At 32.2% G+C, this 71,130-nt stretch overlaps 1 protein-coding gene across 1 annotated transcript; it reads left to right on the top strand.

Annotated features, from left to right (window-relative positions):
* Positions 1-13,657: 13,657 nt before the first annotated feature.
* LOC149417288 (glutamine synthetase 2, cytoplasmic-like) lies at positions 13,658-43,458 on the top strand. The gene is made up of 6 exons (XM_089640189.1): positions 13,658-13,813; positions 18,350-18,543; positions 30,464-30,625; positions 35,386-35,857; positions 38,318-38,457; positions 42,536-43,458. The coding sequence occupies exons 2-6, from the start codon at positions 18,357-18,359 to the stop codon at positions 42,682-42,684; spliced, it is 1,110 nt and encodes a 369-aa protein (XP_089496315.1). The 5' UTR covers positions 13,658-13,813; positions 18,350-18,356; the 3' UTR covers positions 42,685-43,458.
* Positions 43,459-71,130: the final 27,672 nt, after the last annotated feature.

Here is a 71,130-nt window from a genome sequence, read left to right as displayed (position 1 = left end):
AGATTCTCACCCACTCCTCATACATTTTTTCTTTGCAGAACTTCTTATCCTTTCTTTTTTAAAAACGCCCTCCACACAGCATCCCAAAAGAAAAACAGGGCCTGGGGGGGATTATATTATTCAGGGCCTCCTGCAGGGAAAGTAAGAGATAAATACAAACTAAAAATTAAAAACCAATTCTCCTCATTTTTAATTTCATCATATCAACCAACTGTTTAATTCATTTGGAAAAGAAACAATTAAAATTCAAAATTGTTTTAAACTCCTCCGGAACTCCGGAAAAAAAGTAACAATAAAATTAAAAAATTCAAACTTGACGCATTAAATTAAACAAAAATGTGGCATTAAAATTAGTTTTCAAAGCAGTGTATCCACGGAAACGCAGAATGCTACCAAATTATCCACGAACCCACGAAAAAAATTAACACAACAAAGTGACAAAAAATAAAACAAAACAAAAAAAATTAACAGTTTCAGTGGTGTGACTTTTAATATATGGATAAAACAATGTTTAACCGGTTTATCCGGTCTGCGGACAATGCCGTAAAGATATTGTAGGCTCATCAATACGGCGTTTTGATTGCATAATTCATCAAAACCGATGTTCGTAACTTTTTTGATAATTGTAGAGCAAGCTTGAACTTGGGAATAATTTATTTTGACCTTGAAATTAATTGGTGCGCCGTAAAAATAACAACTCACAAAGGAATACAAGTATAGGGTAATCAAAGATTACGTTCATCGTTGAAAGTGATGTTTTTTAATGTTTGTATTGATATATCTGAAGACATTGTATAATCAAGTTGACTTTTAACTTTTGACTTTTATGACCAAACTACTTACTAACCCATTTTATCTCAACATCAAACAATCTTATATCTATTGAGTATTTGAAATATACAAATTGAAAAGACTTGTCCTTTATTTCTAACACGTTAACCACATAACTCAAGCGTATTTTAAGCTAAAAAAGAGGAATTCGAAAGATAAAAGGTGATCAATTTTTTGTATATCACCGCCACCCATTCAGAGATTATTGGCTATTTATTGGCGCACAATCTTCTGGTTGAGATGTTAAAATTTCAATATAGATTTGTTTACTTAGAATAAAATTTTTGATAATGCAGAAAAGCACCATAAATTTAACAATATCAAAATAATGTAAATATATAAGGTATCAAAAATGGGTTACAAAGCAAGCATTTTTATTATGATCATTGAATATAACATTGACTACTCCGAAACGAAAAATTTGAAACTCAAAAATTAAAAAAATTAAAATTATTGAAACGGAATCGAACGAGTTGATAAAATTATTCTAATTATTTAAATATTACTACAATTGGAGGTACTACTCAAGTCATTGCACTTTAAACATGTTGAATAGTTATCCTAGACTTGTCAAAATCACAATAAATGTCACATATAAATAAACATTTTTTTAGTAATTAATTACAACGTAGAGTTGTAATTAAATTTGCTTCGAATTTCGAAATCATGTATACAGTAAAAATATATGCGTTAAGAAGATAAAGATAATTTTGGTAGTTCTTACTAGAAGTATTATGATAAGTTACATAAATACGACAATGTGATAGGGTCGGATTAGCTCAGCGGTATAGCAAAGCCCTGTCAAGTTTAAGGTCCTGTGTTTTTTTCCTAGATGCAACTGATTTTTTTTCAGATTTTTCTGTTTCCCATTTTTTATTTGAGGCTTGTGTATTATCTGCAACTATTAAATATATCAATTTGATATTTTACTCGATAGTTTATTTAATAAATAAAATAAAAAAAACTACAAATTATAGTTTATATATTATAGTTTAACTAGTATGGGTAGTTTGTGTTTGTTTTATGTCGATGTGAAGAGTTGGGGTAAAAACTTTATGCAAAATGGTAAAGAAGAAGACTTAAAATACGAAAGGAGATGCAGGTGAAAAGGTAAGCTATAAATAAGTCAAGAAAGTACTTTTGAAGTGCTAAGACAAAAGTATGCAGGTAATGGAGAAAGGAAGTAGTTGATGTTGTAGAATGTTCACAGTAGAATTAGACGAGGGCAATCCGGGAACAAAAAAGTAAACTCTTCAACTATAACAATAAATTAGTACGATGTTGAAAAAGACTTATCGTCGGTTTTTAAACAGGCTGTTAAAAAGTTATGCCCAAAAAACTTCAACAAGTTTTTGTTAGAGTTTTTTAAGCATTTCACGAAACCGATTAATCGAAGAAACGCCCCACATAATATTATGTATTATTTTTTTTCGGAATATAGATACGAGAAGACGTCACGGTAATAGCTGTTATTATTCTGAAATGAATGAGATCAATTTTAAGATTCATCTGCAATCAAGAATAATTTCGTGTTTTGAAAGCTAATTTCTGGTACAAAGAGCGTTTCGACTCAGAATTGAAATAGGTATAACGCAATAAATTTTGTATTATTATTTTATTATTCCAACCTAGTAACCAAAATATAATATAAATTAAATCAATGTTCGAAATTTTCACTATCCTTTAATTTCTAATTCTAACATTAAGTTAAACTAGACCCGTTAAAAATCACGGGATCGACAAATCAGATCCAATGTTAAAAATGATAACTAAAATTATTTTCTGTTAAAGTAGGTACTATAATATTTACCGCTTGTCTGAATTCTTCAAATGATCAATTCAAATTTTGAAAGTGACGTTTAAATTTAAACAAACTCGAGTTCATTGAACCAGTGTCACACATAGTCAGCAGATAAACAAATATACCCACAACCAAAATTAGTATTTTTGATGACGTTTTTAATGATTGCCACGTAGGTAGGCATAACGTGGTGCAAGCAGTAAAATACCTGTCGTATGCAATAATTATATTGAGATAGCAACACCATTGTGAATATTTTTTAGAAGTCCTCCTCGGAAAACAGAAAGATACGCAAACAATAGAACCATAGAAAGATACAATTAGAGGTGCTATTACGATCCAATATCTCATTGAAACAAGAAATTTATATAAACATTAATTACTCGCTTGAAATATCCATACAAAATGGAAATCTCTCCCGAGTAAAAATAAATGTCGTCGGCGGCATTTATTTTTACTCGGGAGATTTTTTCAATGTATTTATTTATTGCATCTCACTATACATAAAACACTTTTTTTCTCATAAAAATCAACCTCATTAGGACTGAGCCTGTATGGATATTTATGTCTGTATTAAATTACTATAATGCTTATAATAATTTGTTATCCTTTATGCTACGCATAAATACCTTGTGTAATAAAAAATATTTTATCTTTATAAAAAAACGTTGAAACATGTTCCACTATTAGGACGCGATAAGCGGTGCGCGCAAAAATATTAGAAGAACGAGATATGCTATGTTGGCCGCCGGACCGTAGGCGGAGTACTACCTAATTAGGGTACTTTGAATACTATCGGGACGTGTACGCACAGAAATGTGTTCTATGTATTAGTGCGGATACCTTAGCGTTAGCGAAGGTGTGCAGTAGTATTGGTGAACAAAACCGGCGACACTGGGCAAAACAATTCCACACAGTATGAACTGCTCATAGCACATCTCGTTCTTCTAATATCTTTGGGTGCGCGTATACCTAATTTGGTAGATTTAGTTAGAGCGTTGGGAGAGTTGGAGGTCTGTTGGAGGTAAAAAAGTGGAACCTTTTTTTTCGGTTCTCATCTAAATATAATACATCTTTGAGGATCTCGACTCGATGACTGTCAGGCACTGGCGATCTGGAGAATCATTACTCCAGTGCTGACGGGAAGGCCGAAGGTGCGGCGGACCTTGTAGGCAGTTGAGCGGGAGCGGCGTAGACCAGTGAGGATGCTGCGTGTCCTCGAGGTGGTCATGGTGGCGTGGATGAAGCACTGGTCAGAGTTGCTGGAACCAGGGCGCTTGTAATCCGTGTAGCACTGGCCAGGGACGGCGATCTGGGCCAAGGCGCTAAGATGATGTCCCGATAGAGTCTATGATGGTACGGGCGAAGCCGGGAATATTGTCCTTTGCGCTAGTAAGAGGAGCGTGGGTAAATTCTTGAAATTATTGCATTCATATTTAAATACCAGGTTAAAAAATGTGCAAATTTCAGCAGATCATGGGACATTGTTTTAGCATACAGATTTTCAGCAATATATGGGGTGCAGCAATACACACAATGTAGTTTTAAAGAGACATCCCTTGTGGTGGGGGTAAGTACCTGGAAGGGGTCTTATTGTGTCGGGAAGGTCGTTCTGTTTTCAGTCAATACCGTGGTTTGGCCCGGACAACACTGCCGCCTAACTTTGCCGTCCTAACGTTTTTTTTAAATGGCCGTCTTGTCGTTGCCACCCAGCGGGCCATCCCGCTACATTACAATCTTGCGCGATCACCTGATTTGAGTATTTCCGACTTCTTCTGGGCTACCTGACGGAAAATATTTTTAAGCATTGGCCACACACCTTGGAAAACCTCAACTATTGAATTCCCATCACGATGTGCCAAAATGCCGAATCCTTCAGAAATCGCCTTCATCAATGTATCGCTGCTGGGAGCCATCATCTTCCTGATGTCATCTTGAGGACTTGATGCGTAACGCAAAATGTACAGAATAAAATAAAATACACTTCATTTCTGTTGCGCCGTTTTTTTTATAAAAGTGCATCAAAACTGCACTGTCTGTTTAGCCGCACCCTGTATTTGAAATAATAAATATAATCAGAGATGTGCAAAATGGGTACCCAAAACCATTTGAAATACAAAATAGAAATGGGTCAAAACTTTTCCATTTGAAAACGCAAAATGCAAAATGGTTTTTGGAAAAGCATTTCAATTGCAAAATGCAAAATACCTATTTTTAAAATGCATTGAAAATGCAAAATGGTTTCTCAGGTCAAACAATTAAAATAATTATAGAATTTTTAAACAATTTTGTCATAATGGACATCAATGTAGAACAAACATATTCTGACGGCCGGCATAGTCCAGTGGTAACGCATTGGACTGCCATTCCGAAGGTCGCGGGTTCGAACTCGGCGTGCGCAAATAAATTTTATTTGATTAATTTGTGTTATTTCACAATTAATTAATTCAAATAATATATAGTATATTTGCGGCACGTTCCAGAGTGGAAGATACTACCAGTATCGCCCTGGTGTAAGACCACCATTCAGAATTGAAACGTTGCTCCAAATGGCTTTAGCCGTGTTTAGTGACTAGATCTGAATAGCCAGGTACTTCCCCACCTTCCTCTTTCCCTTCCCCACTTACCTTCAGCCTCACAACATCCCCCAATTGGGGATGCCATAGTCTCACTGGCTCCAGACGGGAGCAGTTGGGACTCTTGTGAGGTATTCACTATAAAAAAAAATAAAACATGATGGTAAATCCAAAAACACCACGACAGATTATGAAACCACAAAAAATTTGCGCGGGACTAATGTTGCCAACGTATAGAAAAATATAGAAACTGCTATCTAACATTTAATATTATAGCGTCATGGCCCCTTGTTCAGTATTTGAATCAGTATTTTTTGTAATGGTATCACTCAATTGCCAGGGCTTCTACCAAGGAGCAACTTAACAAATGTAAATTATCTCTCATAGCGAGGTTGAGGACCGACTGATATTTGGGGCTGATTATGAAATAAAGATGAGTGGAGATAGTAGGAAGAATGTTGCAAGAAAGCATTTAAAATGCAAAATGGTTTTTAGAAAAGCATTTAAAATGCAAAATGGAAAATACCCATTTTGCATTTTGCATTTCCATTTGAAATGGATTTATTTGAAATAAAGCACATCTCTTAATATAATATACGTTTTCATTGCACAGGTCATGAATGAATATTATTGGGTTTTATGATGATTTATTTAACTATCAAAAATACAAATTAAATCGTATAATCTGGTTATATTACTATCCTAAATTGCTTAATTAAAGCGCTTAATTGAAACGGATTTGGTTATAAAATAATTTACCTGTTTGGAATGTAGCGACGGCCATAAATAGTCATTATTGGCCTCAGCAACCAAAATAATGGTGACGATAATGATGTTGAAACATTATTTGTAACTGTTGGTAACCAAATAACCCTTTCAATCCCGACTTATCAAAGTTTCTACTTAATTGACCTGTAATTTAATTTGTTTAAGGTATTGCAAATTATACTAACTGATGATTTTTTTTATTTTATTTTATTTTTTTTTTATTATTTTTTTTTATTTCACAAAATAGGTAGACCAACAAAGCTGTCACATGCCAGCTTGTCTGCAGGATCCACCGAATCAAAATATCTTAAGTCTATGTCTATAACATTGTATGATTATGTGTACATGAGTAAGTCTTATTTCTAAGTAGTTACATTTCACAGATTTTATTTTATTGCAGACATTCGCAAAATATATTTCTAACGAGTAATTGTAAATACTAATTTATCTAATGCACTTCACTAAAAACAAAGAGTTTGGTAACGTATAAATCACTGAATATAAAAAACTGACAGAAGTGTACCCAAACTAAGATCGATTTTGCTTATTTTGGGTGACTATTAATTATACGAGTACTTTTTCAAACATCAGTTATCTTACTTGAGCAAATAATCAATTTCATTGGCTGACCCGGGCCTAGGAGTCGTAAAGAATTATTAAATGAATTGATCTTAACAGGTTTTTATTAAATCGTCAATCGCCAACGGGACTCGAACCCGTGTCCTTTCGATTTCCGGTCGACAGCTCTGACCACTGAGCTATGGCGGCTTATCTCTTCCCGTCGTCCCGTTGGCGTCATGTATCTTTTATCAGGAGATTTTTCAATGTGGATGAGTGTTTCAGGCTAATAATTATTGTTTGTAAAATAATTGTTACCCTTTGTGCTATGCATAAAAAATATTGTCTGAAAACATTAGTTTACCAAAACAATAATAATTAAAATATTATCGTTTATAAAATGTTTTTTTCTTTATGATAAATCTGGATACTATTACTATGAAATTTTATTTGAGTTGTAAAAAATATTAAAGAGATATAATTGGTTCCTGTTTAGGAAAAAATCTTCCGATTCCATAGGTAACAAAATCAAAGTTTCCATAGTAACTAACGTCTGTTAGTTTTCTGACATTTCTGCGTGCTGTCATTTTCGTAAAATAAAAGTGTGTTCTTATTCAATTATATTATATTTTCTTTTCTAAGGCAGAATTCTCTAATCTAATGGCTTGAAATTTGAATAACCTAGAAAATCCCGCTAAATTTTCACAATGGGTAACATTGCATCAAAGAAAAAATGTCCTGATGGCTTCAAACCACGACGGTGTGCAATAGAATGGTTTCCACAATCAAGGTAATGATAACAGCTTTTTTTTCAAATGTACAAAACATAAAAATCGATATCGGCTTATTTTGGACGCCTGCAGAGACCAGTATGTTGGGCTCAAAGATATTAAAAGAACTAATATCTTTGGTTGGGCTTTATACAGTACCTATACGGCTCCTTGTATTCACTAACATGAAGTTAAAACGTAAGAATTATATTCTTCTTCTTCTTCTTTCGTATGGTGGGGGGTCAGAGGGGGACATCTAGATCTGAAATATTGTCCCTGAATATTGAGGGAACCTCTCAATCAAAGGTGGAAGAATTATATTAATAAATCATATACTGTTTATATATTTGGTAATTATTCGGAATCGATGGACACGGATTATATTAAATACTTTTAAATAAAACCTTCTTATTTACCTTAAAAAGAATCTGACTGCAGATCCAAATGCAGTCAGATTCCTTTTATAGTAGTTAAGGTAAATCAGAAGGTTTTATTTAAAAATATTTTATATAATCCGTGTCCAGCGATTCCGAGTAATTACCAAATATATAAACAGTATTTGATTTATAAAAAAAACCGACAGAAGTGTTCCCGAACTAAGATCGATTTTACTTATTTTGGGTGACTATTGATTATACTTTTTCAAACATCGGTTATCTTACTTGAGCAAATAATCAATTGCATTGGCTGCTCCGGGCCTAGGAGTTGTAAGGAATTATTGTATGAATTGATCTTAACAGAATCGCTGGACACGGATTATATTAAATACTTTTAAATAAAATCTTCTTATTAACCTTAATTACTATAAAAAGAATCTGACTGCAGATCCAAATGCAGTCAGATTCCTTTTATAGTAATTAAGGTAAATCTGAAGGTTTAATTTAAAAATATTTCGTACAATCCGTGTCCAGCAATTTTGAATATTTACCAATAATTTTTTGTAAAGTAACTTGTATCCGGCGTTGCTTGGTGATTTATAAATAGTTTGGGGTAACTTGAGGTTGTTTTTTATTTTTAATTTATTTATTTTTTATGATATTGATTACATTTTAAAGCCACTATACATTATATTGATGTATCTCGTAAGGTGAAGCAAGCGTTAGCAATTTAAGCAACTGAAAATATATTTTTTACAACCTGATTACTAAAAATCGTCTTTCCATACTTTACTAAATCCGTCCGTAGTTTAGGAAAACTAAGGAAACAAACAGACCGATGCGGACAACGACATTATTTTATACCATTTAGAGACAATATACCTTCAAAGACATGAGTATATCAGGCTGTATATAGTATTTCCGTGAATACACTAACAAAAATTTAAAAAGTACGATTTTTTTTTACCGAGAATATTATTTTAGAATGATCTTCATCTCCTGGTGCATCGTTTTGGTGAACAATTTTGGTCGCGGTAAATACTACATACCTTAATAATTAGTACACTAAGTGAAATTTAATGTTCCCTTGGTAAAATTAAATAGTTCATACTGTTCCACCAGAGACACATACATTTAATTTGAAAAAAAATAACAGCACCATCTTTTGGACGTTAAAGCAACACGTGCTATTGTTTTTTCTATCTGCACAGACTGACTGAGCCACAGCAATGCGTAGCGGGGTACAGCAAGTATATAATATAAAAATAAACCATCTGCCACTGCCATCCACCGGTGTTTATATCGGTAGATATCTCTTCGGATCACATTGAAAGAAAACGAGTTTGGTGGAGGTGGTTGAGCGTAGGTAGGGAGTTGGTGACGAAAATGTGCTTTGTTATGGGAAGGCCGCAAATTCTTCAGATAATTTCAGAATAAGCCCACCGACTGTGTCGGTATGTCTGGAAGGTCCCAAAAAGTTCATGAAGGTTTTCGAATGCTCTAAAAGGTTCAATAAGGTTCCAAACTGAGTGGCGGAGTGTGTCGGTCAAAACTATGTTTCGATACATATATCCACAGGAAAACCATCTGAAACATAAACAAAAAAAATCTTCCCTTTTCCCAATTACTTTTGCATTTCATTTTTAATACCTCCTTGCTTACTTGCTTCAACCACTGTATTTATCAACCTTTTTGTGATGTCTTTAAATCCTCAAAACTACATCTTCTCGTACCACAAACTAGCACATCATGTAAAGTGATCTCCACACAAGCGTCACATATTTCGCGTTGCTCAGATTATCAGCCGTTACAACGAGTCCTCAATTCATAAAAACATGATTTTACTTTTCTTGAACCGAAGGAATCTCATATCTACTACATCATATTTTCCAAAAACAGTATTTTTTGCAACGACATATCAAAAATTTACTAAGTGCTAGTCTAATCTAACCTTGCGGGTTTTCTATCGTGGCAAATAACTGAACGTGTTTTTCCGAAGTAAACGTTTAGTAGGCGTGGTAAAATATTGGGTGGTATTACAAAGCGTTGAACAATGAACTAGTCTTGGTAATAAGTGCCTATTCTTACGTGGAAAATAATTTTTGCATAAATTATAATAGGTACCAAGTAAACGTTGAGTAATTTTAACACAGAATTTTTTCGACTGTAATGGTAGCATCTTAAGAAAATAAAGCGCCTTTGAAGATACATAATGTGATAAATTCTAGCACGAGCGTGTAAACGCCTTCATGTAAGTTATTCCCTTCCACGAAGATCGTTAATAATTTAGGAATATCTACAACTAGGTTGAAACATACTCGGTACAAAGCCGGAAATTACGTACTCATCTATCTATTATCATAATATTATAATGCCTTAAACGAATTTCGAGGCATGAACTATCTTAAAGGCGAAGCACTACGAAGTAATGCAAAATCATGTGTGTTTTGGTTTTAAAATGTGTGTTCTTAAAAATATTTAAGATGCTTAAAATACCGCAAGTAGAATACCTCTTGGCCTTTAAAATAATTAAGCATTTTTGTAAGTCCAGAAAAAATTAAACATCACACCTATGAAAATTGCTTTAAAGTTTAAAGTTAAAAATCTCGTCTTTTTTTGCGGTTTCATTAGATAATGTGGCAAATTAGATTATTTTGAAAATTATCATAAAACTTTTATATGTGTGCTTAAAACTAAAACTTAAGTAAAATAAAATGAAATACACTTTTTGGAGATGTTTTTTTCTGGCATAAATCATAACAGGCGGTTGGTGTTGCGCGGGAATTTAAACCGTATCGCCATCTACATATGGGGTGTTGTTGTTAGAGAACCGATTCCAACAATTACACTACGTGGTGCATTGCCTTATCCAGTTCACCTGAAGCTAACATATATTTTAAGATTAATATCAAGCTTCAGTAGAATAAAACTTCAAATAAATAATTTAAATAAATGAGAAGATTTTTATAGGAAACGAACCATATGCATAAGGGGTGTTGTTGTTAGAGGACCGATTCCAAATATTACACGACGTGGTGCATTGCCTTATACAGTTCAACTGAAGCTTAACATATATTTTAAGATTAATATCAGGCTTCAGTAGAATAAAACTCCAAATAAATAATTCAAATAAATGAGAAGATTTTTATAGGAAACGAACAATCGATGATAATAATATACACGGTGTCCAGAAACTCGTAGTGCAAGCGGGAAGCTGATTATTCTAGATCACATTTGGAATCTAATTTTTGGCACATATTTTTTGTTTAATTGGAGCTTACGTTTGCGAGTAAATCGAGTTCGGTCAAATTTGAAGAAAATCGTTTGCAAGGGAGTTAATATCAGTTGTTTAATGCCTCAATGCGTCAAAGCGTAAACCCAATTCCAAAAGTTTTTTTAACCCTTTGATTGCCGAAAAATGGAAGATAAAATTTAAAAAAATGCTCAAATTCAAGTTTTTTTTTGTTTTATATGTGATGTAGATTCACCAGTTTCCCGCTTGTACTATCAGTTTTTGGACACGGTACATGTGGAAATTACGTCCTAGTAACAATTAAGATGATTTTTTTTTAAATATTTTTTCTTACTAAGCAAATAATGACAAATGTGGAACAAAAAATTCGTATGGTATTTTAATATTTTTGAAACTGTCAAATGATGGTTACGAGTACTTCAAAGTTAATTATGGCAGTGTGACCTTAAAATAGTTGCGTTGACCTGGGAATTGCGAAAAATTGACGCCCTGTAATTTTAATTTTGCAAAACTCACCGTTGGGGAGTTTTTGCTTTAAAACAAAATTTGTGCTTCATCATTTAGATTCAAATATTAACAATTGAGCTGTGGGCTCTAGAAATAAAATATAAGAGTTGTTCTTTTTTGAGTAGATTTTGTATTCAAGGTCAAAACTAATGCTTCCCCAAACCAGCCAATTCAATTGTAAATTTTCTCACTAAACCAGAACGTTTGAAACTTAATAACTATCAGAACTCCTCAACATTATTTTGAGTATCTTTGATTAACGACTATCCGTAATAGAGACCAAATTCTTGAAAAAGTACCTGTTACAATTTCTATGAATTAAAGATCTAAGCTATAAATCACAACACTTAAAAAAGCAGCTTTGTTACCATAACATGAAATGAATTTTATTTCGATATCTTCTACCTATTTTTATTAAAGCCACCCCGAAGAGCCCACTTAAATAAAATGTATAAGGAAGGTATTTAGCAAATATATATAATGAGCGATTGTAAATTTGATATCGATAAAAGAATATATGGGTGTCAAAGCTTGCTAATTAATTAAATAAGAACGTTTATAAAGGTATTTACAACACTCGTAATTTAATTTGATATTTAACGAGAAGACGGAGAGCGAACACGGAACCACTTCGAGATCTATGGTATTGTCAGCAATTAGGAACACAATGACTCGCTTTTAACTAGTTTGGCCTATTGCAGTGCTGGAGATATAAGGCCACTGTTCGCTTTTAGCAGCTGAGCCACCAATATTGTGTATCCATCTTAAGTTCGCTTGCCACAAATCCAATGCTATTATGGTATCAGAGCTGAATTTAACATTTATGGGTCATTTATTTAATCGTTTAAATATTTTGATAGCAATTGTTGAGATCCGTTTAGCAAATGCCTGGAGTTAAAATTATAAGCTTTAAAAAAATATTAGTAAATACTTCAGTAACCAAATAAATAACTCCCCCACCCCCATAAACATAAGCACACTTTTTTACGGGGGTGCAGTTGAATAATTTTAAATAGATGATTCTTGCTTGTTTAGTGATATACTGTATCGTAGGACAACAATGGGGTAAGATGAAACTGCGGTCGGGTGTTTCGAAGGAAATTCAAACGCGTTACATCTTTAAATTAATATAATATAGGTACAAAAGGTCTTTAATTTAAATTATATATCTGAAATACTACACGTGAATTATAATTACTCTGTAATATATCAATTAAATACAAGGTGTTCTTTGCTTACATTTCTGACATTGTTTGGAGTAAAAAAATTAAATAAAACACATATAAAAAAAGTCACTGGAACCAACATTACTCTGACATTTTTTCTGCAAATTGTGTCAGTAATCACTGGTTTAAGTAAGTCAAGTACATCCCTTAACACTATATAATATTCTGTATTTAAAATAAATACATTTTTTGAAAAAAAAAATTCGATGTGTTTTCTTCAATAATCATAAAAAATGTAAGCATTTGATTGAATAATTGCGTAAGTATTTATTTATTTATTTAATAACGGACATCGTAAAAATTACAAAATAATAACACGTATAAAGTAAAATGAAAAATATAGGAGTAGACAAGGGTACATGAAAGCAAAGACATATAGTAGATATAATATAAGAAAATAAAGTGACAAGTCGAATCAAGTCAAGAATACGCCGTGGGTCAGAACCACAGGACACTTATAATATTCCGTCCCTTGTTTAGCGACTGGCAAAAATCATTTAGACTTATCCCAAAAAAATTAAGGTTTTGACTTTAGTTGACCAGTCTACACATTCTAGAAAATGGTGAATAATATCCATAATTTGTCGAATGATGGTTGAAGAAGAGCAATTCATTATTTCTGAGTCTTTACGAAGGGATATTGAAGGGAATGAGTTGCAGTAGAGTAAGTGAATCAATAATACCATTTATAATTTTGAAGAAGCAAATGAGGTCATTTCTTTCCCGACGGACTTCCAAAGGAGAAAGGTTTAGAGTTAGTTCAATTTCATCATATGAGTATTTGCCTTTTTCTAAACCTAATATAAGTATGACTACGATGACATTAAAAAATAATAAACGGCATTGGAAGTGAAAGTGTTAAATTAAATAATATCTCAGCAGTGCGGAATATAGCTAGCGATCATTCGGTCATTGTATTGTTGCATCGCTTACAGAAACAACGCGTTGTTCCCCCTTCTACATCAAACACACAACACAGTTGTTATTACTACTCTTGCGTATGGACGTGTGTTGTATTATTACAGACTAGACTGTATAATATCCAACAAGTAAATATAGACCGGTGATACATTCAGAGCTTCTCCCGTATATACTATTTCGTTGTGTGAGAGGTTGCCGACCTAAAGAGATTTGTAAATAAACACGGTGAGTGGTGTTTCAATTATAGATGCTTGCATTTGTGATTTTAAACTCTTTATATTATTTTCTTTACCGTAGGACCTACTAATATAATATTATTGTAATATAACTAACGCAGACCGGTAAAAAATTAGGGATAATTTGAATTTTCGGCAAATCAGTTCCTATTTTTAGGATTTCAATGAAAATAATGTTCTCATAAAAAAAAGGTAGGTACTTTATCGCTTTTCTGAATTCACTGAAAATGACACATGACAAACTTCTAAGCAGTAGCAAATTTGAGTTCATTGAACCAGATTTCACGCACATCACAGACAACCGAAATAAGTATTTATGTTGATTTTGGTAAATTGTGAATATGCAAAAAAAGATCTATAAAACATAATGGCTATACATATAATTTTTCATTTATAGAGAGAAGCATTTAAACAAATGGAGACGATGCAAATTTTACTAATTGATATTTTTCAATAACAGGGATGATTGAATTTACGTACGTCACACTTTTTTACATGCAATAATAACAATACTTTGTTCGTGTTTGCTAATGTTATGTAGAATCCAAGATATTAAAATAATCCTTAATCACCATAGTTTTGTTTCTAAATAAACTTTCAGCTTCTAAACATTAAACGAAGTATTATGATAATAATATAGATATACGCCTTTTCAAAAAATATTTATTTTTATTTGTGTCTTAACAAAGCCTTTTCAATACAGGTTTTTTTGGTAATTTTCTACTTTTTATTTATTTAATTATAATTATTAATGTTTTTAAATAAAAATATAATACGGCCCAGCTGGACTTTCACATAGATTATAAAAACAGAATACAATGTGCAATCGAAAATAATGCAAAAAGTTTTTTAAATATGTACTAATGTAAAACTGATGAAATAAAAATAACTTAACAATATTTTATTAAAATTGTTCTACTGACATAAAATTAAAAAGAAACTAAATTACAAACAAATAAAAAAAAACTACATAACCTGTGCTACTTTAAGAAGTAGGGTTCAGCAATGTGTTGGTAGACGATAGAATACGTTTTTCCTATTCAATATAAGAAATTAATATTACCATTTCGCCGATATTTACGTAAATGCATCGCATACAAAATCTATTTTATCCGTATCCACATAGTGATGGAAATGTGATACTGATAATGTTTCTATACAGTTCTTGTAGCAAGCTAAGCATTTGAAAGTAGAAGTTTTGTAGACATTATTTTTTCAGATTTTTTATCAATCAAACAAACAATTTGAATCTTATTTTTACACCGTACATTTTGAAGGTAAATAGTTTACAATGAAAATTACATTTTGAGCATTGACCTAGAAAATGGAGACAGAAAAAACTATACAAATTTCGAGATATCGGTCCTCCCTGTTAAAGAGTTTTTTGTTGATGATCAATTCTATCTATTATATAGGTCGCAACAAAGCCATACTACTGTCCAAGTATACTAACATTTCGTTACTCGTGTTACCTAATAGAATTGTCTTAGAGCTACGTGGCAACTAATATAATTATATTGCTGATTTATTGGTTCATGATTAGTAGTATTGATGGTAACAACGATTTTCGTAACACAGCACGAATTATTATTTAAAATATAAGAGAAATCAGACAATTAACCAATCCAGTAATAAGCCAAAAAACTATACAAAGTAATTTACAATCTAATGCTAATTTACTTCTTTCTCCTTTCTTATTTCTATCTTCTACTTTTTATTACAATTTTTCCAAAATTTTAGCTTCATCTATAGTTACTAATTTCATATGTTTACACTGGATTTCATATTTCATACAAAGTAATTACACTCAATTGGTCACCTTGAAACAGGCAGCCGCCTAGTATGGTGATTCATTATATCTACTTTATGTAAATTTCAAAACAATGTAACATGTCATTGTATTAAATAAAATAAAATAAATAAAAAATTAACTTATTGATAATTAGAAAATCGTAGATAATATAACATATGCTTTTAATCTGCAAAATACTAAATGGACATATACACACGAACACAACATTTATAAAAACGACACAAGTACACGGACAGTAGACAATAAAACATAATAAATTGTACACTAATACAATAAATATTGAAAGTGGTAGGAGAAGCATACCTCATGAGGCTTAAATATTTACCATCTCATTTCCGATAGCCTGAAAACGGAGAATCGAATAATTAACTCTAAGAAAAACCTGTTCGATCCTTAGCAAACGAATTGTTACGATGAGATGTTATGTACTATTCTTATGTTTATTGTTATGTGTGTTAACATTATATAGTTTAATATTTAGAAAGAAAGGGATATATTTATATTTCCTTATATAATAAAATAACATTTAAAAAAGTTATATTTCAAATAGGCATTTTTACTCTAATAAAATAACATTTAAAAAGTAATATTTGAAATAGATATTTTAAAGATCGGTTCACATTTAATACGAAATTTATATTCATCTATAAACTCTTTCACTTTTTGTGGCCTTGGAATAAAAAATATCTCCAATATTTATGTTTGCATTTTATTATGGAACAGCTTCCCCAAAAAATGTGTCAGACTTTTTTATCTACATAATTTTATTCTTTATGTTGAATCAGTGCGTTATTATTACACATAATTAATATAATTTCAGCTTACCTTATCACAAATCCGTGTGTATTGAATACTTTTGTCGCGATAACCCGAACGTATAATTCGGTTTCTCTATCTCTATCCCGTGCCCGTTCTGTCAACAGATTTTTATCTGGGCGATATTATTTTTAGCAAACACTAAAAGCGTCGGTCCAACTGGCTACACCAATATAACCAGACGCCTGAAGTACAAATATAAATCTCTAGAAATTTCCTCAGATACTGAACAGACTACATAGTCATCAGACACATAATATATAATTTACCTCATAGTCATCTGACATACAATATGTGATTTACGTCGTAGACATCAGACATATAATATGTAATTGACCTCACAGTCGTCAGACATATAATATGTAATTTACCTCCTAGAATATTTTGTGTAAATTCGACGATCAGTAAAAGTATTATTTGACGTTGCAATAATGTAACCCAGAATAAATGCGCTGAGAATACGCTAGATTGGTCATTGCATTACATTTTATAAAGAACAGATTAAACATAAACATATTTTAGAAAAAAAATATGTTCATTTTACGACAGTTGAAAATATCATTTGCCTGGAACAAGAAGAAGTTAAAAATATTATCCTCAAATATAATAACAAAAAAATTTATCGACTCCAACAAATACCTAGGTAAAGAAATGTGACGTGAATATATACATTTCTTATCGTTATTGACAAGTTTATTTTTTTTATTACTTTACGCATTTATAACAGGCCAACGCACTATTTAACTTTCAACACTACTCTGATATGAGCCGTAAAACAGACCTAAGACGCCAAACAGTTTGTTCTCTATTTTTCAGTGACCCATTTAAAAAGTGTGCATTTAAAAAAAATATATATATATTATTTAAAAAGTGTGCATTTAAAAAAAATATATATATATTATTCAATAACATTATCAAGAGTTCTACTCAATAAATCGTTAAAAAATATTGAACAAATTATTTGCCTTTAGTAGGTATAATTTAGTACTTGAAATTTATTCACGGAAAACATTATTTTTCAGAAGATGTTGAATGCATGTTAATATCGATTTATTTCATATATAAAATGCATTCAAAAGCTGCATTTTCCTATTGCTTACAATGCACTAACTTAGCAAAATTTATTATTCGTTCGCTTATGATATTTTGTGTTTAGTGTGTTTCTCCAATGACATAGAAAGATACAGGGAAATCATTATTAATAATGTGTCTAAAATACTGTAGTTATTTTTTATATGATCTTTGAAAATTGACTTCACAGCGGTTAAACTTAGGTTAAGCTTCAAACATTATAGTAAAGAAAGTTTTATTAACTGTTAATCAGCCCACAATGGTTGACGAAGAATTTGAATAATAAATTAGCATTTATTTTCTCAGAGTTCTAAAAATAGTAACTGATTTAAGAGTAATTCGTTTACTTTAAAAAGTGCGTGAAAAAAATGATACGTTCCCATAACTTATTCTTATAATCATTAAAATAATTTTTGCTCTTCTTGTAAAACTGTCTTAAGATTTATTAACAGAAACCTTCAGAAACTTAAGAATGATTGCCCTGATTTTTTGAAATATGAACGTTAACCATGTAAACTTTAACTCTGTAACCTGTTACAGAGATTGTGTAAATTTAAAAATGAGCTCTCTCCTTTTTGTTTTCTGAACCGGTTTTCTTGTGTCTTTATTTTTATTACATTCTCCCCTCCCGTGTAGTCTATATCTACGACCTACACAGACACAAGTTGGAAACCGGACAAAAACAATACAGATACAATCAAGCTGTCAGTGAGCGAACAACCGATCCTCCGACCTGTCAAATCAGTGTTGTGTCTAAGATACCAAAAGGTGTTTCAAAGTATTCTAAAGTAGTGTTAAAAGTAATTTCATAAGTTCACCTTTCAGATCTGCCATGTCGGGCGGAAGCTTCCTTTCGGATTCTCCGAATATATCGGTGAATAAAACCATTCTGACTAAGTATGTGGATCTTCCGATTCCCGATGGGAAGATTCAAGTGACCTATATATGGATAGATGGAACGGGTGAGAACGTGAGGTGCAAGGATAGAACTCTGGACTTTTACCCGAAGACCGCTAAAGGTAAGACTTTATGTTATTTTATTTACAAGTGTAGTTTGTTTAGAAATATGTTTTGGTAATGGGCATAGGTAACACTTGTTAAATAAGTAGTTTGCAAGTTGATAAACGTAATATTGAAGTGAGAATATGCAAGTGAAACGATATAATAATATTAAGGTTGGATATAATTGTGTCATTGAATCAGAACAGCAATTGTTGGTTTTTAATTTTGCAATTCAGTTTATTTTCTTTGAGTTATTTTTAATAAATGTTTACGAAATTATTTATTTACATTCATGGTGTTATTTACTATTGTTTTAACGCGTAACGATAATTTTGTTATGAATTGCGACAATAAACAAATATTATTAGTGAAGTGTTTAATTCAGTGAAATGGTAGTGATTCATGATTATTTTACACAATCTCTAATAGCTTACTATTGAAATAGATTTTTTGCTTTTTTTGCAAATGAACACAACCAACTTTTGACACGCTAGTGTTGAAATTGAGTTTTAGGTCAGTATTTAAAAATAAATACTTGAATTGATTGGTGCACACATATTTTCTATCAAAAAGTAAGAATGGTGTTGCGATTGAGTAGGTACCTATTCATTGTGGTTTTAGGTTAGTCTTTAAAATATTGTTATAATTGACATAAGCATGGTATATTTTTTTATCGATTGATTGATATTTTTTATATTAAATGAAAAATACACTTTGTAAAACACCACTTTTATTTTGAATTAATATTAACAGCCAACCAGGTTTCGCTTAGCTCAAGCTTCATCTTGAAGTTGAAGATGAAGATGAAGCTTCATCAGGGCTTATTATATCAACTCAGTTGATGATGAGTCCCTGATGAAGCTGGAGCTAAGCGAAACCTGGTTGGCTGTTAATATTAATTCAAAATAAAAGTGGTGTTTTACAAAGTGTATTTTTCATTTGATATATAATGTCACATCACAAAGTGTTTGCTTCCTTCGATAAAATGATATTTTTAATGGTTTTCTAACTGCTATTCAGAATCATTGTTATTTTAGACCGGAACAATACTTGATAAGTTTATATTGTTAATATACCTCTTATCGATTTTCGGTTTTGTTGTCTTGATTGACTGAATAAATGTATTAATGAATGAACGAATGAAATAGAATCTTGGAAATTAAGATTAACCCAATTTCCGAGATTTTTTCGAGCTGAAACTTGGCAGATAAACTCCTTGTCGATGACAATGCATTCTACTTTTGTTGGCTATCATGCACACACACACGCGCGATTACATGCATTTGTCTGAAATTGGATAATATTGTACACATTTAAGAATGTACAAGAGTTCATAAACGACATAAATTTCGGTAATATTAAACTAAGATTTTGCAATTAGTTCTATTGACTCCATTCTATGGGCAGAAAGGTTCAATCCTCATTCAACCATTTTTTTAAGTATTAAAATGAAATTTATAAGTTATCAGCAGTTTAAGAGCCAGTTCTCTAGGAGGATGATTAAATTCTCAATAAAACCAATAAAACCTTAAATATTGCTACTACCCGGTCCAAGAGATGGCACAACTGTAAAAAAATTGTTAAAAATTTTTTTGTAGCTGTTACAATAATATTATTGCGTTTGAGTTTCAATTTTGTTAGGTAAACAGAAATTGCCATAGCTAAGTTGTAAACTGATTGTTGGTTTATTGTTTATTGTTTGTTATTTGTATACATGGTGTTGCAAAAATCGTTCTTGTCTTATGCCGAATAGAATTGAAAAAAAATATTGATAGATTTGGTTTAATTCTAAGAATGATGTTGCAATTGAGTATATCAGTAATATTAATGTATTCGTGTCGATTAAAAGTGACATGCTCCATCCGGTGCTTGACAGCGGAAATCAATTTATACATTTTTATCTTGCATTATCAGAATTAATTTAGTTAATATGTACATGAATGAATGACAAGATTATTAATGTAAACATGTTTTTTCCCCAATAATTATACTAGACACGCAACAGCTGTTGTGAAGCAAGAATTAGTTGTTTAATACTGAGAACAAGAATGTGAACAAATAAACAAACAAAAATTCACATCATTATTTTATTATCATTCATACCAGCTGTTGACGTCAATATATTTTTTTGTAAAATGATGAAAAAGTCGCATGTTTTGTATCATCACAAAACACACCTAATGCTCGATGCTGTGTTTAACACAAAATGTTTTGTATCATCACAAAACACACCTAATGCCCGATGCTGTGTTTTACACAAAATGTTTTGTATCATCACAAAACACACCTAATGCCCGATGCTGTGTTTTACACAAAATGTTTTGTATCATCACAAAACATACCCAATGCCCGGTGCTGTGTTTTACACCAAATATATTTGTGATGTTTACCTGTTGTTGACATGAAATTCTGCTGGTATAACAAATAATATCGTTCTTTTCGGACGTCCTTGAAGCGTTATTTTGCTTTGTGACAATGGCATAAGATACAATCATACTCATAATTTATTGTACAGTCATCCATTGTTTACGTATTTAGGGCACGCTTGTTGTGCATGCAATAATTTCTTTGGAATCATTTATTTTTTTTATGTTATTTTGCAATGACGTTACAATTATTTCTAGACTTGTTATTGTTTAAAAAAAATAAGATAAAATGTGGCAAACAAGAAACACTCTAATGTTTCTAGAAAATTCTTATTTAAAATGTTGACCATGCATGATAAAAACAAATGATAAACATTAAAAAAATGATTTGTCTATGAACGAGATAAACGATAGAACCGCGGGGCGCTTTCGTATTCAAAAGTTGTGTCGAATACTACGTTTAGGCCGACTAGAGTAGTGAACCTTGGCATCTGATCTGCATTTGAGATTTTGAGGTGTCAAGTGATTAAGTCTGTGCCGTGCCACAATAGAGCAACGAAATTTTGCAAATGGCGTTGATTCTTGTTAAAACTCGTTGGTACTGCTAATGTGTATGTTGTTTTACCACACGCATTTAGGTACACGAACAGAGTGGTAGCTATTTTGTGACGCTGAATGAGGTGAATAAAGAAAGGAGATGGTGGAGGAGGAGTTTGAAATGTACCTTGATACTAAGATATCAGGTCACCAAACGGCTAAAGCTATTTCAAGTAACGTTTTGCTTCTGAATGGTGGTCTTTCACCAAGAAGGATACTAAGAGTATCACTCGGGAAATCTTTTATTTCGTTTTGGGCCGTGTCTGCTAATGAAGCCTTCCGAATCTTCTAAATTTATCATCTCTCCTGTGGTCTTCTCATGTGGTCCAATTGACTGAGTGTTGTTCCAACAATAGTTTGTCCTCTGCGATTGGGTGGTCTCTCTATTCTCATTTCAAACTAGCGCAGACCCGTGAAAAATTATGGGATATTTTAATTGTAGAGTTTGTGAAACTGAAAGTATTTACAAAAGTGATATTGTTTAATAACATAAATGCCTTATGCATGTGTAGGTGAACAAAGTTTTAAAAAAATCTACCTATTATTATGACACAATGTCTGATTTTTTGGATATTTTATGGGAATTATAATTTTAATATTTAATCTTTTTTATTGTATGAACGAGATAAAACGTGAAGTGACAGTAATCTTGAAAAAGGGACTGTGTTCTTTTAATTTTTTATTCTATAAAATTTTTCGATGTTTTGATTAAAAACGTGTTAATTTTTTTTTCAACTTTTTTTATGTTGGCAATTTAATTTTATTTATTATATTTTTCATTTAGAACATTTAGAAACAACATTAGAAAATTTCCGAAATTATTATTATTTCAAGTACAAAAGATAATTTTTAAGGCGATGCACTACGTCGTTTAATATTTTAAATTGAGCCGCTATCAATAATAACCCTTACGTAGATGGCAATAAGGTTTAAGTTCCCGCTTAACACCATCCGCCTGTTTTGATTTATGCAAGAAAAAAACATGGCCAAAAAGTGCCTTTTATTTTATTTTGTGGATGTTCAGCCATAAATATATTTTTTTTTTCGATCATTTTATAAATAACTTTATTTGCTACATTATACAATAAAATCATAACCGAAAATGGGTTCATAAGTAGGAGATTTTGAACTTTAAAGCAGTTTTCATAGGCCTTTGCATTATTTTTTCTGGGCTTATAAAAAGACTTATCTAAAAAATACTGGATTATTTCAAAGGCCAAGATGTATTCTACTCGCAGTATTTAATTAAAGGATCTGAAACATTTCTAGGCGACCAAATTTTCAAACCAAAAACACATGATTTTGCATTGCTACTTATGGTATCGCCTTAGCTGGTCAAGAAATATATGTATATCTTATGTATCTTTTCAATAACTATTTTATGTCAGTTTTTATTTTATATTTAACGTTTCAATTAGTAAGGTTTTCATAAACACGGTTGTTTATCAACTGATAAAAGTTTTCACCGATATAATTTTTTTGGTTTGGGCTCTCTGTTTATTGATTTTTGTTGCAGATGCATCTTTTAATGAGTTTATTAAATAATATGTTTTATTATTGCAGTGGCAGTAACATTAGTTTTGAACTCGTCCGACAAAAAATGATATTCCTAAGGCATATTTCCATAAAACTCATATTTAACCATTTTTAAAATAACATTACTTCAATGGCGATGAAAGAGTATTGGTTAAGATTAAAAAAGGAACACCAATAGATTTGGATGCTTAGAGAAGACAAGCGGAGAAAGGATTCGGGGAGAAATCTTTGACGGGTGGATCAAGGGAGGCATCAGGAAAACATGACTTGATGACAATTGAATGAGCACTTTAGATGTTTTATATCAAGAATCGGAGTAACAAAAAAGAATCCCTGAGATCACTCTAAAAACGTATAAATGTGGATCAAGCAAGGGGTGTAGCAAAGATGGTTGTGTGGCGTTTTACTATTAGTTAGTTTCTTTTTCTCAATTATAATAAAAAATAATGTTCAGTGATCTGAGAGTATGTTGCCTGTTGTATGCTGATGATGCGGTGCTGATTGCTAACAAAATGGAAGATATACACTAATATACAGTCTCTCTTGTCTAGGATGAACGAAGTGTGTTTGAAGAATGAGTTAATGATGAATGTAAGTAATTCTAAAGTCATAGTGTTTGAAAGAGAGAGTACGGAAACAGTGTGCAATATAGTTAAGAATGAAGAATACTTGGAACAGGTGGATGAGTTTGTGTATCAAGGAAATATGTTTACGAATGATGGGATGGCTGACAGAAATATTGAACGAAGGGTAAATGCAGGTAACCCCATAAATGGAGGACTGAACGCAGTTGGCGCTAGTAAAAATTGTTCAGTAGTCCACAATAGAGTACAAGGCTAATGTAAGCGTAATGAGTAAGATCAAGAAAGGGGCGATTAGATGGTTTGGGCATGTAGAGCGAATGAGCAAAGAAAGAAGTGTAAGGAGAATATACGATGCAAATGTGAACGGTAGCAGAAGTCGGGGACGCCCGAGGAAGACATGACACGACCAAGTGAATCAGATACTTGAGTCGGGCCATGTCAAGAGTCAGAATAATAGAAGACTATGTATGAGACGAAGTATGAATGTGAATGAGGCAAGGACTGTGTGCCAAGACCGAGTTTTTTTTTTTGGTAGTCCGTCCTCTCTGCCTACCCCTGCGGGGAAACGGCGTGATGGTTAGTAGTTAGTTATATTTCATTGAAGAAGAAGATAATACTAATAAATCCAAATGAAACAAAGTGAAATTGGGTAACGCGTATGCACTGGTATCTCGTGACGTCACACGAGATGCGATACAGTACAATTCGTAATTCAGAGAGCAGTACAGTAGTACCGTCGCGCATGTACTATGATGTCACAAGATTTTCGGCCGGTTGTAAATATCAACATTTTGATTTCTTTTAACTTCGGTACTTTTGTGTATTTTCCAAAAAATTGATTATGTTCTCAACACGCTCTAGATAATATGATACATCTGAAAAATATGAGATTTTACTGTAGCTGTAGGAGACGGCCTCATTGCTCAGCACGCCTATAATGACATCTATGTGGTGAAACATGTGTTTTCAGATGAAAATAGAAGTTATAAAGGTCTGTGACTCGTTCCGACCGGCCGCACAGTCATAAAAACAACGGAACTCTCGGATGACCCACTTACGTTATCACAATAGCATTTCACACTTACATTTTCAAAACAATAAAAACACAACAAAGTGAATGTTAACTGCTTTAATTACCCTACATAATACTGTTGTTTATATTTATAATTGGTAATCGATTAATTATCATAACTGAATAGTCTTCACGCCATTCTCCTGTAGGTTGAAATAATGTACATCATATTTATGATTTAGCATTCACTCTTTGGAGGATTGTTATCATCGCCAGTTTAAATGGGTTGTTGGCTAAATGATTCTGCGGTTCTCCAATCCGCAGAATCCAAGGTTGCGTGATTAATCTCAGTGTGAAATAATGAGAATTCGGATAATTCCAATTTAGTTTTTTATTTTAACAAAAATCACTTACAATAATTTTATAAACAAGTAAATCGCGTACGCTAGAGGAGATTTGGGGCTAACCAATCGGCTAGACTGCTGGAGACAGAATAATATTATTTGCCCCCGAGTTAACGCACGCAGGTTTACAATGATACCAGTCTCACAAGAATGTAGGTAAAAATAATGTTGTAGTTATTTTCGGGAGATGTAAACTCCCTATAATTTACCGTACAACTTCTAGATTTATTTGCACGCATAAATTATCTCTAAATATTATAAAACAAACTTGGTATCCGCGACTGTCTGTTGGTGCTTAGTTCTCCGAAACTACGCTACGGATTTCGATAGGGTTTTCATTGTCATTTAAAAAATTTCTTCCGGAAGGTTTACATGTATATATATATATATATATATAATACACGCTATATTTATGGAAAGTAGAGAAAAGTTGAGAAACGCAGTAAACACGTCAAATAGTCTTATATCAGCCCTTCTATTATATCGCCTCTTGCCTCTTGACATGACACGATTTGAGTATTTGATTGTGCCGTGTCTTCCTCGAGTGTCCACGACCTCTTATTCTATTATTTTAGATGTTATATTTTATCCTTCCTAATTACAAATTTAATTTTATCGCCACTTTGTAAATAGTACCTATAAAACATTAGACGAAAAACATATTTCTGATATTTCTCAACAAGTGGCGCACGTCTCACCGCATTTGAGGGGCACTTTGAATATTTCGGGGTGCAATACGCAAATCATGTTTTGTTATAATAATGAAACACAGAATTTCCGCACGGAGAAAAATGAGTTTTGCTAATGTATTTTCTCCCTCTTACATAAGCTTGAAAGATTGATGGTTTTGGTGACACTATCTTTCAAATTTTAAGATATTTTTTTTGATTTTTTGATATTTTTTTACTGTATTCTCAATATAAATGTTCCGCTTACATCACGATCAATAATAACATCAAACAGTGAAAGTTAATATATGACTGTATATTATAAATAAAATAATATAGTCTTATTTAGTCAATGAACATACGTATATAGGTATTAATCAAAATGACAAATAACAGCCATTATAAAAATACGTTTTTGAAAATCGAATTAAGCGACCGCTGTAACGTGTCATAATTTGACTAATGTAATATTTCGATGTCACCAACATTGCTGAGCGTTCAGCGGTAAACACGTAGTTTAGCCATTTATTTGTATGGATTTATACCCATGTTAAACTGTCACAGTAACATTCGCTCTGTTTACTCCAGGGTAAATGATTAGTGTTTACTTAGCTTCTTCACGTTTTCTCGGTTTTCATTGGTATAAATAGCTAATATTTTTTTTTTCACTTTTTCTTATTTTTTATTTTTATTATTTTATTGAATTTATTGCTTAATTGTAATATGCCCCAACTGTTCCCAATTGTCTGGAGACAGTAAGACAGTGGCAAGGTTAAAAAATACCTATCTATTTAGATCTGGTATTGTGATTCTCAATGGCGCTCTCTCTCTCAAAAGGACGATACTGAGATAATCCGCCACTCCAATATACAAACACAAAATAACTTTGCAATAAAATGTATATATATATGTATATATATATATAAAAATGATTTAAAAAATGTATAATATCTCTTTGTTCAACTGTTTGACTTTGAAAAGATCTTGATTTTTGTTATTTATCAAGAGAAATATGTTTTTAAAATATTTTTTTTACTGTTCTTTAAAATTTCTTCCCGTTAATCCACAATTAAGCAGTTTGTCAACTAGATGTATATGTTCGATTACAGTGTGAATCGGTAAACATAATATTATTACTGATTACAAAGTATACATAAGTTGTTGCTACTTATTAGATATTCAGATTATTATTGTTGGAAAACCGTCTAAAATAACACTAAATCTACATGCTAATAAATTACAACTTTTGATTGATAGTAATGATAAGTATAAAGTATTTCTACTTGTGAACCATGTTTTCAGCATATATCTGAATTTATCTGGGAATTTACAATTTTTTATGTTACCTGGCAACATGTTGAACATTTTGGGAACGTTATATTCTAGGGTTCACTGTCCGTGTTTATTGTTGTATTTGGTAACAAGCATGCCTTCATTCTTTGTGAACCTAGTGTTGTGTTCATGTTCCATTTTTATATTCAGAGTCAGATATATGCTGAATCAATATTTTGTCCCATAGTAAGGCCTGCACAGGCAAAATATTTATGTTTCGATATAACAATGAAATGTTACGTCTCTGCGAAAAAATATTTTTAGTAATTTATCTATAGAATTTCGAAATGATTGAAGGTAATTTAAGTTACTTTTACAAGAATGTCCCCAAGATTTTTTTTGTTGAGCAATAATTCTCGGTATCTCGTTTTAATTCAGCGTCTGATTTATCGTATTAAGCAATCTTTTTCGTTAACTGTTGTTGCCGAAATTTTCTGAATTACTGCCAGCATTTTTATTCTAAGAAAACTAGATCATCAATATAATATAAGTATTTATGCCAATTTCGCAATAAACACAAATTTTTTTTTACAAAGTGATACATATCTAAAACCGTTTTGGTTTTTGTATACTGGTAAAGTATTTAAAAAATAGTTTTTGTTCAAAATATTCAAGTTCTATTTATTGGTCTTTAAGTACGTTTTAGATGGTTCTGGGTACTTAGTCTAAGTGCTTATTATTCTCAGAACTGAAGGTTAAACACACTTAGTGCGAGCTTAATATTGCCATTATTATGTCCAGATATGATTACCGATAGAGAATATCGCAAGTTTCCGAAATATGTCGTTTTATAAAATGCCGATATCGCCCACCATTTATATTTAAAAATAAATAAAAATTTAATTTTAATTTATATGTTGGTACAAAAGAATACAAATATAATTAAACGTGTCTCAGAGCACGTACACAAATTGTATTTTTGATATTTACCTGTTGACGACAGGAATTTTTCCAAACTTTTGAATAATTACTTACATTTCTTCTCGGACTTTCTTTTGAGTCATTGAATACGGCCATTGACATAAGGTCAATATTTCTTTTCACAATCATCCATTTATTTATTTATTTTGTTGATGCTTGTTTATATAAATATGCAATAAATGGAATTTATGATTATTTGCATACCCACAATATATATTATATTTTTAAGTGTACTGACAAACAGTGTCTTTGTCTTGATTGATGGCAGCTATCGCAGCTAAATGTACAAATTAATTAACTACAAATCAGATGACGTGTAGCGGGGTAATACTGCGTTCGTTTCATCAGTATTTTCGGAGAACGCGATCTTGCAATAATGATGCGTATGCGCGATGTATGCCAAATGTGAGAACAACGAGAACCACTCAATATTTTGACACTTTCTTGTAGTCAACAGCAGTTCGGGTGTAAAACTAACCGAAGATTCGCACTCTCTGGTATGTAATGTTCAGAGGTTAAGTAAATCAGGACTGTCTATACTACCATTTATAATTTTAACATAAATATTATTTACCTACATAGCTAATGAAAAGAGAATAGAGAAAAATAAATGGATGTTCCTATGACTGAATATGCTCAAATAATGCATTAGTAATTTATTTATTTATTAACGCCCTTTTTCGGGTCTTTTATATGAAAACATTAAGAAATTTACATTATTTATTGTACATAACTGAATTGCTTCATTAAAAACATTTTATATTTGTTTAAACACAAATTGAAGATGTCCACTAACTTGGTAAAATGTTAACCATAACCACTCATCGAGGAAGTTGTTGAAGTATGGCATCATAATCAAGAAATAATTAATAAATAAAACACCTGCAATAATTTGATGCATAGTATACTGATTAGGGTTAAATTAAGGAATGTTCACCAAATACGGATATAAGCCATTCATCTGAATAGAGTAATTTTGTGGCATTAAAGTTTGAAAATTAATCAAAAAATATTTGATTGCTCTAATCGCATATGTCGGTATTTCATTATCTACCTGCATTAATGGATCGTTTGAAATAAAAAATTAGCTAAGGGAGTTGTTCCTGTCCAAAGAGCGTATCATATCTGGCATGAACACAAATTTCGCAATGAACGCGACATACGAGTTTTCTATTGAAAGTATTCAGGCTGGCCGCATACATACGTTTTTCGTATTCGATTTCCGAATTCGTTTTCCGTATTCGGACATCCGAATGCACGGAATCAGTAGAAAATACATTAACTGCCGCACACGTTCGTTTTAGTTCCGAACGGAACAAATTCCTTACGCACGTTCCGAATGCGAGCCGGCGAGTTCGGAAAAACCGAATGGAAAAAACCTAATGACGTCATGTGGAACGCAGCTATTGCATACAGTTTGTTTGTGCCGATGCAAACGTACGGAAATTTCCGTTCGTAATTCAGTGTTGCCAACGGATCTTGACCTAATATCGCCGTTTCTCATACATAAGGTAGCGTAAAGTAGCCGAATTTGCTGTTAGGTGGACATGTTTAAAATTGATGTTTTTACGTGAAAATAAAAATTTCGTGGGGGGGGGGTGGCTAGAGAATTTCAAAAAAAATAAAATTTGTCCCCAGAAAATAAAAAAAATTCATGGGGAGGGTGGCTAGAGAATTTCAAGAAAATATAAAATTTGTCCCCAGAAAAATAAATTTCATGGGGGGGGGGATGGCTAGAGGATTTCGGGACATGTTTAAAATTGATTTTCGGCGCCGATTCTCGCTCTGGGTAGCCTAAATGGCGATATATCGCCCTTGTTGGCAACACTGGTACTGACGTTTATACATTCCGAATGAAGAAAAACGAACGTTTGCGCTAGTCTCACGGAATTCCGAATACGGAAAACGAATTCGGAAATCGAATACGGAAAACGTATGTATGCGGCCAGCCTTATGTTAAGTTTTAAATGGAAAATGTGTAATTTGGTGTTCAATCCAGTAATTTGTGGACAATCTTTATAACTCTGATTCAGATTATGTAAGCGTAATCCACGCCTATCTAAAATATACAGCAATTAAAACTGTCAAATTTAGTATTTAAACGAATTAAAAAAATCTTTTGTTTTAGAAATATATCTATGTTCAGATATAATAAAAAGATATCAGTTATTTTCTACTGAGATACGAACTATCCGACTGACACGGTTTGGTGAAACGGCTTTGGCAGTGTTTGGTGACCAGATCTGAATATTAGGACTCTCTTTTCCTTAAGCCTTGTCAAAGACGAACATTTTAACTAAAATATCAGTTCGCAGAACTCGTTGTTTTTAATGTTCATTTCTCTTGTCCTAAATGCTAATTTTTAACCCTTTGAAAATATTCCCGAAATGCATTTTCCAAATATTTTATTTTTCTACCTTTACATTTTCCTCTATCACTGTTTTATGACATCGAATGAAGCTATAAAGCACCTTTTTATTTGAAATTCTCATAATTTTATGTAATTTTTGTTTTCAGAACTTCCCGAATGGAACTACGATGGTAGCTCCACAGGCCAGGCCACCGGAGAAAATTCAGATATCTTGCTCTTCCCGCAGGCTATCTACAAGGATCCGTTCCGCAGAGGAAACAATCTTCTCGTAATGTGTGACACCTACAAACACAATTACGAGCCGACAGGTAAAATAAATCCATGTAGGCATATAAAGAAGACTGTCTGTGACTTTGTCTTTAATACAAATCTACACTTAGATGATTGTTCTTTTTCTCACCGCTTAAAGCAGTATCTTGTACTTCATTTTGAAATTTCGCACACTTGACGTACAAAATAAGAGGAAAGTTCTATTTACATCTGATTTCGAAGGTCAAGACCCATAGACGAATATTGGCATGGTTTTGGTAAAACCCTTTAAGCTACGTTTTTTGGGGATGTGACTTTTCAGTCGTGGTTTAATATACAATGGTATTCAAAGTATAGCGTGGCAAAGTAACTATTGCTGATTTAAGCATTTTTAATACTTAAAATTAAATTTATGCTTACCATTTTTTAAGGTTATTTAGAAAAAACTGTATTTAAAATTACCCGTAAATATCTCATTATTATACAATAGAATTGCAATATTTAGCATCAAATTCTTGAAAAAATAACCAATTTTATATAAAACATGAAAGCGGATATCTAGTTACGATTATTATTTAGTTTTACAAATCGTTAAACATGTTTTTTTATCGACTCCTGTAAAGTTTTAATTTTGTAGCTTGAAGGAAATCTACATTTGATATGTTTGAATGAAATACGTGTCAAGCTTTGAAATATTACGAGAAGAGAATTTAGTATGAGAAGAGGAAATGAAAATATAAAAGTACAGGTAAAGTAATTAAAAGAAATCCTTGCTCGTCTAGTGGTGGTAGATGGTATAATTTTTTTTTAATTATAAGATGGTCTAAATTAAACGCCATTGATAAGCGTCGCGACGCTCGCAGTATCTTCGGGCATTTGTGGGGTGAAAGGATACTAAGAAAACAATTTCGAACTTTTTTTTTTGCTTTCGATACTATGTATTTAAACGTTTTTATATCAAGACAGTGGCAATTCAACACACTTTTATAAATCATTATAAGTAATGGAAAAAAACGATCATGTACATAACCTATATCTTTACATAACCTTCTTAAACTAGCTTTTTTGGTCACTAATCATGACTTAAGAGTGTGTTGAATTGCCACTGTCCTGAGTTGCCCGATTAAGATTCAAACATGTAATCTTTAAAAAGATTTGCTTGTAAACCAGTACCTAATTCAGTAAGTAAGTTGCTTCACCGCAGTTTCATAACGCCTTCAGAGGGCAAAACTACTTTCACGCGTAATAATTATATTTACACAGCAGAACTTGTTGAAATTAACTAATAAATTTATAAATAAACTGTTTTTTGTAAATTTTACAACAATATTATTAAAAAAAAAACAAAAATTAAAATCTAGTTCTACAAAATAAAATTGAAAACAATAAATAACTCAGTACAGTTAACGCAATTCAATGTTTTAATGTAATTATTCGACATTAATCTTAAACTATCTACTTCACCAAATCCAACTGCAACTTTTTAGGTTTTGTTTATACGATTTAAACCCACCTCCTCTAGGCTCGGTATCACTCGTCTTAAGGCCGAATTACACATGAAAAGTGCTTGGCTAAATCATTTGTTTTATTACACAGCTGAGCAATTTGTTTGAGAGTAGAGGTGATCACAAGTAGAAGAGACAGTGACCGAGTCAGTTCAGAGATTAGTTTATAGTGTTGTTGCCATTGTGTTGCCAAATATGAAAAAAAAACAAACTATTGCAATTGTATAACAAAAAATAACGTCAAATCTCTTAAAAAATTCTAAATTTTCATTTTATTTCTTTCATCGACTGACTTGGCTGATCGCATTGACCGAGTGAAGGGCGAGTTAATCGCCAAGTCGAGTATGCGGGTGGAAGGGGTAATTACTCGACCGATTCATTGGTTTTTTTTCTATCCACAAATTACTCCTCCGCTGTAATACTGAATACTGACTGTACTGTTCAGATATGTCGAGCGCCCGGCTCTCTCAGCCGAGAACTCGGCCGGTGTAATTCAGGCATAACGCTCCGCCAAGAGTTAACCGAGTTCTGTTTGGTATATGTTATTTTTTTATTTTTTTTTTTTTTATTATTTTAATATAGATCATAGTTACAAATACATACATTTTTTTGCAAAATATAATATTTAGGTACATAATTGGTCATGTATACCTTATCAGAAAAGAGGAGCTCTTGTGCCTGATAAGGGAGCCACGATTCTTACTTCAGTGATTCAATGTTATGTGTAAAATATAAATATAATATATCCATATATTTTTTTAATATAAGTTTTTTTTGAAAAAAAGTTTGATTTTATTGATTTGTTCTTGTTGGTTCGTAATACAGCGCAATTCGGAAGGGAGATTATTGTAGTTTTTTATGGCTTGGTAAATATAATGGTTTTGCATTTGAGTTGTTTTAAAGATTGGCGTAATAAATTGATTTCCATTTCTCATCAGTTTGTAAAATTCTTGATATTCTGTGTTATTTTTTTCTTTACACATTTTTATAATTGAAGTTTGCTTAAATATATCATCAATATTTGGTACTGGAAACATTTTAAAAAGCAATTTTGTTGGGAAAGTAGAGTTTTTTTTAAGTATTACCTTTATAATAATTTTTTGCGAGACTTTTACTGAGTTTAGGTTGTTTTTATAAGATCCTCCCCAACCTATGATTCCGTAAATAAGCAGGGAGTGGACAAGAGCATAATATACATTTTTTAGTATTTTCACATTTAAAATATTTCTTAACCTAACAAATATATATATACATTTCCTTATTCTCTTTACTAACTCCGTAATATGGCTTTTCCATTTCAAATTTTCATCGATGATCACACCAAGATATTTAATTTCAGAAGAAGAGTTGATTACAGTACAAATAGGATTAAGTAGTTTACAGTTGACATTGTCACAATTTTCATCATGGATTATGATATTTACTTTGTGTTTAGGTATTTTTTGTAGTGAAAATAATACATATGTTGTTTTTTTGGCATTAAGTGTGAGTAGGTTATTATCAAACCATGATTTTAAGATATTAATACATTCATTTGCAAGTTTGTTAACTAGTTCCCATGTTTGACCTTTTATTAATAAAACAGTATCATCAGCATAAGAGATTAATTCACCTTTGATTTTCTGTTGGAAACTGTCATTTACATACATTAGAAATAGTAATGGTCCAAGGACCGTGCCTTGAGGAATGCCAAATGTACTTGTTAGTGGTGTACTAAAGGTTTGGTTTAATTTTACAATTTGAGGTCTCTCTGTTAAGTAGCTTTCTATCCATTTAAGAGCTAAGTGGTCAATGCCATTTTCTTTTAATTTTAATATAAGTCTTTCATGGGAAATGCTGTCAAATGCTTTCTTTAAGTCAATAAAAATTCCTATACATTTATTTGATTTGTCCAGGGCACTCTGAATACTAGATGAAATTTTTGCAATGGCATCTTGGGTACTTTTTCCCTCTGTGAAACCGAATTGATTTTCATTTATAATCGAGTTTTTTTTTTAAGAAAGCAGTTAGTCTTTTTTTAACAATTTTTTCAAAAATTTTCGATATATTAGATAAGAGTGAAATGGGTCTATAATTAGAAATGTCCTCCGGGCTACCGGACTTAAATATTGGAGAGATTATGGTTTTCTTATACGTGCTCGGGAAAACTCCTGTCTTAAAGCTATTGTTTATAATATGAGAGATTGGTGTAGAAATATAATTTTTAATGATTTTTAGTGTTTTTACAGCGAGACCGTCAAATCCCGGAGCAGAACCACCTCGCATTTTTGATATAATTTGTACAATTTCAGACGGATTGGTTGGTTCGAAGAGTTCAAGTTTAGTTTCTATATTTGGAATATTTTCAATATACATCTTATTTATTTTTTTCACGGTAATTTTTTCTGCTAGACTCTTTCCGATATTTGCAAAGAATTCGTTAAAAGCGTTTGCTCCTTTTTTAGGTTCTTCAATACAGTTAATTATGTTATTGTTTTGTATTACACTCTTAATAGTATTACTTTTGGTATTTTGTTTATTTTCCATGATTTCATTGATTATATTCCAAACTTTCTTACTGTCATTTTCAGAATCATCAAGTTTATTTTTATAATAATTTTCTTTCGTGTTTTTTATGAGCGTGGTTAATTTATTTTTGTATTCTCTAAAATGAACATTTAATTTAATGTCTAGTGGTTTTTTTTTTTGTTTCTTTATAAAGCCATTCTTTGTGTCTTATGGACACAACAAGCCCATGTGTTATCCACGGTTTGATTTTACGAAATTTTGCTGTATTTCCTTTTGGAATAATTTTTTTTGAATCATTTATAAAGTTCGTTAATCTATTTTCAAATATTTTACAGCACTCGTTGACGTTATCACTTCGGAGAATATCTAACCATAATTCAGATGACAATTTATTTTTCAAAGATTCGATATTAACAACAGATATTTCTTTTTTATTATTAGCAGTTTGTCCGCAATGTTGGTTTGTCGCCTGAGGTATTATTGAATTGTAATGTAGCAAAGTCATGTAATGGTCGGTAATTGAGGTTATATACCAAATAATCATACAAAGTAATCATCATCAAATTAATTAATCATATTTGTGCACACGCCCATGGCCCTGGGGGAAATTATTTTTCTCAGGGCCTCCTGTGTGAAGTTAATGTAAAAAAAGTAGGAATCATGTTCCTACCAGGTCCGGTTGGAAACAGTATGTTACAAAAGCAAACATGTTTTTCTTATCGTTATGTTCAGGAAAGCAAATATTCTAATATATGTTGACCGAATCCAATCTGCTTCCGTATTTGCTAAAACGATCTTATTTGCAGAAACGAATCACAGAAAGAGCTGCGACGAAGCGTACCAACTCTGTAAGGGTCAAGAACCTTGGTTTGGGATAGAGCAAGAATACTTTCTTCTTGATTTCAACAAGCGTCCATTTGGCTGGCCTAATGCTGATTGTCTGCCAGTTCCCGCTGCAAACTATTGCGGGGTTGGCGCAAATAAGGTGTTCGCCAGGGATCTGGTTGAGGCCCACTACAGATGTTGTCTTTACGCCGGAGTCCCGATCAGCGGAACCAATGCCGAGGTTATGCCTTCCCAGTGGGAGTTCCAGATTGGTCCCAGTATTGGAACCACCGCTGCCGATGATCTCTGGGTAGCCAGATTCATCCTGCATAGATTAGCTGAGGAGTTTGGTATCATTGTCAGTCTGCACCCGAAACCTGTGCCAAATTGGAACGGATCCGGAGCCCATACTAATTTCTCAACCAAAACGATGAGGGCAGAAAATGGTATTGTGTGAGTATTTCTGAAGATTGAATTATTACTTACATTTAAGAAACTTTTTTAAACGCTATGTTTTTTAAATAGTTACAGAATCACCATAGTTAACGCAAATTTCTGAAAAATGAGAAAAAATGCAAACGTTTATTTCATATTCTGAACTGAAATTTCATTTACTTAATGAATCGGTAAGTATCAAAATGATTACGCCAAAAATGTGTATTTCTCATAGGTACCAGGGGGTCTAGCACAATGAAATTAGTAGGCGTAGCTATCGATGATTTTATACCAATTTTACGAACACAGTCATGCTCTTGATAGCCAAACTGATATGATTTTGCAATAAATAAGACATCCGTATATGCTGGCAACATTGGAAATATTTTCCATGAATGATATTCCGAAAAGTGAACAGTCAAGTTACAGTTAGGTAAAAATATTAATAAATTGACAATGTTGAATTGATATGCAAACCGAAATATGCATATAATATATGGCAGTCCACATTTACTTTTTGACACTAAACAGAGAGTCAATTAGTCAGTGAGGTCTTTATTCACAACTTGTTTTGTGAATAAATTTCATCCAAACCAATGTAGCGTCGTTGGCCCGAACGAATTCAACTCGCCGCGTATACGACTTCTTTCAATTCTGAGAGCTTAGTTAGTTGAATTTCGTTATTTCATAAGCCAGTAATTTTATGTAACGTAGATGTGTATATTGCAAGTAAATCGAAGCCTTTCTGATACTATGGAAGCCGCACCGAAGTTCGTCTATCGGCAGTCAGGACATTTCTTAACAATCGTTGTGCTCGCAAATATCGTTAACTGACCGTAGATGACGAATTTAGTCAATATGTATTGATATTATATTTTTTTTATTTCTTAAAAGAAAGACAAACTTTCCCGGGTTACGAATAACCTGACAATATTTGAAAATCTCCTACTACCACCACAGTAAACGGAAAATGTTGCTTGTGTTGGCCGGTCAAATATAGGACTGTATCGTTCATCTGCGAAAGACCTCCTGCCTACATGTCAGAATAATGGCTAAATATAAATTCACCAACTATTTATAAGATTTATTATGCTAGGTAATTCCGCGGCTACAGCTACAATCGGCCAAACCTCGATCGATAAAATCCAGTGCTAAATAATTTAATTGACCAATGCACCGCATGCACATGACTGAAAATGCAATTATAATATTAAAGAGCATTTAAAGAGTAGGAGCCGAAAGTATGTCAATGATAGCTAATCGATAAAGAGCTGATAATGTGAAATTAGCTTGCTAATGAATCGTTTGGACACATAAGAATCATTTATTATAATGTCAGAATTCCGATGTCGTTGTTCTTTCGACAGCTTTAGAGGCAGCTGTCAGCAAAAAATGATTGGCAGCCGTACGCATTCTTTCAATCAATTGGAAATGAGACAATTACGAAATATATAAAGCAGTTTAGTAGACACAACAAAGATTGTGCTGATTGATTTACAATGAACGATTTATAAATACATTTTAACGCTTGTTGCTATTTTTCATCTGTTCTTCAAAATAAAACAAGTGCAATATAAATATAGAGAGGTTTCTTTTAAATTAAGAAATAAATACGACATTATAGTAATAGTGTTCATTTTCTTAATTTGCCAACGTTTGTTCTTTCTTGTTAGATTTCTTATTGCTCAGTCCCCCTTCTTTAACCTAGTTTCTTTAACATTCCTAAGGCTTCCGTTGTTGTAATTAAGTCGTAATTGAATGCTTAGGATATTTTTTAATTTTCTTTTTTTTTCTTTGTCGTTAATTAATGGTTTTTTTCTATCTCAAGTCTTGCATTCAATAATTTTATACAGCTCGCGTTATCGTTACTTAAGATTTTCAGTTCATATCGTGTGTTATTTATTTTAGAGATAAACCCATAGAAGTGTATTGTAAACATGACCTTTTGGCCAAAGTTAGCTCAATTTTAACATACTTTTCAAAATATTTTCAAACACCGAAATTATTTCTTGAACAGATAATGACCGGTCAGTGGCTGGGTTGGCATCGCGTTTGGGTCTCACCCAAGCGTGTGTCGTATGTCAATTCCTCCTCAAGTGAAGTCTTTCATCACAAAAAAAGCACATTTTCCGCTTACTGTCGTGAATTGTTGGGTTTTTCGTAAAAAATGAAAATTTTTGCATTTCTTTAAGAAAACAGAAAAATTTCACTGGCCAGTCTGAGGCCAAAGAGTTGTAAGGTATTATATAATAAAAAAATGAACAAGAATTCACTTTCTTCTATTATTGGTACAGATCACACTTCTAGCAATTGTGTATTCAGTGATTTGGATTAAGAATTTCGTCTCAATTTAGGCAATGCTAAAGTTGGGTTGGAAAAATACGGAAAATGCTATTTATTGTTGCTGTACGAATAAGGTTCAGCGTGATATTTCTTGGTTATTTGATTTTTATCTTTGGTATTTCTTTTCTTCTTCAGTGAGATCGAGAAGGCCATCGGCAAGCTTTCAAAGTGCCACGCGAAACACATCAAAGTGTACGATCCTCATGGTGGAGAAGACAATGCCCAACGCCTTACTGGAAAGTACGAGACCTCCAGCATCAACGACTTCAGTTCAGGTTTATAAAGCTAATAATAATTAACTATACAACACAACATTTCCCAAGTTGGGAGAGGCTCTGGGGAAAATAGGGTATCCTAATTTACTCAGGCCTTTTGTGTGGAGTGAGTGTAAAAAAAAAACAAGAAAATGTGGCAGAAAATATTCACACACGATAACTGCTGCCATAATGTGTCTCGCTATTCATGTGAGGGCAATCCCTTTTTAATTTCTGTTATTATTTGTATTTTGCTACGTAGCAGTTGTAAGAATTTACAAGCAAGGATTTTGCATTACTTTAAGCGGGGGGTACTTATCACAATTTTTCGTATTTAAAGAGAATTCAAAATTATAAACGTCGCTTGCACAATACAGTTCAAACATAACGAATAAAGGTAAATAATAATATAAAGAAAAATTAAGAACAAAAGAAATAGAATCAAAGAATTACAAAAAAAAAGATAATATATATTTAACACAAAGTATAAAAACAAAGCAATGTAAGAATTTTAAAAACAAAAGTTCCAAATTTGTTGAAATGCATTATTTATATTTACTACACAGGGTGTCAGGGGGTGATATAACATGATTTGAGAAGTAGGAAATACAATGAACAATGTTCGAAATTCCAACGTTTTAAAGTAGTTTTAGGGTAAAAAAATTATATTTTATGTTTTTCTATAGAAAAATATTTTAGAGTGTGAAAAAAAGTTGGAATTTCGAAAAGAGTTATTAATTTTTAATACTTCTGTTAGAATTTTTTATGTAGAATTACCTCCAAACGTTAGTGCACTTTACCCCGGACATTCTGTAAAATATTGTGTATCGTTAAATAAATAAACATAGTAAAGAGACTAGATAAAGAGAAAAGTTACCTATCTTCGTTGACAACGTAAAGTAATTTGGATTTTGGCCGCCCATCACACAACTGGTTGCTACCGAAAAAGAGATTTTTTTTTTTAAATAGGTACAAAAAGTTCCGGTTGACCTCAGTAAAGCTGACTGAAGTTTGACGGCTGTCAATTTAGATCGTGTTCCCCGTAGATCAGTTCATCGCGTTCTCCTTCACATTAGAATTTGATTACACGTTAAATTTGGCATTCATTTCGACACGTGTACCATATATGTAGAAAAAAATATTACGTATTCTTTATTGACTTATAAATACACAACAAATCACTTGATAATAAATGTTCATCACATATTTTTATTACGATAATCGTAATCAGAAAATTAAACTTTCAATCTTCCACAGTGAAAATACTCAATTTTAAAAAGTTTGTTTGCCATATTGAATAATGCTACCCAAATGAAGTATTTTCTCAACTTGTAAATATCGTTGAAAATGTGTGGAAGATTCGAAGTTTATTTTTCTGATTATGATTATAGTATTTTCATTAATAATTATCGATTTCAAAAACGATCTTAAATCGTACATTCCGAAAGGGTTCCAACTGGCCACAGCATCATTATGACGTAAAACTGCCACTAGCTGGTAATACGTCTGTAACCAACGTCGCCCGTCGAATTTACAAATAAAAACGATTATGTTGTTTGGGAGGCAAATCGAAAATGGCATACATATTTAAATTCGTTTAATAAAATTTATTCGTCATAGTAAAAATACCATCATTATTGTTTTTTGTCCTCATTTTCTTGAGAATAAAAAAACAACGAAATACCTTATAGAGAGAAAGTTTTTCCAGTCGATACGACACTTTCAAACTAAATAAATTTTTTTAATGGAAACCCTTTAATATATTTTCTTTTGTATTGGAAATGCAGTTTATTAAAACTCTAAATCACGGATATTTAACACATTTATTTTTATTTGGACAAAAATTGTAAAATCTACCAAATAAGGTTGACGCAGTAGCCTGTCCTAATTGTTCGGAAGTTTTAAAATAAAAATCAGATTATTTGAAATTTTTGTTCTTATTTTGATTCTAGTTGTATCAAAATATAATAAAATTGAATCAATTTATACGAAAAAGACGTAATTTTTCTCAAATCGTAATGAACATTCTTGAAATTTGTCCTCAAATAAAACAATAAACCTAACAAAGCAATATAATATAATAAACCATATTATCTGGAATCATTTTCTAATCTCAAATGCCACATTTCTGACAGAATCACATCACCGCACGTCGAGTATGGTATGGCGTACGTTGAATATTTTCCGCAGGAATCTGTTAGTAGAACTCAACAGGGCTTTTGACAGATACCTGTTTGTGTTGTACCTACTTAGTGTTTGAACTATTGCACACATTCATGTTATACTCAGTACCTACCTACTACCTACTCCATGCGTTATTTACTATTTACGTTACTATGTGTTGTATAAGGTGCCCTGTTAAGGAATAATTAGTACTAACGTGTATGTCTGAAAGAAAACAAATATAATACAAACGCAATAAACTGTTTATTTTATATTTTTATATTTTCTAATCTGTTATATTAACACTTGTTATATTAACTTAACCGTGTCATTGTATGAAGTGTTGTTATTACTGTACGTACCTGCTGACAAACTTTAAATTGTAATTGTAAACAAGGTTTTAATTGTAAAATTAAAAAATTAAAAATGGAAACAAGTTGTGATAGGACTGCGAATTATTTACACACACACGGTGTCCGGAAACTTGTACAAGAAGGAAACGGCCGAATCTACTAATTACATCACATAGGCACAGAAAAATCTTTTTTTTTTTCGATCTGAGCATTTCGTTTTTCTTCAATTTTTTTCCAGGTTAAAAAAAAACAGTTGATATTAACCCCTTAGTGATCGATTATTTTTGAAATTTGACCTATTAATTCTAATTTCTGACAGGATTTTATAGAAAAAAAAATCATAAAAGTTATTACACAATAAAGACTCTAAAAATGTATATTGATCCCTGCTTCGAGTTTCCGGACACCGTGTACAAAGCGGATACTATAAATGTAAATGGTTTACCGGGAAGAAATAACACGTTCAAATCAAAAATTTGAGCCATTTCATATGAAAGTCCTAATAACAGAACAGAATGGATGAAATGCAAGCAAGTGGAGCCATACATTTTTTGAAAATACGATACGAAATTTCTTAAAACTAACTAAGACCATTGTGACTACAAAACAACTAGTCCGATTTGGCTGAAAACTTCAAAGTTTGTTCTTATTGGTGCAAGAAGTTTTTAGAGAGTAGTTTGGATTGTAGATGAAGTCAGGAACGCCCGTGGAAATCTTAACTCTTATTTTTGCATTGGAATGAGATAGCGCCCTTGAGGTGATTTTTCACAAAAAACGGCGCTCTACAAATTATCCAATTATTATTATTATGAAGTCAACCGCTTAAAAATTTCCTTGTAGAATCGCTTATATTGTTTTCAATGATTAAATTATAACAATTTGAGGTTTTACTCATTACAGCCGGCATAGTCCAGTGGTAACGCATTGGACTGCCATTCCGAAGGTCGCGGGTTCGAACCCGGCGTGCGCAAATAAATTTTATTTGATTAATTTATTATTTCACAATTAATTAATTAAAATAATATATAGTATATTTGCGGCACGTTCCAGAGTGGAAGATACTACCAGTATCGCCCTGGTGTAAGACCACCATTCAGAATTGAAACGTTGCTCCAAATGGCTTTAGCCGTGTTTAGTGACTAGATCTGAATAGCCAGGTACTTCTCCACCTTCCTCGTTCCCTTCCCCACTTACCTTCAGCCTCACAACATCCCCCGATTGGGGATGCCATAGTCTCACTGGCTCCAGACGGGAGCAGTTGGGACTCTTGTGAGGTATTGTTCTATAAAAAAAATAAAAAAAATTACGTTATTCCAAATTTCCAATTATCCAATTTAGAAAATTACAATTATTAAACTATAAAGCATTATGAGTACTTAATCGCTTGTTTGAATACTATAAAATATTAGTTCTTATTTTGAAAATGTTAGTCAAATTCAAATCAAATTTAAGTTTATCAAACTAGTTTTCATCCAGGACTAATACACAGACAACTGTTAACATCAGTTTAGTGGAAGGGATATATGTATTAGATTATCTGGTGTGCTATAGTAAAAACTTATATTTTATTGTTTATTTTCTAGGGGTGGCCAACCGTGGTTGCAGTATCAGGATTCCCCGAAACGTGGCGCAGGAGAAGAAGGGATACCTGGAGGATAGGAGGCCGTCGTCCAATTGCGATCCTTACGCAGTGGTGGACGTTTTCCTAAGAACTTGCTGCTTAGACGAATAAAACAAATCCCCATTAAATACAGATTACTTAAATATCTCACTCCTTTTCCAAATTTCATACAACTGATGAAAGAACTCTAGAGGCGATTTACAATATTTTTATTCTTATTATTTTTTTTAATTGAATATTTTAAAATTGCAACGCTGTCCCAGTATTGATTTGGTTGGCGTGAAGAACGAATTGAATAGAAGGAGTAAAGTAAGAAACATGACGAATTTTGAAAAGCAGAAACTTTTTTTAATTTTATTTCTTGCGTTATATACTCAAAAGTGGAGAAGCACGTAACAATTTATAATATTTTGTGACTACATCATTGAAGACTAGGTTATCTTGGGTTTAAGAAGACGTTAAATAATTAAAGTGTTTTGCATGATAATTTGAAAGAAATTTAAGTGGATACATTTAACATGTTTCCTTAACACTAGACTTCTGCGTCCACTAAAGTTCTGTAATCTTTGTTAAAGAAGTTTGGGATGTTGTTCAATTGTTATCACAACAATATATTACTTAATGATAGTTTATTATATCGTAATTTTATTGTGACAACATAATATCTTTAAGCGGTTTCATTCCATTTCATGATAAGCTTTTTTTAAATAATATTAATGTATTATTAAAAACAATGATTTATGTATTAAAAATATTTACATACCAACTTGAAACTATTGAAACACAATTTGAAAGTATTAAAAATCTTTTTCATCCCACAAAAAGATCCATAGAAAATTGTATTAGCATTATTATTTTTCATTATTATTGATTGTACGGTCATTAAATTTAAAAAAAATAGCACGTTTGTCTTTTGTTTGTAATACAGTTTGATATATCGTTGTATCGGCCTAAATTACATATTTACTAACGAAACTATAATAATATTTTTATAAATGTATTTTTTTTTAATATTATGCCACTAATAAAGGTGAAAATTAAACCGTGACTTATATTTTACTTCCAAACTAAGTTCAGCCTCGAGTCTCATGCGTCATGACATATTTGAGGCATTGAAGCAATCTAAGATAGACGACATAATAGTCACAATCTTCAACCTCTTTATTTACACATTATTGGGCGATGTATTGTTCTTGTCTCACTAGGAAATCATCTGTGGAGCAGACGTAGCTTACAACATAATATATTACAAGATTTAAAATTACATTAACAGTTTGCAATACAACATAATATTAAAGTCCATAAAAACTATTTTTTACTATAATACACATTTCTTTAGTAATGAATACATTTAAAAAACATTTTTTGTGGATTGACTGTGAATTTAACTTTCCTCTCCAGAAACTGGAGTCAACCGCACTAACAACGGAGCCAAATCCCTATTGGGTAGGACTGACATTTATTAAATATATTGACTGCTTTAATGTCATACGATTTCAGAGAAACGTGAACCTGTCCGCGTGTGTATGTGTGATTGCCTTCAAAAGATAGAATGCATTGTCATCGCCAGTGAGTTTCAGCTCGATTGGATGTCAGGAAGTGGAATAATTTACACTTCCAAGATTCCATATTTATTCGTACATTCATTTAAAAAAACAGTGTTATTCAATAAGTAAATCAACATCTTACTTTCCACAATAACACCATAACAAAATGCCATCAAATTGCTAATACTTATAAGGAGGCTTAGCAAAAATAGTAAATGTTTGATCTTTCTTATGTAGTTGATGGTTGGTGACCAAAGATTTGGTGTCTAAAATATAGGTTTATAGCGTAACTTTATGCTCTATCTAGTAACCAGTAGAGGTGCATTGTATAGCTTTGTTGAGTCTAAAATTGTTCTTTCGCCAAATTTTGTATTAGCGAAGGCGTCTTTGGTTGGGACAGATAAGTTGATTTCACCCACAAATAAGCTGGGCTGACGATTTGAAAAGAACTGTACGGTTTACATAAGTGAAAGTCGCTAAGGTTTCTCTAATCTGTAAACCTGATAAAAAAATAGGGAGGCCTGTATCCAAAACTGAACTCCAGAAAGCCCACAACAACAATAATGAGAACGAAAGCCCATAAACAACAAAAAAACACCATCGAAATTAACAAGACATTTAAGGATATACGTAATAGGTGTATGAACCATCTAGAATATAATAATATAGAACCCTACAACTTTTGGTAAAATGTACTGTGGATGTCTAAATAAACAAAAATAAGAAAAGAGAAATAGAGCCGGTTTCAAGTAAGTATTCCAATAAACCTCCTCCCTTGTCCTTTTCTTCTATCCGTGCAACTGATGTCTTATATGAGAAAAACTGCATGAAAAAGAGATAACAAGGAAATCTCTAAACAGTATAAAATAAAGTCGCTATCCGCGTCTGTCTGTTTGTGTGCTTAGTTTTTCTAAACTACGCAACGGATTTTGATATGGTTCTCACAATCATGTGGATTTTTTTTCCGTAAGGTTTATGAATGTAAAATATATGCATATTATATTTAAAAAGAAGAGAAAAGTCGATGCAATCAAACACATTTTTTTTGTTTGGGCGCTTACATTGCTAACCCTGGATAAACCCTATGAGATACATCAAAATAATGTACTACGGAGTAGTATATATTAAAAAGGCCTACAAAAAGGAAACAATTAAATATGTCCATCTCTTTAGGATATCCCCCAGAAATGCCGGGTACACATCAACTAGTATATTATAAGGGGGTTTGTAAGGTTGTCAAGTGTCTATTAGTTATCACTAGTCATCCGAGATAATGTATTGTGTTAGTAATAGTATATTGACTATTATTCCGCTATTGCAACGTAACAGTAACAAAAGATTATGCAATACGCGACAATCTTGCGTAATCTCCCACGAAAAATATTGAAATTTTGGCCTCAATACCTTTCCGTAAGAACTTGCTCATTTACCAGAGCATACCAGAGCCTTTATATGTAAAAGGTTATTATTCAATATACGAAAACATTGCCCTCAACAATGAGTGTTTTTAAGTATAATTTTTCACGTTTTTTACAAAAAACTTTTAACATTTGAAAAACAAACGCCTTTACTGCCAAATTTTATTAACTCTTTTGAACATTTTAACCCAAACATAATCAGATTAAGAATGGGTTTTTTGTGGATTTTGCAAATTTAATTTTTCTCGCTATTTAAATGGCTGCATATTTTTTTACCAGTGTCGTTTGTTGAACTTTCCTTGCAAAAGGAAGCTTGGTGTAAAAATGATTTAATATTTATACTGCTGAAGCCAAAAATATAATAAACCTGATAATGGTGCTCTCCAAATACCGTTGCAAAAAGTTTTCAAAATGAATGGGCCCTTCAAAAATACATTTTTAATTACAAGTTTTTTTTTAATTAACAGATAACAAATAATACATATTGATAGAAATAAGTAAGAACATCAGTAAGTGTACAGCAGACATGGTTAATAGTAAGGAAATTACAAAGTAATAACAAAGTATATATACCAACCGTCAAATGACGGTGTTCAACAGTATGTTATTTCAAATGATCTGCATAAGGGTAAGTATATAGTATGTGTTCCAAGGTGTTAATTAATACCTCCGTTATTGAAAATAACTCATTTTTCATCGAATATATTCTTCTATCTATCTATGTATATAATAGACACACTTCTTCTTTCTTTCGATAAAGAATAGTTTCTATGACTTGTGGCAGGAGGGTGAAATCGGGCGGGCGTGGATTTGATTTTTACACAAATTTACAGTTTATTTTGGAGATTGGCAAAATTTTGCACACTTCAACTTCTAAAATAAAGGTCACTATGTACGTGAAATTTTCATTAAGTCTGCGTCTAACGCCGGGGAATTCAGCTTTTTTAAAACTAAAGTAGAAAAATCACACTGACTTTTGCTGTTTTAAACGAAACATGCTTTTCGAAGTGAGTCAATGATCGAATTATAAATTCGAAGGTAGATCTCACACTTCAAAATCCCAAAAAAAGGTGATTGGAGTAAAGAGATGATAAAAGTAGAGAAAAGGTTTGAGAGAAGTTACCACTTGGCTATTCATTATTCATATCTGGCCACTGAACATAATCAATTTCATTTCATAGAACATCGTTTGGATGCTGGCCGGTTGTCTTTCGTCAGGGCTATATTATTTTTTTTTCTTTTTAAACTTCCGATTTAGTTGTCCGGGTTAAGTCTTCCCCAAAGGAAAAACTTAACCCTTCCACTCACTTTTCCACAAATGATCAGCTAGTCAATCAACACTATGTAAGTGCATTATATAAGTAAAATAAATACAAAACAATACAAGAACAACAACACGTCAAATCACCAGATATCAAATGGGAAAAAAAAATTCACCGTCTCCAGATATTTTCATATCAGAGGGTTCGGCTCGGTAGAACTTCTAACAGGGCCTATAAATCCTACTGATCCCTCAACATAAATATTTAAAAAATCTTTTGTTATCCTACATGTATTCAAAATGACCGACTTTTGCATCTTTATATATAAATTTTTTGATAGATCTAATACGCCTAAATTTTTAATTAGAGAGCTAGGTATAATGCCAGTAGCCGAAATAACGAATGGTAATATTTTTATAGTCTGAGAATGCCAAATTCTTTTTATTTCATTTCCTAAATCTAACCTAATAATATAATTAACATCATAAAAAATACATCGTTTTCAAAAAACTTACGTCTCTATGTATTTAAGCAGATATATAGTAAAATTTATTTTTCTTATTTTCTTTTTTTGGCTCTTCTCACGAAATCTCTTAGAACAATTGTAAAATTACCGTTTTATTGAGACCGTGATAAATAAATAAATAATCGAATATCATAAAATCAATCCTTTATATTACCGTTGAAATTTAAAAAAAAATCGTCAAATAACGTCCTTTGCTGAAAAACAGGCACAATGGTCGCTAATCAGTGAAGTTTGCTTTAAAAAGATGACTTAAGGCGATGCCATACGTAGTAATGCAAAATCATGTGTTTTTGGTTTGAAAATTTGGTCGCCTAGAAATGTTTGAGATACTTTAATTAAATATTAAGAGTAGAATACATCGAGTATTTTTTAGATAAATCTTTTTATAAGCCCAGAAAAAAATAATGTATAAGGCCTATGAAAACTGCTTTAAAGTTCAAGATCTCCTCCTTACAAACCCATTTTCGGTTATAATTTTATTGTATAGTATGGCAAATTAAGTTATTTATAAAATGATCGAAAAAAAATTAAATATTTATGCCTGAAAACACACAAAATAAAATAAAAGGCACTTTTTGGCCATGTTTTTTTCTTGCATAAATCAAAACAGGCGGATCGTGTTAAGCGGGAATTTAAACCTTATCGCCATCTACGTAAGGGTTGTTATTGATAGCGGCTCAATTTAAAATATTACACAACGTCTTAATGAACTGCGAGTTGTGGAGAATTGGTAAGGGACGCCTACGTACAAATCTGGACGCCAAACGGGCTTATGAAAATGCGGAACAATAGAAACTAATTACGCCAATCGCCAATTATTTTTTTTCATTTTTAAAAAGAAAAACAAACATTCCCGGGTTACGAATAACCTGAAAATATTTGAAAATCTCCTACCACCACCACAGTAAGCTGATGCTGATTTGCTTATGAAAGATGACGTGGTGAACTGCCAGATGTGGAAAATTGGTAAGGTAACGCCTATTTAAAAACCTGGACGCCAAACGGGCTTATGAAAATGCAGAAAAACAGAAATAATGGTCACCAACCGATGATGTTTGCTTATGAAAGATAACGTAATGAACTGCCAAATGTGGAGAATTGGTAAGGTAACGCCTATTTAAAAACCTGACGAAAACCAGTTTATGGAAATTTAATTTATAAAAATAATTAATATTTGATTGGGTGCTTTCTAGTCAACTAATTATATTTTATTTTTATGGACTCAACATACCCTTTCTTGTCATAAGAATTGAATGATATAAGGGCAATAATATGACGGCGACCAATGTATTTTATAATTAAATTTTCTAATTGCCAATTTCTATTCCGTAGTGAATCAATTAATGTATCCATTAGTTGCTCTGGTACGTCCTCCACTATTTACTGTTACTAGTTAACGTAATTATTGGTTGTTATCGCGGAGGGTGAGTGACATACTAATAATGTATTTCCATTGAAATATAACGTATAGTGGTAAAACCTCCAGTGGTAGCTATTCGAACTCATATTGTAGAAGCCGAGAGTTTCATAAATAACCCAATAATATTTTTCCAATATCTCTCGGATGGTGAGTGCCGTTTCTATACCCGGCGGCGCATTGTATCTTATATGAGTATTATAGATGGACATGCGGAGAATTCTATGCGTTAGATTTAGTGTCCATATTAGATTTAGAAAAAAATGAGAGTTTTTGTAAAATAATATGTAGAAAAAAATGATAAGAAAGTGTGAATTTCGATTTTACAGGTTGATTTTTAAGAACTCTAATTATTTAGGTGCTATTTAGTAAGACAATATTAACATCAGTCTTTGAATTCTACCAGAAATCTCATAACCCATGTTCTTAGTAATATTTGATAAAAGTCTAAAAATATATTTGTAATCTATTGAACCTTTTTTTACGTATTCGTATTTCCCATCTTAGACATTTTTTTAAATACTCGAAATTGGTTGTATTGTTTGACTTGAATACTTAAGAAATTATGTTGGGTAAAACTGATATTTCAAATCTAATCACTAAACGCTGAACAATGGTACCTATAAACGCAAGTTTTATAATAATATCATTATTAACTGTACCAACTATCACATGATTGTATAAAAGAAACGCCTTATATCAAATTTATAAAGAATATTTCATCAATAAAATTCACCCTTTAGATAGAATAAGCAATAGATTCAAAATCAAGGGCCTAATAGCCATCCCAATGCTAAGATCGACCACGGCTCAGCACCATTACTTGTATTTAGATGTGAAATTGTACAAAATATCAGTCCAAAAACAAAATTAAGGTAAACGAAAATTTGAAATAAGAACAATTCAAAAAGCAAATTAACTCACTGAAATCGAATAATGATATAATGTAAAACTTAGGACGAGTTGTTTCGGAGAATTTGAACAATTCATCAAATTTCTGTGAAGAAAATGATCTGTGAATTTTCTATTTAACTTCTGTTATTATATCATTATAGGCTACTTGGCAGAATTAATATAATAACTATTTTATTTTTATATTATATCATTATATTACATTATATCATCATATTATATTATATTATTATAAAGGCTAGTTACTTAAGAGAACTGAAATAATAACAGAACTAGAAAAAATCTGTCACAGAATTTTAAAATTAACTTTGAATTTTGAAGAATTGTTCAAAATCTCCGAAACATTCCGTCCTTAATCTATAATATCTAATATTAAGAAAAACTTTAGCTATTGTTATAATATAATTCTCTAGAATTGTGTATATTGAATTACGTTTGTAGTTTATTTGAAAATTTAATTATGTTAATTTCTTTTGTAGCAACAAATTATTATAAGCAATAATTAGTCACCTGAAATATCCATATACAAATTGAAAATATCTCACGAACAAAAATAAATACCGCCGACGAGAATTGAACCCACACCTTCTGATGTCCAGAAGATGCTCTGAACCACTGAGCTACGTCGGTTTATTCCCAACCCGCAAAATAATTCAATATTTACTAGTACTTCAATCAACAATTACTGCTTATTATATTTTTTCACCTGTAAACAAATTTGCAAACTGTAAGCAATTCCCCTGGGCGGCATTTTTTTAATCGAGAGATATTTTCAATTATAAGTATATAATAAGTATTTGCTGGTTGAACTCCTTTATACAATATACAATTTACTTATCGTATACTAATACCTACCTGTGTTGTGCCTACTTACGTCTTTCATGCTCAGCTTATTATTTTATTTACTATGTTATACTTCTCATGATGCTATATACTTTTTATAATGCTACTGTATGATTTACCTTGCATGTAAAAGCCGTCAAGGCGAGAACAAACAAATAAATAAATAAATAAATTTTGTCATGTATCACATTTAGCCATTCACATGTAATTTTGTAATTGTTAACATACCTACTAGTTTATCTCTCTTTTATTGCAATGAATTAATTCTATCTTAACTTATCTATTCACCTACTTACCTTTCATATTATGTTTACTTTTATTTTTATTTTTATAGTCTATCTTTTTCCATTTAAAAATGTTTCTGTATGTTATGTTATGTAAAAGCTTGTTATGTAAAAAACTTGTTATTTAAAAGCCCACCAGGGCGTTGAAATTAATTAATAATAATAAATTTTTACGGGTATTTCAGGCGACTAATTATTGTTTATAATAATTTATTATCCTTTGTGTTATGCATAAAAAAAACCTTTCCTTATAAAAATTAGTTTATCATAAAAAAATAATACTTTTGTAGTAATTGTAATTTGTACCTCCCATAAACATGAGCTTCTGGAGCTCTCATCTTAAGAAGTAGTAGAATGATTAGGAAAAAAAATGCATTTTGTATACTGTTATAATTTTAAATGTTGTAGTGTTTGGTAATAAATAAATGAATCCAGATTGTGATCTTTCACAGGGCCAAGATGCATGGCGTTTTTCAACACTTCATTCAGGACTACTTTACTTCTAAGTGTAGAGCACTATTAGGTTTAATGGCCCTCAGACTCTGGTTCCGCCTATCTCATGCAGTTTCCCAGGTATCGTAGTTAATGTTTGCTCTTCGGTGGTTAGCCGTTAGTGAATATTTTAGGCGTTCTCAGTGTGAACGTTTGCTGTGGGATATGCAATCGCCCTGGCAATCTGCTCTCATTTGACTTAAATAGTCTATATACCTCTGTAATAATTATTAGATATGGAGGTGTGTGCACCGTGATCCAGTAAAAATAAAATGTGGACCTGTGAATAAAACTATTAAAATGTAAGATTTTAAAATTAGATTCTGTTGGTTACAATTTCTACAATAGGCTGACCATGTGAAAGATATTATTAATTAAGACAGCTCAACAAAAATCATTCTTCTGAATCTTGGAAAATACCGTAGTAATTATGAAAAAATACAGAAAAGTATTTGTCTGTTAATAATAAAAATAATACGGCACAGTTCTAGTTTATTCAGCCAAAAAATCAATGCAGGGTCATAATGCATAACCGATGATAAAATTTTATTATTTCAGGACAGATGAATACAAATTGGATGCTCTTTGCTGGTTGGTAATCTAAATAAAGATAGTGATCTGATGACGATCCTGTATAAAATAAATCACTTATAATTGTTGGAACATCACTAATTATTATAAATCACTAATTATAGTTGGAACAACACTTATTTCGTGTTTTTTTGTACAAGTGCTTATCTACCTGGGTTAGGTGCGACTTTCTATCTCTTCTTCTCTATTATACTAAAATAATAAAGTCGCTATCCGCATCTAGGGGATAGAATGTCTAGACGTTAGGAGAAATATTGCAATGGTGTTAGTGGCGCACAAGCTGCTAAATGGGCACATTTGCAATCCAGATATTCTGGAACGAATTTCTTTTTGTCCCTGATAATTTCATTAGAGCTAGACAGCACAGATTATTTATTTTTCCAAGGGGCAGGACCAACCTACCAATGATCATGCCTTTGGGGAGAATAACTACTTTGTTAAATCACATTTCTTCTGTGATTGACATTTTCAATCTGAACCAAAGAGATTTTAAGACGGCAATAAGCATGCTATTTAACAAATCTGGTTAATCAGATAGTATTGATGTACTTACCCATGCAAATAAATGTATGTACTTACTTATTATAAACTGTAATTTATAAACTGTTATTTGTGAAATGTAAATGGATTATACTGTTATTCACAATAAATCAATAAAATAAAATAAAATAAAAATCTGTCTTTTTCTGTCACTTACTTCGTCTAACCTACTCAACGGATTTTGATAAAATTTTTACTTTTGTTTAGAGAATTTCTTCCGAAAGGTTTATTTGTATAATACATGGATATTGTATTAATAGAAAGTAGAGAAAAGTCGAGCAATGCTGGGTACACGTCAGCTTGTTTAAATTATAATAACAGGCAGTAAGGTAGTAAAACCATTAAATTACCCTTAAACAGTATTTTTTTCGTTGTATTACAGCATTTAGTTTGTTACTATTTGTCAGTTCATTGCGAGAAATTGAGAATTAGTTTAAAAAAATGTGAGAAGGTATCAGCCATTTTCACTTATTTAGAAAATGTTATCTTTAGGTGTAACCAATATCTATGGGTGTAACCTATCTAGTATTCTCTGTATCCTATTGTATTACGTAGGGTATATTATCTATTATCTGTTTTGACACAGCTACGTAACATTGTGATTTAATTACAGTCCTGCAAAGCTGGGGTTAACCTGCGTCATGGTGTTTGGAACAATGTAACGTAGGCCCTGTGTTTGTCATGAGCCCGCAAGATAAAATATAACAAGAGTTTAGAGTCACTTTCTCATGTTGTGTTTCAGTTGGCTTCAGTTTGACTTATTATACAGGCACATTTGCTAACACAATATGTAGGTATTTAATTATGTTACACAACAGCGAGAAACTTGTGGACAAATTCAAAATACCTGTTCATAGTATGTATGTAGCTGATGTCAAACTAAATGGGGTCAATTATTTTAAAACATTGCTAGTCAGAGGTTCTGTTGTCTTAAATAATTGAGCATTAATTTGTCTATATTGAATTAATATGTAAAAGATTTTATATTAATTGACCGTCATTCTTAAAGACTCACAGCCTTTATAATAAAAAATCATTTCACAACTGAAAACGAATATTTTTTTACATATTGTACAATTTATATTGCGAAGTATTACTAATAAAACATGACTCTAACTGCACTGCAACAAAATGCATTTTGGCATGCGATACTTTTATGCATGCGCCATATGCGTGAGTTTTCCCAATGATAGTTTTGGTTTTTTAATTGTGATGTGGGATTCAAATCATGAATTGGTTATAATTTCTATTCTTTTCACCAATTCACAGGTGTAGTGTGTTCAATTCCTCGACTGGCTGAGTCCTCCATCATAACACAAGCAACATTTTCCCCTTACTGTGGTGGTAGTAGGAGATTTTCAAATATTGCAGGTTATTCGTAACCCGGAAATGATTGTCTTTATTTTTTTTTTAAATTAAACATTAATAATGTCATATTTGTGTTATCTATAGATGCTATTCAAACAGTCAGAATCATAGTTGAAAAATATCGAGATGCAAAAAAAGATTTACACATGGTATTTATAGACTTGGAAAAAGCATTTGACAGGGTACCCCGAAGCCTGATATGGGCGGCATTGAGATCTCATAACGTACCAGAAGGATATGTGCTCTCCATACAAGATATGTATACAGACGTAGAAACACAAGTAAGATGCACATCAGGGATGTCACCAACATTTCCAATTAAAGTGGGGATACACCAAGGATCTGTCCTCAGCCCATTGCTATTCATAATGGTCATGAATTACCTAACGAGTCAAGAAATGAACAGTATTCTCAAGACTATGCTTTTTGCAGATGATGTAGTACTGATAGAAGAAAATCATTGTGATCTACAAAATAGCCTGGAAAGGTGGAAAAAGATCCTGGAGGATAATGGACTAAAAATTAGCAGGAAAAAGACGGAATATTTGTATTTACCATTTGAAGACCCAAATGCTGTAACTCCTTCGATGCAATTGGATGGAGTAAAATTAGCCAACTGTGACTCATTTAAGTATCTGGGCTCACTCATCCACAGAGACGGAGGATGTGCAGCGGATGTCAACCATAGGATAGGAGTGGGATGGATGAAATTTAGATCCGTAACAGGAATTTTGTGCGACACGAAAATGCCAATAAAACTTAAAGGAAAGACATACCAGACTATTGTTAGACCCGCGATAATGTATGGCTCCGAATGCTGGACTATGTACAACTCCTACTCTAGGCAACTCGAAACAGCAGAAATGCGAATGCTTAGATGGACGGCAGGAGTATCATTAAAAGATAAAATTAAAAGCTCGCGCATTCGTGGTAGCCTGGGTGTCACTGACATAATCAGTAAGCTAGAGGAACGACAGTTAAGATGGTATGGGCACACAAGACGGAGACCACCAGACCACACTGTGAAGCAGGCAATGTCTATAGAGCTTCAAAGACAGTCATCCAGAGGTAGACCAAAGAATTCCTGGATCACCCAATGCTCCAAAATCCTACAAAGAAACGGCCTAGATTAAAGTGACACTCAGAACCGAAGAAGCTATAACCTGAGAACGAGAAGAGCCGACCCCAACAGCCTACCTAGGCAATGAGTTGGGATAGTGCTAGGAAGAAGAAAAAGAAGATATTTGTGTTATCCGAAAAGCGACGGTATTTCGGATATACTATTTTTTAATTGACTTAAACTGCGTGAATTTAATAAAAGTTCCATGAAAGTGATGTTTTTTAATAGAATAAATGCCTTATACATGTGAAGGTAAATAAAAATTAAAAGAAATCGTGTTGTTCCAAAATGGATTCAAAATGACAATTTTATTTGATTTTTCTCTGGGAAATATTATTATAATTTTTAATGATTTTTAATTGTACGAACGAGATAAAAAGTGAAGTCACGGTTTTCTTGCAAATTCTTAAATAAACTGGGTTTTTTCAAATATTTGACTCTTTGAAATTTAACGACGTTTTAATTAAAAATGTTTTTTTCCAATTTGTTATAAGCTACCCTCTTTGGCTGGATAAACAATGTCTGAGCAATTATATACCTTTCCATGAACTCTTTTATGACAGTTTCTATTTTATGTACGTTTTAATGAGTAAGGTTTTTACATACACGGTCGTTAAGCAATGGAATAAAATTTTCACCCCTTTTTTTAGTAAGGCTGGCAGTCACAAATATGAACGCTGTTGTAATTGATTGATATTCGAATTTGAATGATGCACTAGCAACAAGATAGAAAAAACTCAATAAAAGGGCATACTTTTTAAATTCACCCTTTTGGCAGATTCCTGTTTTAACTAAGACTGCTTGAGCGTTTTGCATTTATTTTTGTAAATTTTTTTGTTACGTTTCGGTTCCAGTTGAAGATGGTAGCCGTTTTAATGGTTCAGTAAATATGCTTTTTTTAAATGAGATAGATCGTCAAATTTTCGTGTTTAGTAATTAAGTGCCTACTTACAAATCTTATAATTTAATAGGAGATTTAAATTTTAATTCATTAATAAGAGAAAATTTTATACAGTATGTTCAGGAGTAAAGTGCACAAAATTCGGGAGGTTTTAAATGATTGAACAAGAAAAAAGGTTTAGAAATTTTTTTTTAGAAATTTCAACATTTAAGCTAGTTTTGAGGTACAAAAGTTGAATTTTTTATATGGGAAAAAAGTTCTTCTATTAAAATCCTTTTTAATGTGTGTATGTTGACGGCCGGCATAGTCCAGTGGTAACGCATTGGACTGCCATTCCAAAGGTCGCGGGTTCGAACCCGGCGTGCGCAAATAAATTTTATTTGATTATTTATTTATTTATTTATTTATTTAACGCCCAGAGGGCTTTTACATGGTTGATAGTATAATTTTAATTTTACAAATACTTTCAAACATAAAAAATAAGAATAAAATTATATTTGATAAAAGCTATGTAACAAGTCATACAAACACAAGAAACAAAAACAGAAAATTACAGCTATTTGTAGGTTTACATGATGTGTTTAGGAGTATTGTTGAAATAAATGTTTTAAATGATCCACAAAACTTGCCAAGTTGGTATTGAATATGTCAACATCACCCAAGTAATGATTTCCCATGGTGTGAAGTCGTTGTATCGGAGAGTGGGCAATGTAGTTACGCTTATGTGTGCTGCTGTAGAATATTGTGTTTTGTCGTGTTGTTACTGTGGGTGTATGTATGTTTATAAGTTGCAGGAGTTCACAACAGTCGAATTTAGAGTTAAGTATTTTGAATAAGAACGTTAAATCGTTTATTTTACGTCTATCTTCTAATGTATGTATTTTTAGAGTATTTAATAAGAAATTGTATTTTAAGTCTTCGACAGGGATATTTAATTTAAAATTTATAAAACGTAGAAATTTTTTTTTGTATTCGCTCAATTTTGTTAATGTGAATTTTATAAGATGGAGACCAAACTACTGAGTTATATTCAATTAGACTTCTTACTAGAGATACGTATAATAGTTTAATGGCTTGTAAAGAATTAAAGTTTTTAGTTGTTCTTAATACGAAGCCTAGTGTTTTCATACCTTTGTTCACAATTTGATGGATATGATTGGTGAAATTTAGTTTTTCGTCCAAAATAATTCCAAGATCTCTCATTTCCGTGACTCTTTCTAAAGCTATGTTATTGATGGAGTATTCGAATAAAACAAGATTTTTGTTTCTGAAGAAAGTCAAGGTTTTGCACTTTACTACATTTAAAAATAAATTATTTTGAACGCACCAATCTCTAAACTTACTAATATTTGACTGTAGTATATGGCAATGATTTATATCAGTTATTTTCTTGTATAGTTTGACGTCATCTGCAAAGAGCAATACCTCGACATCGTTGAAGCAATTGGTTATATCATTGATGAAAATGAGGAACGAAACCGGGCCAAGGTGACTACCTTGCGGTAGGCCACTGGTAGCCCGGAAAGCTTTCGACATCCAAGATTTTATTTTAACAAACAGTTTACGATTTGACAAATAGCTACTAAACCATTTTAGCATGTTATCCCTTATTCCTAGAGCAAATAGTTTTTGGATTTGTAGTTTATGGGATACTTTGTCGAATGCCTTCGAAAAGTCTGTATATATACAGTCGACTTGTTTATTTTCTACAAATGATTGCATAATGAAGTTTTGAATTACCGTTAAGTTAGTTGCGGTGGATCTTCCTTTGATAAAACCGTGCTGTTTTTGATTAATTAATTTTATTAATTTGGGATAGATTTCATCAAGGACCAATGATTCAAAAAGCTTTGGCAGTACTGACTGTATACAAATGGGGCGATAATTAGCTATGTCAGTATCGTCTCCTTTTTTGTAGATCGGTGTAATGAAGCTAGATTTCCAGCGGTCTGGAAAATGTCCAAGGGACAAGAGACGGTTAAATAGTAATGTAAGTGGTTTAGATAATTTATTAGAGCATGTTTTGAGGAATATTGGTGGAATGTTGTCTGGGCCAGCGGATTTGTCAGTGTCTAAGGAAAGTAATTTTTGTTCGCAACACTTTTGTGTGATTTGGCAGTTTGTTAAGTTTGTGGTCATATTAAATTTGTATTCGGGTATTTTATCATCTGGAGTGTCTTCATCATATACATTTTTGAAGAAGTCCGAAAAAAGGTTTACAATATCCTGTGTATTGTTTGCACTGATTCCATTCATATGCATTATTGGCGGGTAGTCTGTGTTTTCATTGTTCATTTTTTTAAGAAATTTCCAAAGGTTTTTGGATTTAAAGACAGTGTCCTCGACAGAGGTTATGTACATTTTGTAACATTGTTTGGAAAGATCTTTACATTTTTTCCTATTTTCGCTAAAGATTATATAATCATTTATGGATTTACTTTGTTTGAATTTTTTGTGTCGACTCTTTTTTTGCTGAAGAGAGGCTGTAAGCTCTGATGAAAACCAAACCGGGTAGGTATAGCTTCTTGGTGTGTAAAAAGGTACATAGGATTCAATAGTATTAGAAAAATATAAATAAAGTTTATCTAACGATTAATTTGTGTTATTTCACAATTAATTAAATAAAATAATATATAGTATATTTGCGGCACGTTCCAGAGTGGAAGATTCTACCAGTATCGCCCTGGTGTAAGACCACCATTCAGAATTGAAACGTTGCTCCAAATGGCTTTAGCCGTGTTTAGTGACTAGATCTGAATAGCCAGGTACTTCCCCACCTTCCTCTTTCTCTTCCCCACTTATCTTCAGCCTCACAACATCCCCCAATTGGGGATGCCATAGTCTCACTGGCTCCAGACGGGAGCAGTTGGAACTCTTGTGAGGTATTCACTATAAAAAAAAATAAAAAAAATGTAAAAAATATTTGCATAGTTTCTAGTTTTGTATGGTCATATTTTGTGATAATCTTAAATGGATGGATTCTGTGGCTGTAGCGTTCAGTTGACTGCTATCCAATATTTAAGTTGATTATGAATGTAGATGTTCCAACATTTACAGAAGTTCAGTACGGTTAAAGCGCTAACAGCCCCAGTAGTGGTACTACAGTTATACTATAGGCCAGTGGCAGCGCCGCTAGTGGTACTACAGTTATACTATTGGCCAGTGGCGGATCTGCCGTAAAACTGAATGAAATAATTAGACGCAAATTCTAAAGAGGGACGCTTAGGTTAAAAAAATACTTGTACTTTTCTAAATTCCATTAAAAATTCAAGAGTCCCCAACTGATTCTAACCGTCTTGTACTATGTCATCCGGGTATGTTATGAGGCTGAAAATAGTGGGAGGAGAAGGAAATAGGAAAAAGGAAGGTAAGGAAGTACCTGGCTATTCAGATTTGGTAATCAAATAGGGCTAAAGCATTTTATAGCAAAGTTTCAACTTTTCTTCTTCTTTATGTGCCGTATCAGGTCCCCCGATTGGTTGGCGATCACTCTAGAAAATGTCTCTTTGTCTTGCGCTGCCCGGAATAGCTCCTCCACACTAATTCCGGTCCACTCTCGTATATTTCGCAGCTAAGACATTTGTCTCCTACCAGGCCCTCTGCGACCCTCTATTTTGCCTTTCAATATTAACTGGAGCTTGTGATACTTTTCCCCTCGAATTACATGACCCAGATATGAAATTTTCCTGATTTTTATTAATCTAAGCAGTTCTGCTCTAGCCCGCCTGAGAATTTCTGGGTTGGTGATCATGTCGGTCCATGGGACTTTGAGTATTCTCCGGTGAAGCCACATTTCAAAAGCCCCTGTTCATGGTAATTCAACTCTGATTGGTGGTAATTATTAACCGTTATTATTAATCAAAAAAATATGCTTTCGCACGCCATCTGGCATTCTGGATTCACATCTGGATTCGTAGGCAAGGATCATAACCATTTGACCACGAAGGCCGTCAATTGAATGAAATATGTGATGAATTAGAACAGGTCGTTTTACCAAAATTTGAACAATTCATCTAAGAAAAATGTTTAGTTCTGTGAAAATTCTATTAAAGTTCTGTTATTATTTCAGTTCTGTTAAATAACCCTTAGTGGAATAATAACATGACTTACACAAAACCTGAAAATTAGCTTTTAAATTTGATGAATTCTCAAATTCTGCAAAACAACCCGACCTTAGTTTGATATCTAAGGATAATAGTTTTTTTTGTAAAAGTAGAGAGTGGTTCCATTATTTTGTATTTATTCCATCGAGCGTTGTATGTAATGGAACCGACCCTGGCACTGACTGGCACAGTGCTGCTGGGAGTTGGTGGATGGAAGCTGCGCATATTGTAATAATATCATGAATATAAGCCGCATCAGCCGTCGGAAACCGCCACCTCTCTCCACTGTACCACTCTGTAGGGTGCAGCGGCCTGTTTGTTTATTTAAATACACATTACGCCCTGTAATTGTGATGCGCACGTCACCTTTGGCGAAATACACGCAATTCGTCATTAGAATGGAATAAAATCAGGTTTCGTTTTACGGGTATGGGATTGTGGTACGAATTCCCTGACAGAAATTAACTTCGATTTTGTGCAAATAGTGCGTTTGCTGCAACAGATGATGACAACATTTTATTTATTTTATTTATTAATCTTAAGTTAGCTCACATCTTCGTGTGTGCTAATAGTTTTATACACATGTACATTGTTTGGCAAACATAATCTTCCTTTAAATATTTCACTAAAGTCACAAAAAAAGAAACATTAATAATTGAGATAGACATATTTTCTTAATTCATTTTTGAACTTATTAATATTTTCTATCACAGCAATTTCCTTCGGGATTTTGTTATAGAGTTGAACGGCCTGGTACATCAGAGATTTTTGGGTGCTTGTTTTTTTTTTTTGTTGGCAATCTAATTTGCTTAGAATTTCTCGTCCCGTGTCCGTGTATGTCGTTATTGTAATTTATTTTTCTTTTCAGTTCCTTAGACATCATCCCTAAGTTAATTTTATGTATAAAAATAAGTACATTCAAATACACAGTTTGCTTCACCGTCAAAATATTCAGCTCCTTTAACATGTCTCTTATCCGCGTGTATATGTTGCGCTTAAGTATTATTCGCATTGCTTTATTTTGCAGTATTTGCATTTTTTTCATTTTCTCTTTATTGCAGAGAAAAAGAATACTTGAACAGTAATTAAAGTGTGGTGATATAATTGTAATGTATATTATCTGGCATGTTTCTTTATTTACTTTGTTTCTGATTCTACCAAGAAATGATATTTTTTTGCAATTTTTTTAATTGTATTGTCTGCATTTTTTGAGAAGTTCAATTTTGAGTCTATAATAACACCTAGATATTTAATTTCTTCCACTTTTTTTATGATTTCTCCATTTATAGAAACCTTTGGTTCCTCGTGCGTATTTGTTCTGCCTATATGCATGTATTTTGTCTTATTTACATTTAGTTTTAATTTATTTAGTTTGAGCCATTTTGACAATGTTTCTAAGTCACTAAGTCACTTATTGGATAACTCTAACGGACAAATCGAGAAACAGGAGTTCACAGGTTACCGTAAGGTAATTAGTTTGTGGTTTTATTGTGGACTGCATCTAATCAATATTCAACACAGCCACTGTGATAGCTGTGGTTTGCAGTTAGAATTGGAAAGTTTTATTTTAACCCTTCGTATTTTCGATCGATATTATGTTTTTGGGGATCACTGCGTGGTCATCGTTGCACAAGCTCCGTTATATAGTTGAATTATAAGCACTGAAAGAAAGATTAACGTGTACACTGCACAGGTTTTACTTGCTCCCACAATCTTAGATCCGTTGGATTCCCGTGCTTCTCTGCTTTAACTTAATTTCATTTTTAATTTTTTAATCTATTTTTATTTATTTTATTTATGTTACTCTATGTAAATATTATTTGTACTTATCTCATCTATGGGATGTGTGGGATTGCACTAACCTCCCCCCATCCTGGAATAAATAATTTATTATTATTATTTAAATACTCATAATCTATAAATAAATTGTTGCAACTTCACTGAATGAAGGTACCTCACACATAAAATACTTCATTACAAAAATTCATTAGCGAAGTGATATATTCAAAACAAAGCGATTTAGTATTTGGATTTAAATGATGATATTGAAACATGAATATGCCATCAATGATGAATAAATTTCAAATTGTCCATAAATTATGTTACGATTTATCAATTTTCAAATACCTACGTATTAAAAAGTAATATCTTCTGAAAATCTTAAATCTAAATTAAGAATATAAAACTGTATTGTTATCTGTATGTCTTGTTATTTATTTTATCTCTTACCAACATAAAGTTGTAACGTAATAATAATTAAATATAGGTATTACATTTAATGAATTTTAATGGCACTACTGCCTAACTAAAACACAAGAATAGATTTATCTAAATACTGAGATCAAAAAATAAAGAAAATGTAATTGGCAAGCACTAAATCGACTGTGGTTTGACAAAAACCCTTCAGCCTCAAAGCTAATAATTAAAATGTTGTGAAAAAAAGTGAAATTTTACATTTCTATTTATAATAAGAGAGATTTGAAGGTTGAGTAATTCTATGTAACGATTTCTCGAAATGTTCGTATTAATCGAGGTCTGAGGTTCCCAAAGTGGTCTATATGAACCTCCAGGGGTCGATATCGGCATGCTGGTGGTCTATGTCAGCGAGAAAAAATTTGGGGGTCCACAAGATTCAAATTGGGGTACATGCGAGGGGACCCCCATTTACCTCAAGTCAACATTTAGGAATTCCGTAAATTATACAATAGACCAAACACAAATATAATTGACTGAGAAATTACTTACTTGATATTTGTATTTTTATATTTGGTAAAGTTGTTAATTGATGTATATAAATAGAGTCCACGTTTCTTTTCTCGTCAGAATTAATATACTCAAGCAAAACATTGCACATTGGAAGCCGCAAATTTCCTAGTTCACCAACTTGTTTTTGAAAAATGTCCAGGGTAATAATGACGTTCAACATTTAAATGCACTTCACATATGTAGACTTCAAAACTAAGTTTGAGGATATTTTGATTATGGAAATGCAACATTGAAGAATCGGATGTCATGTGACAAGAAGAACTGACCGGAATAAGCACTGACAAAGAACTTAAGGGGCAGTTCTGTAGGGCTAGCTAAAGAAATAAATTCCTGTTGCTTATCCTGCTTCATTTTCATTTGGTGTAATACCTCACAAGGGTGCCCCTGTCTGCACAATGTAAAGACAGAGCAACTATACCGCCACCCGGTTGTTGGGCAGGCAAGGGAAGGGAATATTTTTACTAAAAAAATTAATGATTATCACATGAGACGTTAATAGTTTTAGGAAAATTCAATATTCGGCAGGCGAATTGCGGAAAATACAATATTGGTCTATGTGGCAAAAAAGTTTGGGAACCTCTGATCTAGGTCTTAGTATTAAAAATGTCTGAATTAGAATAACTACTTATCAACTCTTACGTAGTCTCACGTCTCGATTACTGCAACGGCATTTAAGCCAGCCTTCCAAAAGATTTTACCATTTTATATTTTGAAGACTTTTCTATGTGAAACCACTGAAAAGTAACATTTCTAAACAATGTGGCTTAATAATTGAGTTGCACTCTTTCGTCGGAGGTTTGTTTGAGAAAATTCCTTCTTAATCTTGTAGATTGCAGCCCGGAATTTTAGGAAAACAGTTTTCCAACCAATCACTTCGAATACACGAGGTGAGATGACATTCTCTACAACGTCTCACTCTAACGTACATACCGTAAATCGTACTCTGGATTATAGAATGAGGATAAAGGAATAAAAATGACTTTATCATTTCTGATTATTAATAATTTCAACATTAAGGGGCTCAAACCTTATGGAATCAATAAAAAATCTGAAAATTAAGAAATCGTATAATTTTTCGTAAAAAATTATATTCATAATTTTTGTTTGATCTCAAAAGTTCATTCATATCTGGGCTTTACGGTTATATTTTTTTTCTTGTGCGGACTAGAAGATATTACGAATATTTACAATGATTTCTTGGCACAGGAAAAAAATGTAAACCTTTTTATAAAGATGCACATAATAAATAAATAAATAATAAATAATTAAAGTATTCTGATTCTTAAAACTAATGGTTCGGTCGTTCCAAGGTTGTTTGAAATAATAGGTTTAATTCTCCTCTAAATATAATATACTACATTATCTTATTGATGATTTTTTATTCAAAGCTTCAAAGCAGCTTTGAGAGGAAAACAAAAATCGATTAACGAAAAACTTCAATCTATTTAACAGAATTGACGCAAAACCATGATGGTAAGAAAAACACGGCGACAATCCGAGTCTGAATCCGCCCGATTCAGGAAAAAAAATTCTTACCAACTGTAAGCTTGAAGAAAAAATATTATAACCTTTCTTTTTATTTGTTCCCGTCAATGCGATATCAGTATTAATAATGATTATTTTTACTATTTACTAATTGAAGCTTAAACCTGATTGTAATATTTAATCATCGAAAATAATATCAACTTCAATGAAAATAAAATAAGGCACAACAAAAGATAACGTTCAAATCAGGGACTCGAAGCCAGATCTTCTTTTCTTAACGGGACCACCATTCTTTCAATTGAACTGAGTCTCAGTGGACTAAATATTTTTCTTATTAATAAATAAAAACAGGATAATGTGAACCGATTCACCACCTAGGTTGAAAAATAATTATATTCTGGTAGGAACTTACATAGAAAAGTGTTAACAGTTCATAGTGAAATATGAAATCAATAAGAATAGCCGAATTTAATTATATATCAGCAGTGTTATCAATAGCTTATTTGGAGTTTTGGTCCCGGTAAGTCTAGAGTATATGTGTTCGAGTCCCAGTTGCGGCTGTTTTTTTTATACTTTTTGTTTATCGTGATGAAACATTGTTACCTTTTTTGTTTTCTATATCTTACTCAATTTTCATTGAGAGCAGTTGCGATTCTTGACTGTTGGTTGTACTAGAGTGCTAATATTATAAAAAATGCATTTTTGATGTTGTTGATGCTGAGAAAGATTTATATTTTTTTTTCGAAATTTCGTTTTTTTGGATGAAAATTTTCGGGAAATTTCAGTTTAGCCGTCCGCTGCACGGATTTCCTGTAAATCTTCATAAAAAAAACATATTTCAAAAAAGAAATCGTTTTCAGCATCACCAACATCAACAATTCATTTTTTTGTAATAATAGCACTCTTGTGACCCAAAAGTTACAAGCCGCCACTGATTGAGGGTAACTCTCAACAGTTGCTTACTATTTTTGTAGTTTTTTTAATATTTCGGGAGATGGCGCTAGTCTATCACGGAGATAGCCGAATACTACCGATTGCCTTCGGAACGCTGAGCGGGCAGACACCTGAACGTCCGACAGCGCTGAGAATTATTTAGACAGGCGAATATGGTGGTTGCTTATAGTTCCCTTAACATTTTACTCTTGTATCGTTATATTATATAAATAAGATCTACGTGTATAATTAATATCAATAATTAACAATTGAAAAAAGTCTCTCACACACAACATAAAAAAAAACATTACAACGATTAAAGACATTTTTCAAAATTGTATATAATATAAAACATATAATGACAATGCTTTTGTCCGTGAAAATCTCAAATCGTATCTTATTCATCATTGTATAAATGACACTAAAAAGTCATCATCAACAGTTCCTCCTCTTTCCTAGAAGGTTGAAAAAGCATTGCCTCAACAAGGTGCTTCTAGGCTTCCATGATATTGCTATTGGAGAATTGTATCAGTTCATCATTGTATACAAAAAGCGCAGTAGCTATATCAGCATGACAGGTGTTAAAACAGGAGGTGAAACAGAAGACGAGATAAGAAAATAAACTAGAATGGAGCATTTTCTGTTTTCTATGGTTTTAAGCTGAAATTATATTTAGCATGATTATTTCCGCAACTGTTCTGAAAATGACATTCACTAGAAAAATGTTGCCATTAAAATACCAATTCAGTTGTCGGTGCGTGAAATAAAATATTCCTGCCCTATAATTGGATAACTAGTATAGCGCTATTTTTTGTGAAAAATCACCTCAAGGATGCTGTATAAATATAATTTCCTAGGCCTTAAAAAATGATATATAGATACAGAAAACACACTTACCTTGCTGGTCACATCAGATAAACAATTTTATTAGAAAGATTAAGCTTGGAGAATATACAACTTTGCATTAAATTGTTATTACAGAGGACACTAAAAACACTTCGCATTGCATAATTTACCTTTACTATTTTATTCCCCTTTACTATTGATATTACAAACCCTTAAATGCATACCGTTGCAAAACTGCAACATACCGTTCAAACCACCTTTAACTCTTTGGTGTATACTTAATGCATGCCGTTTTAGAATTATCAAGTTCTCGGTAATATATTTTATCGAGTGGCATCACCTTTTTTTTCTTTCGCGAATGTCAAATGTCACTTTTTCTTTAACAAAGTGAAGATTCTCGAAAATTGGTTGGAGGTTAGAATTACAGTTTTGTTTTGCTGTTATTATTTTGATTTTCTTAGGTAAGTAGATACAACAATACAATACTTATATGTAATAACTCGTATTTTTCCGGTACACTTATTAGTTTTGAGAATTTTTTTTTGGTTTTTTATTTTTTTTTTCATACGTAAATTGTCATATTAATTTTTATTAAATACATGGTGTTGTAAACCTGCAAAGATTTTGTTTTAATAAAAATCATTTAAAAATTACAAAAAATAAAATGCTTTATATTTCCTTGCAAATGCATGTAAATATCTACAAAATATTTTTTTTCCAGAAAAATAAATAAATCATGCATTTAAGGGATTTGGTAGATCTCTCTAATTAGTCAAAAACATATAACTATAGGTATTATGAAGAAAATTGAAATTTTTAAATACCCTTTTTTCTAATGATCCTAATACAAATATTTTATAAATACGTCAAGTTTTATAAATTCTACATTTTAAATATCGTTATTTTCATGATTTTCCGTCAGAACTTACTAATAGTCCCTAGACTCGCAATTCATTTGTCATAAATTAACCTTGAACTCATGTACACTTTGATAATTTTTGGTATAAATTACCCATCTGTGGACATTGATACACAACTCCCTAGATGTGATTTCTATTTTATAGTTTCTGACTAGATTGATCTATTAACAAAATATTATGAAGGCTTTTTTGGACTGAATGTTGTTGAAATAATACTATTTTCTTACTACCCACCAAAATTATTTAATAATGCCCTGGACTGGACTGACTTCCTGGCATACATCGAACATCTTCATCTCACTTCATCCAACCACTTGCGTTTCATGCATGTTTTTATATTATATCACATATGTAAGTATGTGAAATAGAAAGAGCTTGCATTTCTTATCAATCATACATTAGTCACATCGTCGTTTACTGCACTTGGAACCTACTTCTAAATGCGCAACAGTAGAAAAGGCACTTGAATGGGTACTCTTATCTAATTTACAACAGAAACACTAGGTATACAGTAGACAATATTAAACTCGAAAGAATCAACCACGTCGACAAAGGTGAAAAAAAGGTGAAATTACTATAAATTTATTATAATTAGATAACAACATAGATAAATATACATACGAGTAATATATATGCATAAAATAAATGCCATAATATTGCATATTAAAAACTAAAAACTCAATCCTAGAGACGCTTTGATCACTGGCAAAGAGGAGATGATACAGAGAAAGATCACAAATGCAATAAAAATGGAGTAGATACAGAGAAAGATCACAAATGCAATGAACTCGAGTACATACAGTGGAAGGTCACAAATGCAATAAACTGGAGTAGATACAGAGAAAAATCACAAATATAATGAACTGAAACCGAAACAAAGAAAAATCACAGATGCAATGAACTGAAGTAGATGTAGAAAAAGATCACGAACACAATGAACTGGAGTAGATTTAGATAAAGATCACAAGTGCAACGTACTAGAATCGATACATTAAAAGATCACAAATGCAACGAACTAGAATAGATACATAAGAAGATCACAAATGCAATGAACTGGAGTAGATACAGATGAAAAACACAAATGCAATGAACTGGCGCAGATACACAGGACAAACAAAAATGGAATAAACTGGAGTAGATACATGTAGAGGAAGATCACAAATGCAATGATCTGCTTAAGTGTAACATTCACAGCATAGAAGAATATGAAGTGAAGGAACAGGTTCATCGAGAGAAATGTAGTAGAGGTCACGATCCTAAACAAAGAAAAGTACTATGCAAAATCCGTAAGAGAAAATTGAATATTAATTTGAAATGCCACTCTGCTGCAGTTATTTTCAATGTCTGCAATGCGACGTGCTCACTGAACTCTCTCGGTTAAATGAAAGAAAGTTTTATCACCGTCCGGCCTTTACTTTCAGCTGTAGAATAATTCAAAGAAACCGTCACAAAGTTACAGCAAAGTAAGATATCTGGCGGTTAAATTATTATCTGATCACCTTGTTACGTGGTCTTTCATTTGATAAATCGTTATTGCTAAAATTGAGGTACTTATTATTTATGAAAAAATATTACAAATTTTACACTTTGCTTAATCAAGATCGTCGTGCGGTCATTGACTGAATGTGGTTTCAGCGTAGTTATCATTTTTCTGACATCAATGAATAATAGAGTGGTTTGTTTATAAAATCTCAGATTCTTTTCTGCCATAATTAAGCATATTATTCTTGGGAAAATAGATGATAATTATTTCATTGATCTAAGAAACGCTTTTGATGTAAAGAAGACGTTGTATTTAAGGTTTTTGACTTTGAACCGGGAGAATATGGGTTTGATTCACGATTGTTCTTCTTCGGGTAGAAGATAATACTAATAAAGTAGCAAATGACTCACCAATTACTTGCGCAATCAAGAAACATGCCACACTAGAAGATCACACACGGCATTATACCCCAAAAATCAATCATGATAATACTTTTGGCCGTGAAAATCTGAAATTATATTTTAATGGTTTTGTTTCACGCTAATATGTATAAACTAAACCGCACAAGAGTCGAACTGCTCCTAACCGTCTGGATCCAGTAACACTACGGCACCACGTATAGGGATATGATGTGAGGCTGGAGGCAGTGGGGAGGGGAAGGAGATGGAGAGGTTGAAGGTGGGGAAATACTTGGCTATTCAGATACGGTCACCAAACACGGCCAAAGCAATTTCAAACAATGTTTCAATTCTTAATGGTAGTTTTACACCAGAACAATATTGGGAGCATTTTCCACTCAGGAACGTGCCGCAAATATACCATATATTATTTTAAAAGAGTAAATTGTGAAATAATACAAATTAATCAAACAAAATTTACTATTTTTGATTTGAACCAGCGACCTCCGGCTTGCTAGTCGAGAGCCTACCCCTTGACCAACTTTTGAACACGGACCCTCACTAACCTTATGATAGAGCACGGAGATTTAAATTATCACGGATAATGCTTTTACGGATGGGCTTATGTACCTATTTTTCGGCCAGTGCTAAAGGAATTTTTTGTTAACAAATTATTGTAAGCGATAATTATTCGCCTAAAATACCCCTACAAATTGAAAATGTCTTCGCAGTAAAAAAAATGCCACCTACAAAAATTGAACTCATCTCCTTCTGATTGCCGGTCAGCTGTTCTAAACCACTAAGCTACGTCAGCTTATTCCTAACTCGACAAATAATTAAATATGTACTACTTAATTTACATTCAACAAATATTGCTAGTTACAATTATGGGTATGGGTATTTTTTTTATTTTTTATTTATTTATTCTTAAATATATTTGTATTACAATGGTATAGTATATTGTCTTCCACGCTAGGAGTTCACCTGTGTTGTTGTGTTCAGCCGAATAATTATTGCTTTTACAATTTGATATCCTTTATGCTATGCATAAATAAACCTTGTCTTATAAACACATAAATAAACCCTGTCTTATTAAAATAATCAATTTAATAATAATAATTAATTTTTGTTGTTGATTTGTTTGCCTAAAACAACTAATTAAAATATTTTCTATAACTGCTGCGGTCAGCAAATCATATTATACTATTTAAAATTCTATTGAATTTCTTAAAATAGTTCAGAGTTTTATCCTATTAAAATCATCACTTTACATCATTTTTCTATAAAATACTGTGATTGGTTATGAAATGACAATATGTATGATTATTCCCTTGATGTCATTTATTCAGTTCCTACCTATTTCTAACCATCAACTTGCTAGAAAAGGATTTGAAATTAAGAACAATGACAAGAACGCTTTGCACATTTCGAGTGCATTTGTTAAAGTGGAAAAGCCCAGAATAAGTTTTGAAGTACTGAAAGCTAGTTGTTTGTGGTTATCGTGTACATGTTTGAAAAGAAGGATGTATTGAAAGTGCTTAATGAAGTTAAAGAATTCATTCATTGTGTTGTGGTGACATTACCTCGAGGTACCGCGGTGGAACTCTTATGAATTTGATTGTGTTGTGTGCTGCTTCGTGTCAAGTGATTGGTCTCCCTTTCCCTGCACGTATAATCACCCAATTCTACAAATATCATTATACTCGTTTCGTTTAAAATTCATTTTCAGTCCATAATTCATATTCGCAATAGTCTGTTTAAGTTGCCAAAATATCAATAACGAACGTAATTATCAAATGTGATGATTGTGATGATTTTCGATTGTGGTTTCAAGTTTAGTGATAATCAATATTACATACAACACCTCGCGATGGAGGTAAAAATCAAATTATCTTTGCATTGGAATGTTTAAAATGCGATGGCTGCTAAGAAAAAAAATGGCTTTAGAAAAGCATTATCAGTTTTTATTTTATAAAAAAAATTGTTTTGGATAAAATCATTTCTTCTTCAATACATACTAAAAATATTAGAAATAAGGACACTGTCCATACTGCTTATGTAGTTACGTAAGTGGGTCCAAGTTTTGCGACAAGCAAAATTTATGGGATGATATGGAGACATTTACTCAGATTAAATGTGCCGAAAATTATGTCATAGAACGGAATAGGTTTGTCAACGTCCCAAAACTATTAACACACGCACTCTCCGCACAACCAGGGACGTTGATTAGACGAACAACACACAAGTTTCCTCATTGAAAGGGTGAAGGGTTAAAATCTTCAAGAGGGAGGAATATGGACAAGGGATATTAAAGCGTTGCTGAATATTTCAGTTCCGAGGAGTTGGGTCATGAATAGGGTTGCCATATTCGGCCAGGGTCTCGTCGGGACGTTTCAGGATGG

This window comes from Hesperophylax consimilis, chromosome 15 (genome assembly GCF_061612785.1).
Source record: "Hesperophylax consimilis isolate HC1 chromosome 15, BYU_Hcon_1.0, whole genome shotgun sequence".
In the NCBI taxonomy this organism is placed as follows: Eukaryota; Metazoa; Arthropoda; class Insecta; order Trichoptera; family Limnephilidae; genus Hesperophylax; species Hesperophylax consimilis.
This window is presented reverse-complemented; position numbering and strand designations above follow the sequence as displayed.

Coding starts and splice junctions, on each gene's coding strand:
- LOC149417288 (XM_089640189.1), top strand. CDS start 18,357: ATGTCGGGCGGAAGCTTCCTTTCGGATTCTCCGAATATATCGGTGAAT. Junction 30,626..35,385: donor ACACAATTACGAGCCGACAG/GTAAAATAAATC, acceptor TCTTATTTGCAG/AAACGAATCACAGAAAGAGC. Junction 35,858..38,317: donor AGGGCAGAAAATGGTATTGT/GTGAGTATTTCT, acceptor TTTCTTCTTCAG/TGAGATCGAGAAGGCCATCG.